The 60,948-nt window shown below is 35.0% G+C and overlaps 5 protein-coding genes and 1 pseudogene across 6 annotated transcripts; 3 read left to right on the forward strand and 3 right to left on the reverse strand.

Moving 5' to 3' along the window:
- The first annotated feature begins 21,416 nt into the window (after nt 1–21,416).
- Nucleotides 21,417–26,704, forward strand: LOC103932057 (transcription factor bHLH128). The gene is made up of 6 exons (XM_009341604.3): nt 21,417–22,109; nt 24,350–24,675; nt 24,763–24,894; nt 24,986–25,051; nt 25,712–25,780; nt 26,333–26,704. Exons 1-6 carry the CDS (start codon nt 21,677–21,679, stop codon nt 26,387–26,389), a joined length of 1,083 nt encoding a protein of 360 aa, XP_009339879.2. The 5' UTR covers nt 21,417–21,676; the 3' UTR covers nt 26,390–26,704.
- Nucleotides 26,705–26,966: 262 nt separating this feature from the next.
- On the reverse strand, nt 26,967–29,090 carry LOC103932056 (40S ribosomal protein S5-like). Of its 2 annotated transcripts, XM_048579737.1 has the most exons (6): nt 28,931–29,090; nt 28,341–28,443; nt 27,667–27,938; nt 27,431–27,544; nt 27,341–27,361; nt 26,967–27,240 (listed from the first exon to the last, which is right to left on the reverse strand). In XM_048579737.1, the coding sequence occupies exons 2-6, from the start codon at nt 28,437–28,439 to the stop codon at nt 27,186–27,188; spliced, it is 561 nt and encodes a 186-aa protein (XP_048435694.1). In that variant the 5' UTR covers nt 28,440–28,443; nt 28,931–29,090; the 3' UTR covers nt 26,967–27,185. The 2 variants fall into 2 exon arrangements, with proteins under 2 accessions (XP_048435694.1, XP_009339878.1); XM_009341603.2 differs by having other exon boundaries at nt 27,341–27,544; nt 28,931–29,089.
- Nucleotides 29,091–29,696: 606 nt separating this feature from the next.
- Nucleotides 29,697–33,109, forward strand: LOC103932055 (ras-related protein RABA5e). Its single transcript, XM_009341601.3, has 2 exons — nt 29,697–30,066; nt 32,528–33,109. The coding sequence occupies exons 1-2, from the start codon at nt 29,727–29,729 to the stop codon at nt 32,848–32,850; spliced, it is 663 nt and encodes a 220-aa protein (XP_009339876.1). The 5' UTR covers nt 29,697–29,726; the 3' UTR covers nt 32,851–33,109.
- Nucleotides 33,110–34,599: 1,490 nt separating this feature from the next.
- On the reverse strand, nt 34,600–38,652 carry LOC103932053 (pirin-like protein). Its single transcript, XM_009341599.3, has 6 exons — nt 38,404–38,652; nt 38,191–38,240; nt 38,033–38,100; nt 37,864–37,926; nt 37,542–37,645; nt 34,600–35,529 (listed from the first exon to the last, which is right to left on the reverse strand). The coding sequence occupies exons 1-6, from the start codon at nt 38,619–38,621 to the stop codon at nt 35,055–35,057; spliced, it is 978 nt and encodes a 325-aa protein (XP_009339874.1). The 5' UTR covers nt 38,622–38,652; the 3' UTR covers nt 34,600–35,054.
- Nucleotides 38,653–51,476: 12,824 nt separating this feature from the next.
- LOC108865933 lies at nt 51,477–52,439 on the forward strand (annotated as a pseudogene).
- A 2,331-nt stretch (nt 52,440–54,770) lies between these two features.
- On the reverse strand, nt 54,771–59,034 carry LOC103932054 (pirin-like protein). Its single transcript, XM_009341600.3, has 6 exons — nt 58,714–59,034; nt 58,501–58,550; nt 58,344–58,411; nt 58,163–58,225; nt 57,841–57,944; nt 54,771–55,696 (listed from the first exon to the last, which is right to left on the reverse strand). Exons 1-6 carry the CDS (start codon nt 58,929–58,931, stop codon nt 55,222–55,224), a joined length of 978 nt encoding a protein of 325 aa, XP_009339875.1. The 5' UTR covers nt 58,932–59,034; the 3' UTR covers nt 54,771–55,221.
- Nucleotides 59,035–60,948: the final 1,914 nt, after the last annotated feature.

The following is a 60,948-nucleotide window of genomic DNA, read 5'->3' on the forward strand; positions in this document are numbered from 1 at the left end:
AAAAAAAAAAAAAAAAAACTTGCATTTTGCTACGCTCCCCTAAAACTCGCTTTCGATTCCACTTTATTTCTTGAAATTCAAAAGTCATCACTTTATTTTTGAAACTCAATTTTGATTCCATTTTACTCCCTAAACTCAAAACTCGCCACTTTACTTCCTGAAACTCATAATTTGTTTGACATTGCCTTATTTCCACTTTTTAGAACAAGTTCATAGTTATATGGTAATATGCTAAATATCCTCTTGAAATAAATGAATAGTAAAAAAACAAAAAGAACCATCTTCTTCTCTTTTCACCAGCCACCTCAATTAAGAATGAGTAATGTTATTCATACCATGTTTTTATACCACATTTTTATACCACCTTAGATGGTATTTGATGTGAACAGCCACATCACTTGAAAAATTTGCAAAACCCAAGGAAAGGAAGGAGAAAGACTCCTCGTATACTACAATCATCATTTAGTTAACTAGTTTTTCTTAATTATTAGTTTATTAAATAATGAACTAAATTTAAAATTTTGATTAATTCAAATGATGTGATTGTCCACATCAAATATCACCGAAGATGATATGAATATTAAAACATGATATGAATAATATCACGCATTAAGAATATAAGAAATCAAAGGAGCCAATGATAAAATGGCTGGAGATGGAGGGAGAATGGATAAATGTAGATAACAATTAAAGAGAGAACGGTCAAAGAGATGAACCTGAGGAATTGTTTTTGCTATTTTCTTACTTTTTTATTTTTTTAAGTAACTTTAACTAAAAGCTCACATTACTATTCACTTTAACGAAAAATCACATTTTTACACCTAAAAGTTAATCCTGGTACTATTCGCTTTACCATTTATTTTGTTCTTATCGTTAAAACTCAAAGTTTTCAAACCATTTTTATTAATTTTTTTTTAATACGTTATACAATGTTTGAAAATTAAATTTTCTTAAATTTTTTTTCGTTTCAATCTATATGACACCATTTGATTGGATATTTGATCTTTTTAGAATTCGGATCCTCTTTATGAGAATCCCAGAGATCCGTGAATCGTGTTCATTCACTGTACATCGTGCCGTCATAAATCATTTTAAATATTTTTATTTAAAATTAAATACAAACAGTACCTGTAAAAAATTAATGGTACAATGTACGATGAACATACACAATTCACGAATTCCCAGGATCCTCACCAAAAGGATCTGGAGAGGATCTTGTTGGATCTTTTATACTTGTTTGTGCCATGTCAGCTATAAATGGGCCCTAATTATGCCACATAAGTAAACTTAATCTCTACTAAAAAGAGGGTGAAAAGACAATTAGTCTTTTATCACACAAAAAAACTGTTGGGCAATAATGTAATTTCATAGGTCCAAATTTTACTTTTTTTTATTGAAGCTTCACCTACAAGTGATATTAAAATACCTTCAATATTATAAAATAAAAAAATAAAAAAAAAGCCATAAACAGAAACCTTCCACTCCCCCCACATTTTCTCTCTCTCTCTCTGTCTCTCTCTTTCTTTCCGTCTCTTTTTCTAAAAAAATGTGTTCATACACACAAAGTGTGTAGGCAAATGCTAGTGGTTATTTAATAGAATACATAGAAACAAGCCAAAGTTGAGTAAATAGAATTTCAAGGAGTGAAGTAGTGACTTTTGATGTCACATCATGGCACGGGGGGGACCATTTCTCGGGCCAGCTCGGGACGAATCACTTCCCGGACCCGCTCCACCACCGTAGCACGATATTGTCTTCTTTGGGCTTACCATTCCCTCACGGTTTTGTTTTTGGGAACTCACGAGCAACTTCCCAGTGGGTCACCCATCATGGGATTGCTCTCGCGCGCTACTCGCTTAACTTCGGAGTTCCTACGGAACCCGAAGCCAGTGAGCTCCCAAAAGGCCTCGTGCTAGGTAGGGATAGGAATATACATATAAGGATCACTCTCCTGGGCAATGTGGGATGTCACAATCCATCCCCCTTAGGGGCCCGACATCCTCGTCGGCACACCACGGCCAGGGTTAGGCTCTGATACCAAATTGTCACATCCCGGCCCGGGGCGGATCATTTCCTAGGCCTGCTCCACCACTGTAGCACGATATTGTTCGCTTTGAGCTTACCATTCCCTCATGGTTTTGTTTTTGGGAACTCACGAGCAACTTTCCAGTGAATCACCCATCATGGGATTGCTCTAGCCCCATTCTCGCTTAACTTTGGAGTTCCTACGAAACCCAAAGCCAGTGAACTCCTAAAAGGCCTCGTGCTAGGTAGGGATAGAAATATACATATAAGGATCACTCCCCTGAGCGATGTGGGATGTCACAATCCACCCCCCTTAGGGGCCCGACGTCCTCGTCAGCATACCACGGCTAGGGTTAGGGTTTGATACCAAATTGTCACATCCAGGCCCGGGGGGGACCACTTCCCGGCCCCGCCCAGGACGGATCACTTCCCGGACCCGCTCCACCACTTTAGCACGATATTGTCCGCTTTGGGCTTACCATTCCCTCACGGTTTTGTTTTTGGGAACTCACTAGCAACTTCCCAGTGGGTCACCCATCATGAGATTGCTCTCGCGCGCTACTCGCTTAACTTCGGAGTTCCTACGGAACCCAAAGCCAGTGAGCTCCCAAAAAGCCTCATGCTAGGTAGGGATAGGAATATACATATAAGGATCACTCTCCTAGACGATGTGGGATGTCACATTTGAGTTTCAGATAATAAAATGAGATCGAAATAGAATTCCAAAAAATAAAATGATGACTTTAAAAGGTAAAGCGGTCACATTGATTTTCAGATTTAATCATTCTATTATCGCAATGAACATTTGGTTCTTTTTAAAAGAAATAATATTTATTCATCTTTTTTTTTTTTTTTTAATGTTATTGTTTGATGATCAAATGATGTCGGACTTTCGTCATTTCTCACCTCGTTCTATGTACGATTTGGTTTGTGCGACAGCTATTGACAGGCCGCTATAACTTCATGTGCTAAAGCTTGAGCCGAGAAAAGTCTGTTATCTTACCATAATATAGTTACAGTGAAATAATATTCCTTTTGCATATATATCACAAAAATGGATTGTTTATTATACGAAGAAAGTACAGCAAATATTTTAGTCCCCACTAAAACGTGACATTAAAAATAAATAAATAAATAAATAAATAAGTTTTAATGAAATACTTTCCGTATTGTTCATTTTAACAAAAAATAATATTTTACTCTAAAAAGTCATTTCTAATACTATTCACTTACAACAATTTTTTGTCTTTTTAATTAAAACTCAAAAATTTCAAGCATATTTTATTAATTTTCCTTAAAAAAAAATTGTAAGAATTCTTGAGCATGAATTTGCTCACCAGTTTAACTAGGTGGTGATCATGGTTGAATTTTTTAATTTATGTGATACTATAGGTATGTCAGCTTAATAGTTATGTTAGCCAATTCCCACATGGTCAAGTCATTATATGTGATACTATAGGTATCTCAGTTGATAGCTCAGTTAGTTAAAAACATTAACCTTTGCATTTGAGGTTTCGTGTTCGAATCCACATCCCATAGTTTAATGCAGTATTTTCTGTCAAAAAAAAAAAGATTAATAATTTTTTTTTTAAATTCATTACATGGGTGAAGGGTATCTTGGGTTACAAAAATACAAAGCTAATTTATTCTCTCATTAATCATGTAAAAATAGAGGGGAAAAAGAAACCTCTACCCTCAACATGCTTGTAACATGAGGGAAAAAGAAACCTCATAGAGGTAAGAAAAAAATAATTTGCAGGGTCCTATATTTGATGTTTTAATTTCAGTATTGCATGAATTGTTTGATAAACTTTGTAGGCTTAGGTCCACCACCAATATCATTGATATGTCCCAACTCAATCATTTATTTCTATTTGTTGGATTTTATCACAAAAGACATCGATGATATTAGCTGTGGAAACTCTCATACACTAAAAATATATTATTTTGTTATATGACCAACATAAGATCTTATTCTCCAACATGATCCCTCATGAGTATCCCACACAAGGTCAAAAGGGAAACCAATTCCCACATTTGTGAACTAGTCAAGTCATTATATCGGAGCTAACATCAATTTTTTCTAGAGCCCCGATCAGTCAGTATTCATTCTCTAGAACCAACGCCAATCTTTTCAAAGACCCAATCATTCAGTACTAGTGTCCATGGATAACTATAGCTATTAAATGAATCACGTAAGGCTGCATTTGATGAATTTTATCCACTTGTGTCGGCTACCACAACTCGTTTGACATCCTAAATAGATGACTGGAGATTTTGATTCAGAAATTGCTTTCTTGGTTGTTGGCCTTGGTTGATTATTTGATTGATTGATCGATTGCTCGTTTTCTCGCTTGTTTATTAACTAGCTCGCTTGTTTGCTAGCTTGAATTGCTCATTCGCTTAGATTGCTTGCTTCGTTGTTGTTGATGTTTCATGTCCGCTTAACGGAATTTGCACGCGTCTGCTTGTTGATTTTATTGTTAGTAAACTCATGTTTGTCATGATGAGTATGATGGAGATGTTGAAATTTGTTAGTTTGTTTTATTTAACAATTTTGATTTTATTTCAATTGGGAAATTTCAACTTTTTGTCCCTTCGGCTATGCTTTAGAGTTCTATATGTAAACAAAGTACTGTATTCGGTTATTATCAATCAATCATAATAAATTCCCCATTACTTTCAGGTGAATAATGCCCATTTACTTTTCGGGTGAAGTGACTTCATATTCAAATCACATAAATTACGTTAAGTGCCTAATAAGAATTCAACTGAGTAATGATAACTCCCCAAATGCTCTCTACTCGCATATCCTCTTGAATTGTAGGCTGTTCATTGAATCAGCAGTTTGGTGAATTTCACATACACATATTAAGAGTAAGAGACTATCAGAAAAAGGGTACTTGACGATTGCAATTTTAGGATACTTATCTGAGAATGCTCATCAATCATTACCATTCAAGAGGTGTGTCTGAAAAAAAGGGTCATGTCAAGTATTAACATGAGTAACGCTTGTGGGATAAAGACATTGCTTTCATGAGGGATTAAGAATGTCTTGTCAGTATATTGTGAAATACAGTCCTGGGTATAAGGGAAACAGTTTTGAGTGAACGTCTTCGATAGCTATGAGAATAGTCTGATGATTTATGTTCCTGTGTTGTACATGTTTAAGGTGTGGAACATATTCTTGGAACATAGTTTGAATAATAACTCGGTGAGTGCTTAAGGTGTGGAACATACTCTTGGAACATAATAATGACTCACTGAGTGTTATCATATATGATTAAACATTGAATTTAAATAGTGACACCACAAATTCGATTATAACAGATAATGAGTTCAATACATAATTATAACTAATTTATTAATAACTTTGCCCTAACTCTAACCCCTAATATTAATTATCAACAAATAAACATAGACACGCAGAAATGATTGCTAAACTAATTGTTTGCAGAAATTAGATTACAGGATGCGAATCTGAAATCCATGCATATACTGTCGTGAAAACCTTTGGTCCAAAAGCAATTAGGCTTAATCACACCATCATACTACTACTTAATTGTCCAACTTTTCTTCCTTAAACGTTTTTCATTTCTTAAATTCCAAAAGTAGAACAGTATATATACGCGGGAAGAGTAGTGTTAGTACATGCATATATTAATCCAAGGCTCTTTTGTATGTCTTTAATTGGATTGGCAGAAGACAGTTTTGACTGAAGTCTTGTTAATTTCTCCATGTTTTACATGAAGCTCGTTTATGAAGTTACAATAGATGGTAGTGAAAAAATGCGGGTGGTGAGATACTTTCAACACTGTTCATTTACATGTAGAGAATTTTCAAGCCTAGCATGTGAACAAAATAAATCGTGTGGCATGGAGCATGTGTGGCCGTTAGGCTTCACACACATGACAACATGCTGTAATATTATGAAGAAAAGTAATTGAGATTTCACCATAAAACCAATTGGCAATATAGAAAGTAGTCTGATTACGTTTAAGTACATGCACTGTTTCTTCTTTCTCCAATGTGAGAATAATACTCTTAACAAGTAGTATAGTTAATTTTATTCGAGTAGTCCAGGTGGCATATATGTCAACAATTCCACTTCCCCCGACACTGTCACGCCCCGATCCCAACATACATCCTGGATCAACACGTGATGTCACCATGTACCTGTATATCTAACATATCCTGTCTCCAAGATACGGACAAAGCATAACTCAAGATTCAAATTGCGTAGTAATTTTGGTATACTTTATGGCTGCATCTAACCTCCTCGTTAGACTGCCTACATACCCTCAGACGGGATCAAGCCATTCGTAGTTCACCATTTGTTAGATCAAGCCATTCGTAGTTCCCCATTTGTTAAACTCTGAACTTTTCGTAAAACACTTCCTAGCAGAAAATATAAAGTACCACACTACACATCAACCATAAGCCAAACAAGAGTTGTCATCTTGCCATTTACACACACATATGCTTTCCAACAACATTCCACAATCACATCAATTTATAAATCATACAATACACCAAAATGTAGGGCTAGAGCAACACAATTCGGCTGAAGCCTACATCTCTGAAGCTTTCTCAATTTAGACTGAATCCAACGAATCAACGACGTTAAGAATGTGATTTCGGACTACTCAATGAAATCCAACAACATCGGGTTTTGGATCACTCAACGAAACCAAAATACCAAGCGGGATTCCAGACCACTCAACGAAATCCAAACCAAGATATGATTTTGGACCACTCAACGGAATTGCAGAGTAGAAGGGATTCTGGACCTCTCAACGGAATCCGAGTGGATATGATTTCGAACTACTCAACAGAATCGCAGAGTACAATGGATATCGGACCCACTCAATGAAATCCAAGCAAGATATGAGTTTGGACCACTCAACGGAATCCAGACATAGCAGGGAACCAAACCAGTCAACGGAACCCCAGCGGAACCTAGTTCCGGACCACTTAACGAAACCAAGCTGAAGTCCAAGAAATATAACAACAACTCAAAGAAACAAGACATGAATCAAGTTACTCAATTCACGAAGGCTCAACAAAATGAAACAAGCATAAGTACTAAATTTAGAATGGATCAACAAAGCAAGAAATGAAACGATATCGAAGCAACGAATCCCCATGACAATGGGTTAACGGTCCACTACTAGCCTTCGCATTTCACAAACAATTCAACAAGCACTTCAAATCACATTTCACAAATATTTCCAATGCACAAGTCAAATCATATTTAATTAAAATAGATCAATGACCAAATATAAAAATAACAATTTTATACAAAACATATTTATAAAACCAAGTCATATCCACAAAGGATACTAATAAAAGAAATCAGGGTAATAACCATATCACATATATTAAAGTCACTTACTAACCAATGTAAGCCCACTAGTCTCTAGTAATACTAATTTTAGTATTTAAGAACAATTCAAAATATGTTGACCAAAAGTCAATTCTCAGTCAACGGTGGGGTCCACAACCCTCTGTAATTCAATTTGGATCATCTGCCCACATATTTTAGATTTGTGACTTTCTAAGAGTCTCATTAATCTTCTAGAACAATATTCTAAAATTTTGGGATGATCTAACGGGCAAATCTTTGCCAATTGCTAAAATTAAATGGCGGTCAACGGTTGGTTTTACAAACCTAGAAATTCAATTCGGGAATATCCATATGTCAGATTCCCAAACTATAAGCTCCTGAGGTCCTCAAATGTTACATATAATAACATATTAAAGTTTGGTAACGATCTAACAGTCAAATCGTCATTTGCTACATTAGTCAAGTGGCGGACCTTAATGGAACTAGGTTCAAATGATGGAATTTCATCAATCGGATGTCAAATATGAAATTAGAATATTGAATTTAGTCTAGAAAGACAAAGTTGGCCTATTGGCCACGCGCTGCCTGCATGCGGAGGTTTCTGGCAAACAAAAGCCCAATTTTCTGACTAACTCCAAAAATTACCAAATTTTACAAGATTGTAGAGAACAACAAGGGGAACAACTTTCATACCTGGGCCGAAGTCCAACTCAACTAGGAAACACCTGAAAACACCCTTGATCCGTCGGAACCTTAGAAATGGGTGTTCCTCGATTCGTTAAATTTGCAGCTCCACCACCCCGAAACTTGTTTGGGTTATGTTCTTGGACTCAAGAGATGCCTGAGGGTGGTGGTGGTTGATGGAAAACCTTTCAGAAATGGCGGTTTGTCGCCTGCACCCACGAAGCCTTCGGCTTTGATTCTCACGAAAAGACATTAAATCAACTCGAGTTTTGGGTAATAGAAGAGGAGTTGATGCTGAGTTGTTTCCAGGTGATGGGTGACTATGAATCGCTGGAAAACCGCCTGAAAAGCCATCGAAAAACATGGTGCCGCCGGGTCGGGTTAAGGGAGGGATCCAATTTGCTCATTCTTTCCTCCCTCCTTTCCCCTCCTTGCTTTTCCTTATCCTTTCTGATTGGCCAATTTATCCCCTCATTTCCCTCCTTTCTCTTTTCCTTTTCCCATCTCAGTCGTACACGTGGCACCCAAATTGCTACCCCAGCAAATCCAGAGCCTTCCAGATTAGTGATTAATTACTATTTTACCCATGCATTTAACCGTTAATTTCTCCTTCGTTAAAACTCCGTTTCACGAACGGTTTTTGTCTACGCACTCATGAGGTCGAGCTCTATCCAAATATGTAAATAAAAATGACATATCATATAGGAATTAAATACGTCCTCGAAAAGTTCAATTAGTTCATTAAAGGGGTTTTCATCCTTTTACTTATCGGAAAAAAAAAATTTATACACGATAATTATAAACGTGTCGAAACTAAAAATACGAAATATGTAATTTTAAATAGTGAAATCCGAGGACTGGATTTCACAGACATTGTATTTTTTAGGATTAAAAATAAGGAAAGAAAAACGAAAACTAGGTAATCATTGTTAGAAACCTAGCAATTATGATTAAGGGGAAGATATGTGTGACAGAAAACTATTGTGTACTTTTTATACAGCAGATTTGATATCGTGTTTTTTTTTCAATAAGGATATGATATTCTATTACGTGAGGGATGGTAACTAGGCTGAGTCAAAATGAGAAAGTAATAATTAAATATTGAACTCGTTATTATAACAAAGTTGAACTAGAATTTTTTTTTTTTTTACTTACAATCCAACCTCATGTTTCAGTACGACTTTTATCAAGGAGGATCTCACCGGATTCTCTAATCACATTTATTCATCGTATATCGTGCGATCAGAAATCATTGTAAATTTTTTTATTTAAATTTGAATATAAATAGTGTCTGATAAAAACTGGTTGTACAATGTACAATGAATTGATGTGATTAGAAGATCCTCCAAATCCTCACAAAGAGAATCAGGTACCAAGGATCCTCTCTCGACTTTTACCACCTCATATGTATATGTGCACATGAGCGTTTTTCAAAAGTGTTTTTGCCACTTTAAATACCACGAAAGCTAGACTTGAATCCGTATAAACTGTCTTGTTAGAAAACGAACAAAAATTCCATCTAAAACACAAACAATTAAAAAACTTTATACATTAAACATAAATTTAACAGTACATCATAAACATATATAAGATACGACTCCCAATATACTCGTAAAACAACTCCGCAAAACTAAACTCAAATGGACAAGATTCGCACAAACAATTAAAACTGGCATTTAACTTGAGAAGGAGAAACAACCTTTTGAAGCATAAATCGGCTGATTTGAGCTACTTGAAGTCGACTTAAACCCCTTGATGCGGCCTCTTCATCCATAACCACATCCTGTAAAAGTAATTTTTTTTTTTTTTCAATTACAACATTAATATATGTGATTTGAATTTGTGACTTCTTTTTAATTAAGCAAAAGGTAAATATTAGTAGAAACAAATTATCATTAAGGGATGAATTGTCTTAGAGCATATAGCCCTCATTTTCAACCTACTGCGTTTCGAGTTTAAACTCTCTCCATCTTTGATTGTCTTAGTGAATATACCTCTCATTTTCAACCTCCTATGTTTCGAGTTTAAACTTTCTCCATCTTCGATTGTCTTAGTGAATATAGCTCTCATTTTTAACCTACTGCGTTTCGAGTTTAAACTCTTTCAATCTTCTTATTAGTAAAGCATTTGGATGGATGGACTAAAGTGGGGTGGGGCTGGGACTGGGGCTGGGGCTGGGGAGCTAGTGAAACCGATAGAGACTTACAAGTATCCACGTAGCACATATTTTTTGAAAGCGTAGCAGTCCATATTCTCCTCTGTCCCTCGTTCACCAAAGTGAAAGATTGTGACATCTGAAAAGAAATGCACTCCAATAATTTAGGTCGCAAAATTGAAAATAGATAAAAAAAACGTACAGCAGATTCAGATACGCGGACTCTTGAATTGAAGTCTAAACATATGCAAACCGACCAAAAACCACATGAATGAAACACGTGACGTGAATGTCAACCCTAGATGATCTCCCTTCATTTTCATATCCTCACATGCTATTCTTTGACCGTTAGAAATGCTTAATTTATATATAACGGGGATGTTGTCTTGCACCAATTGGACTTCTTATTATTTTAGATACATGCAACTTGTTGCTCTCATATTCTTTGGTGCTATTTTGGAGAAGTCGGATCAAGAGAATTTGAGAGGAGGTGGGATCACAAGTGGACCATGATCAGCATGACACATCAGAGGGGCGGTAGAGTAGGGAGGGTGTTTTGTGTCTATCACCGTATGAATGACCTATTCGGTCTCCTTACCTTAGAATTTTTCGCAATTCTGGCCTCATTTGAGGACATTTAATTAGGGCATGAAAAGAACATACTTAAGCGTTAAATAAATATAAAATATGATATTATTATTGTTTATGCTGACGTGTAGATATGTAGTTAGAGGACTGGAATCAATTTTCTGTTTTGCACTAGGTTTAAATAAATTTCAATCTTATTCAAGGATTAAAACCTAGTTACCTCTAAATAATATTGTATTATCGTAAGGTATTATTATACGCTAAATGCTTGTTCAACAAGAAGTACATTCGCAAACCTGAGTTTAGCTAAAATAACTAAAGCCAACATGCGTGTAACATCCCACATCGTCCAGAGGAGTGATCTTTATATGTATATTCTCATCCCTACCTAGCATGAGGCATTTTGGGAGCTCACTGGCTTCGGGTTCCATGGGAACTCTGAAGGTAAGTGAGTAGCGCGCGAGAGCATTCCCATGATGGGTGACCCATCGAGAAGTTCTCGTGTGAGTTTCCAGAAACAAAACCGTGAGGGCGTAGTCGGGACCCAAAGCGGACAATATCGTGCTACGGTGGTGAAGCGGGCCCGAGAAGTGGTCCCCCCAGGCTGGGATGTGACAATGCGTGCACGACATCAACCTTAGTATGAAAGCGTTTGAACAATGCAAATAAGGTAGCAGTTTGATTAACTTTTATATTAATGTAGGGTTTTCTAGTAGAATAAAGATTATGATTGTTTTCTTGTTTGCTATAGGATTAGATCTTTTATAAAATTGAAACTCCGTATGAATTAAGACATGGGAATAAAATCAACGTTTGGAATTAGTTTTTTGTTTTTTTTTTTCTTGTTCTTTAATTTGTTAACATGGTATCAGAATGAGTTTGGTCCCTCTAAGTTCAATCTGCTCTTAATATTTTTATTGTTACCTCGTTGCGACGGAGATCTCAAGTTGTTATTTATCATATAAAAACTTGAAAAGAAAAGTAATAAAAATGGTTTTTAACTTTTCATTTTGTGTATCATTTAATATACATTTTCGTTTCCTCCCGTTATCCTTCCTCCCTTCTTCATCATCTCTTCTTTCTCCCATATATGTCACATTTATCTATAACAAAAACAAAAACTAAAATAAAACAAAGAACAATGGTGGCCTACTTCTGAGTCCTAAATGCCAAATTTCCCCCCTATTCCACACCCCCCCCCCCAACAAAAAACCCAACCCAACTCAAGCCAAATGCCAAATGAGGGCCAAATTCCCCCCAAGAAATAGACCAGAAACGCATGGACTCTCCCTTTCCTAGCCCATTCTCAGCCCGGTAACTCGCGCCACTCGCCCCACGCGAGCGTTAGCCTTCAGCGCCCTACAGGGTGGGACCTATTGTTAGGGCCACTGTCGAAAGCAATTATGAGCCCAACAGCTCTTTGTTCATCGGACAGTTGGCATTATTGGACCATTGGTTGATCCAACAGTCCAGATTCAATTTTTTTTTAAATGTTATTTTAAAATACATTAAATCCAACGGCTGAGATTGAATATAATCAAATCTAATGGTAAAAAAAAAAAAAAGATCTAACGGCCTAAATTTAAATCTAACGGCCCAAATTTAAGTCTAACGACTAAAATAATTAAAAAAAATTGAACGCTTGCATTGTGGAAAGATTTAGTGATTTTTCAATATTTATCGGAATTTAAATATTTTTAGATTAAAATGTTCACAAAATTAATTTACGATAGTCTACATAATTATTTTTAAAAAAAGTTAATTTAAGAAAAAAAAATTAGTCCTAAGTTCATTTTTCAATAATCTCGGGCTAAAATTTTAGGCTAGAAGGGTTGGAGCAGAAAAACAGTTTTTGGGCTAAAAGCTAAATTTTTCGGGCTAAAAAATTTGGCTCTTAGCCCAAGGGTTGGAGATGGTCTAAGAATTAGTCATTTACAAATAGTTATTGAAAACCTATGATCATTACAATATAGATCGATCGAGGGCATGTTCATCTTCTGTTTCTGGCCTCCATTTATTTGTAAACCTATTAAATCAAAAGGAGAAAAAAAAAAAAACTACTCTATATATCCAAAGAAATTCCATTCATTTTGTTTTATGTTATAATGTTACTTTTCTTTATTATGTCCATTTCTTTTACAAAGTCGAAAGAGCCTCTTTAAACATGAATTTTTGAATCCGTCACTACAAAGTAAAGCATCAAAATGTAGCCTTAACTATTGTTTAAAATAAGTTCAAACTTAGAACGAGTGCCGGTGAAAATAACCTGAAATTCTTTGTTTGATCTTTAGTATAAGTTAAAAAAAATGTTACACAAACGTAGGACATATATGTCTCCACTCAAAGCCCAGCATTTTCCATCCATGACACTTTTTAATAATAAATAACTAAGTTACGTATTGTTCACAATCTAAGGGGTCATTAAAAGTTTTAAGCTAAGATTTTAATATTTGTTTACGTTTATTTTAGTATGATTATAGTATTTAGCCCCCAAATTTTGATATACTTCCTGCAATAATTGTGATCACTTATGCTTGACTTGACCTCGGTGGAGAATTTTCTCATGACACTGTAGAGATTTGTTCATGAATTCATACTGACAAAAAAGGAAATATGATTCTATTCTCTCTAAATTTTTATTTTTTTTTCATTATATTGTATTTGAATAATCAAGATTAAGTTATGTCAACATCTTGTATTGACTTTTTTAGGGGGGAGGGAGGGAGGGAGAGAGAGAGAGAGAGAGAGAGAGAGAGAGAGAGAAACGTGAGAGGATGTGACTGAAGGGAAGGAGATTTAAAGGATAAAGATCCTTGCCCGACAGAGAGAAGCGATTAACCATAAATAATCTAGTACTGTTTAAGTGGTGGCTATACTTAAAGTCAAATATAATTAAGTTAATGTTAGATGATTAGGTCAACCAAATATTGAGAAATCAAATAAATTAGATGATTAAATCAATTAAGACGTCTAATTACTCATCTTTGTCTCGTGATGAGTTTCCGGCCACGATAGAAAGCTGCGGGTTCAAATACGGATTAGACTTTTTCCAACAAATGCAATCTGATTTATGAAAAAAACCATATCATTCGAATGCGACGTTTTTTTATTAGCTTTGAAATTTTACCAAAAAAATAAATCTAGAAATCTTGTCTCCAATATTTATCCTTAAATGAAATTGTCCATGTGACTAGGACGACAAAAAAAACTTAATGTTTGAAACCTCGAAAATCACATACTTCAGGTAGTAAATTAAGAATTACTCTAATTTAATTTATCAAGTGGAACCACTTGTAATTTTTCCGTGACAAGAACCATCAAATGATATAATCAACAAATAAATGAACACCTAAACCCTTTAATATTCAGTAGATGGATCAATGAAAAAGCTCTTTGATTTTCAAATATATACACATACAAACACACATGATCTTCAAAAGGGGTTCCGTTTCACTGTTCATGGACCTGGATAGACCGATGCATTGATCATATAGATATGAGTGTTTAGAGTTCAGTGTTTTGTTTTGCTTTTAGCTTCACAATTGAAGGGTGTTATAAAGTTCATACATCACAAAACAGTTAATATGAGAGTATTATCTATCCATGTATCCTGCTCCATGATAAGGTGGAACGAGATCCTGTTACACTAACAGTATTAAGCAACAATCAGTATTTCTTGTCTCAATTATCACCTTGGTTGCAATTGCTTCTTAGAAAAGTTCACTTTTATAGTTCAATTCTTTCCACTATCCAATTGTTTGTTAGGTTGCCATCATTGCGTTAAAGGAGGCTATAGGGACGGCTTCTTGAGTCTGCAACTGATGCAAACTTAAAAGTGGCATTGCGGGTGGCTTCTCGAGTTTATCCAACAACAGAAAAAAAAAAAAAAAAACGACACTTTTTATATTCTTCATTTCCTTTCTCTTTTCTAGAATCACCGATTTATTTTGTTCAAACTCTCTCTTTGCAAGTTGTGGATTTTTTTAGTGGTTAGAACCTTCGTCTTCAATTTATTACGTCCTGAGTTCAAACCCTCCCCCTTCTCTCATTAATTAATAGCCTTAATTAATACTTAAGAAAAGAATGGTGAACATTGCTCGATATTCTTGTAGTGTTAAAGGGATATGTATGCATACATATATTGAAGATAGAGGAGGAAACGAAATCGTGTGAAATAAAAAATAGAAAAACTAAAACTTTTTAAAAATTGCTTTTGGTTTCTTTGTGTTTTAATTATGGTTTATATATATATGATCGGCTGTGTATTGTTAAATAAGAATTCGTTCTACCTCAAATATTGCAATTTTAAACCCCCTTTCTTTTTTAATTAAAAAGGAGACCAGGTAGTGGTTTTGTCATGGTAGTCCACCATTCTAGGGGTTTGAAGACTAACAAAAACATTATTGCAAATGTAATTATATAAATTTCGAGCATATCAAAGATTGATGAGAGACGACTAAATTATTAGGACCTGTGTCAAGTCTTCCATTAAGGACAAGGAAGCTGCCGAGGCTAGGTTAATTTGCTTCCTAAAATCTAAGCCAAGATGTAAATTTAATTGTCATTCAGTACTATGATCTGATGGTATTTCTCTTCGTTTAAAAGTGAGAGGTCTTAGGTTCGAGTCTCGTGGATGCTAAATTCAATACCAAATTAGACTGCTCATTATGTGACTTAAACTCGTGGATGGTAAATTTAATACCAAATTAGACTGCTCATTATGTGACTTAAACTTAAAATTAAAAAAATTAAAAAGAAGGTAAATTTAATTTAATGAAAGGCTGTCGTTTAGCAGAGATAGGGGTTTGTAAAGACATGACGCGAGAAAGGGAAAACTAGGGCAAGAAACACATGATCCTTCTTTCTTAAGTCTGCATGATGGAGGGGATATGTAGTCATACTGCAAGCGTGACTATATAAAATTCGAGCAGATCAGAGATAGGTTTTGTGAGAGACAACTAAATTATTAGGATCTGTATCAAGTCTTCCATTAAGGAGAAGGATGCTGTCGGGGCCAAGGTTAATTTGCTTCCTAAAGCCTAAGCCAAAAGGTAAATTTAATTTAATTCAAGGCTGTCGTTTAGGCGGAGCTAAGGATATGTAAAGACTTGGCGCGAGATGGGAAAACTAGGGCAAGAAACACATGATCCTTCTTTCTTCAGTCTTCAGTCTTCTGCACAACTTTCTAAATTCTTTTGCAAAATAGTCCACTATGCTTATGCATCTCTCGCAGCTAAATATGACTAATTATCACGATTAATTGCTCATCATGGGAATCCACCTCTGGGACAAGCACGATTTTAAATTATCAGATGCACGAAACTCTTTTAAGTGTTAGGTAAAGTGTTTGTCATATTTGTTTATTGTAAATTATGTTCTTGTTAGATAATCATTAGAATTTCGGTTTGTAGTTTTATATTTTTCTGTTAAATAAAGAGAGAATAGATTCTTTAATATAAGGGATCTACATTGTTTTAAATTGGAGATTAGCTGTGGGGTCACACCACATCGAACTTCAACAATCCGAACCGTTTATTTTTCGAGTTGCACCTTATAGATCATCATTGCAAACTATTAGTCAAATTGAAAATATTTGAGGCATTTAATTGAGTTCGAAGAAATTGACTATCACTATGTTCTAAAAAAATTGAAATTTCATCGTGACAATTAAAAGTGCAAATGGTTTTGGATTGAATTGAATTTTTGCATAGATCATCTACAAAATTGACGGTTCGAATCGTTGAAGTTCCATTTGAAATGGGTCCCTCAACGAATCCGCATTTTTGGAAGAAAAAAAAATGAGAACCTCTTCCCTTAAAGGGCCTAGAGCCAAAATATATGGAACAATGAAGGATAGAGAAGAGAGGAGTATGGGATAGTGGGAGAGAAGCAGAAAAAATATAGACTGAAATGCACATAAAATGAAAACTAAAACTCTAAATCAAAAACTATTTTAAATTGTTTCACTTTCAATATTTGTTTCCATTCATTCTCTTTAGTTTTTTACCTTCCATCGCACCACGCTTTTTCATCAATTCTTTCTCCAATACACTTTTTTTTTATGTTTCAAGCACAAAAAGTATAGGGGCTATTAAATTTTATGGCTTAAATAAGATTTTTCTTAGATTTTAACCTAGATGATTTTCTAAATCTAGTAAGTACATAATATTCATATCCATATATATATAGAAAAATTCACACTCAATAAGGAATAAATGATAATATATGACTTTTCTAATTATGAAAACTTAGTAATAATTATCAGTGGCAAATAACATTTTTTTATTGTTTACGGGAATCAAAATATAACCTACCTGCACAAAAAACTCAACAATTATTACAACTTAATTAATTTCCAAACATTACAATTATATCCAAAGAGTACAATTTTATTCTAAAAGAGATGTTTTTCAAGAATTAGAATAGAATCTTCTAAAACAGGTTGTCAAACCGTACAATTATTTTTCAAATCATATGTATGTCCACACGGATAATATTGAATGTAGCTGTACACCAGGTGGCATACTGGCCAGGCATGCTTGTGTGGCCCCCTGAGTGACTGAGATTCGTATCCATCGTGAATAGAAATGTTTTTGGAGATTTTCTTCAAGAATGACACTCTTTATATATTCTATGATACCTTATGTTTTTTATATAATATTTTTTAATGTAGTATTAGAATTGACGTTAAACTATGAAGCGACAGAAAATTATTAAAGAATCTCACTTTAAAAGCGTTTTCTTAACATTTCTTTAATATGTAATGTATCGTTCTATGTTTTAAATAGACTAAAAATCTCTCGTGTGTATCATTTGCATTAACATCGTTATCATTCCAAAAAAAATTGTAGCAGCTATTATGTGGCCAATAGGGTCCTTCGGTATCTTCAAAAGATGGCACTGTCAAATCTCAAAGATTGCGAAAGAGAATTAAATCATATCATGAAGTTCTACTATGTACAGTAACAATGTCTTTTCTTTCACTAATCTTCAACTTACTGTTTAATTTGACTGCGAAATTTGCTCTAAGATGTTTGGCGAAAGTTAAGCAGAAGACTGAGGTCGTAAGGCCACTCTTTTAAAAATTTTCGTCTAGATGCTAGACGGCTGATTACCGCTTTGATTAATGTCTAGATATTTAAAAATTAGGAAAATGGGTGTAAATCTACTAAGGTGTCTGCCTAAACTGCCTAGGCACCTTCCTATCCCGTCCAGACCCGCCTAAGCACCCGTTTAGGTTGCAACTCACTTAGACAGAAAATAAATAACTTTTATTTTGCATTTTGTTTTTTTTTAATAAATTGTAAGGAACTTGTTGAATATTTAAATGAACACACGTTATATGCTTGTTCCCTATGTTTTCATTAAGTTTCAATACTTCATAATATATATGTCATTCTACTTTATAGTTAATGATGAAATTATATATATTTTAAGTATAAACAGATATTTATTTACACGAAATATATTAGATTTACTTTAAATCGACCTAGTCTGCTTAAACGCCCTCATAGGCGCCGGCCCTACCTAGCCGCCCAACCGCCTAGGCGCTAGGCCCTAACCCGCAATCCCGACTAGCACCTAACGTCTTTTAGAACCTTGCATAAGGCACGATTCAAGTTTTACCCCAAGTTCTGCATTTATGGAATTTATCATTGTCATAGAAGTTTATTATCTCTGTGGTACATTGACTCACATCAACATTCTTCAGATCACTTTTTTAATTTAAGGCTAATTACATTGCGTTTAGCTTGAGATGATTTTTGAAAGGATAATGTTAAGGAAACTAAATTTTCAAATCAAATTTGCAAACAAATGATTTGTTACCAATATTAAGTATGTTAATAAACACTTAAGTAATAATCCAATCATTATCATTCACAACATTTGGTTTACAAAATTTGATTTAAAAATTTAATCTTCTTAATATTACTCTTTTCGAAATGGATCATGAAGTTTCAAAATGCAAATAGTCCTTGAATTGTTTGCAAATAGTCCTTGAATTGTTTGCATAGAATAAGTATTACGAACTGTCTATCTATTTGCTATACTTGATTTATTAAATGATAGAGAACCAAGTTAACAATTCGATAATTAGTCTTTTTACTTTCTTTTGTAATAATGCAGTTTAGTATGCAAGTTCTTTGTGTTTGCGTCTCTTTATGCTATAACATACATGCAGGGCCATAAAGAATTTCTAAAGTATATTAATGTGGATCTTTTCAGATTCATGTGCAATTAGCCGAAAGAAAGGGCTGCTTTGTAAGCCCTTAAGAAGTGTTAAGTGCAAATAAATTCTGGTTTTCCTACTTGTGTGTGAAGCACAACTTCGGAGTGATTCCTAGGCACCTTCGGTGAGAAGTTGAAGGCCGGTGTGATGCAGAAATTTCCTAAGTTCTCTATTGGAGTGATTCGAATACATCCTTGGTGTGACACCAAAGGGCGCAGGGAGTTTGGATCTCTTTTATATTCGTATCTATTTCTACTTTCTTGCATCACTAAATAACAGTTTTAATTAACTTTTTCTTACAAAAACAATTTTTATATAGCATTTTATAATATAATCGATTTTAATTATAAACACATAATTATGTTTACAACGAACTATTTTAAAGAAAGACTCCTCCACAATTTTGTGGAACTAAATATCTCTCTCGATTGCCAGCCTTTGACTTGTTTTAAAGGTGGCAACACTTGACACACGCTTTTAAGTGAGACCATCACGTCTGTCCTACTTGTCCCATCATCATCCTTGCCATATTCGTCCCTAACTAGAAATCATCACGTCCATCCCAGTCTTGGCTAAGCACAAGTTTGTCAATCATCGATTCTCCATATCTCGTACAGAACTCAAACATCAATTATACGAGCATCTCCAACTTTGTAGCAAACAAAATAAATAACTGTACTATAATAGCTGGTGTGACAAGTTGTATACTCAATTGCTTCAAGTTGTATATTGACTGTCCGGATTTCTTAGTTCTTGAGCTCTGAACAGTAAGCTTCGGAGAATCTCGACTCCTCCATTGAAGCTTGATTTTTCCTATAAGGTTGATCAAATAGAGTTTGGTTATTCGCTTACTTACTCCATTGGAGATTCTCTAAAATAAAATTGAAGTTCGTGCCAAACTTTTCTTCAAAGTACAGCGTGCATACGGTTCAATGTGTTTCACCTTTCTTCGCAATACGATGTGAGAATTTTGACTTTCCAGCATAACCATTTCTTTCTAATTTTCTTTTTGGTTTCTGCGGTGCAGGATTCCTATCATGCCAAACTTTTCTCAACTCCAAAGTCCTTGGAAGATCAGGGCTTGGACTAATTTGGGCCAATCTTCTATTTTTCATTTAATTTTGGTCGCAAATGTTTTCGATTCTAATTTCAGGCCCAACTACGAAATCTTGGGCCAAATCAGATCAGCTCATATTTACACCCAGGCCTTAGCCTTCCAAACTAGGCCCAAAAATTGACTGTAATATAAAATTTAAAATCTTACGGTAGGGCGGAAAAGTGCTATCCGAGTGATATTCTTATAGTTTAGTTTAGTGTATTGAACTCATGAGGGTAATATTTATACAATAAATGACAACAAAGAGAAAAGAGGCAACCAATCATAAAATAAAGAAAAAAGAAATAAGACGAGCCCCAAATTTATTATATAAAATTCATCCTTAACAAACTTACATCACTATGACAATATTGTAATACAATTCAAACTCACAGTGCTTGATTCTTATATACAGGACATCACGCTCACGCAATGTGAAAGAGAGTAAATATTTAAACTGAATCCCACAGCGTGTTTATAACAATTTGGTATCAAAATCTAGGGGTGGTTTGATATGGAATCCTAAATCGAAAATGGGATCCGAATCTCAAACCGAAAATTTTTGGGACGGGAATTTTGGAATTCCCGAAATATTTTCGATATTTCTGGATGGATCAAAACTGGGTTTTGGGTTTTGGGCTTTTAGGATGTGGGCTAAAATTTGGGCTTTTGGCCTAAATTTTGTTGCCCAATTTCATATCGATTGAAATTTATGATTTTTACCTCATACCAATTGAAGTACCACTTCATTCATACCAAAGGCAAATTGACCTTCCAAAGTTTCAAACAACTTAATTTCATATTTCTAATATAATCTACTATCAAACTACTTAAATTCAACATCCAACATGTCTGCAACCAAAATAAATATGTATAAACATATATATATATATATATATATTCGTTTCGGTTCGGGATCATGAACCTTTGAATATGTAATCCCGATTTCCATACTGAAAGGTTCGGGATTGGTTCGATATGAATTCCAAAAATTTTGGGGTATTATCGGTTTGGAAATTTTTTGGTATAGGATAGAGATTTTTTTGGTTTGGTTTGAGATTTTCGAGAAAAATTTCCAATCCTATCGAAATCTCACTTATAAGTGAAAAAAAAATACTAATAAAATATAATACTAAGTAGCATAATGATTATATCACTTCATTAATTACAACGAAATAAATTATTTAGTACCTAAATCTCAAAATTTAAACATATTTAACGATAATTAACAAGTATAACTGTAAGTTACTTCACCACTTAGAAACAAAGGGCCAAACAAAAAGTTGGGCGCACGTGTAGTTTACCACGCTGACACTGTTTTCAGATTCGAAGGGTGACGTTAATCGGTTACCGTCACCTGCGGTTGATCTAAGCACCTCTCTTAGACTTTTCCACAACTAGCCATCCTTCATCCCCTTCACTCCTTTCCTAAAATGACCAACTTCCCTTCTCTCTTTCTCTCTCTCTCTCTCTTCTCTTTCTCTCTGTAAATTCTCAGAACACCAGAAGTGAGCTGCTGCTGCTGCCGCCGCCGCCGTAGTATACATATAAATGTATCCCACAAACTCATCCTCCTCGCCTCAAAAGCCCATGGCCCCGAGACCAAGCACAACGGGCCTGACCCGCTACGGCTCCGCCCCAGGATCCCTCCTAAACTCAGCCGTGGACTCCGTCATGGGAGCCGCCGCCGACCGCGAATTCTCATCCCTCCGACCGCAGCACCTACGAGGCCACTACTTCTCCGGAGACGGTGGCGGCGACTCTCCCTCCTTCACTAGCTCCGAGTCCAGCTTCAAAGTCAACTCATCCAACGGCAGCCACAGGGACACCAGCACCACTAAGCCACTTCTCCGATCGCACGGTCTAAATGAGATTGGATCTTCCAACTCTTCTTCTTGTTCTTCGACATCGTCGGCGGCTCTGGTTCGCCAGCGAAGCTCTCCAGCTGGCTTCTTAAGCCATCTCACCGCCCCTGAGAGCAATGGTACGCCCTTGCCACTTTTTCTTTCCTTTGTAAAATGACGGTACTATCCTTGGTGATTGAGGTTGGCGTGTTTGTGTGCGTAGGGTACTTTTGAGATTTCAACTGGTTCTGGGGGGGCCTTTGAATTGACGTTGACTGTTTATCTAATAGACAGAAATGCCCGTCGAGTTCGTTTAAATTACGAAAATAACATTGCTTAATCCTTGTCCAATATATTAATATATTACTCGTTAATCAACCAATGGGAAAGGGGGGATTTTCGTTATTTTATTCACCCGCACCAAGACCAACTGTCCAATCACGTGTAAGCATGGGTTGCTTACGTGTCTTTTTTATTATTTTAGGATGATAATTCGTCAACTTGCTATTGTTTTTCTTGTTTTCTTTGGTTGTTTGTTATCATTGCATGTGTTTTTATTTGTTTGTTATGATTTTAATTTGTGTAATTTGTGTTTGTGACACTTTAAAAAATCATCGTGTACTCTAAACTTTATATATTTAGAAACGCTTTGCCTCTTCTCCAATCAATCATGTTTACAGCTGGATGTCGTTAAAAGGACAATGTATATTTTACAATGGCGAATTACCTGTCCTAATGTAAGTTATTTAATTAATGTTTTTTTAATTGTTTTAATTAGAAGTTCATTTTTTAGGTTAGGCATCTCCAAGGGAGTGCCAAATTCCAAACTTAGTCCTTTTTTCTCCAAAATCCATCAACAATGGAGGGCCCAAAAGATTCAGGGCCAATTCCTTGGGGGGTTTGCTACATTTGGCCCCTTTGGTAGGAATGAGCGACCCCTGTTCATGGCCCCCATGAAGTCGAAAAGGGGTCTAGGACAACACATGGCAACAATCATGTGTTGTGGGTTGCATTTTCATGATGCACCTGCTTCTTTTTGTCAGCAAGATGACGTGGTTGTTTAAATCCAAAGGCACAGATCAATTTTTTTTTTTTTTTTTAAATTTTAGAGACATAAATCAGATTTTTAAACCAAAAAATATTCGTAATATTTGTCTTTAAAGATAGATATTTCCGATATACATATTCTTTTAAAACAGTATGTTCCAAAAATTATATATAAATATGTATAAATAGTAGTCTAATTACTTTAAACAACGTATAGTAGATGATGTGTAAGTGTTGTACCTTAATATTTTTCTGATATACTATAAAGTAAAAGAAACATTGAGAGAAATAAAATATAGCCTCCGCACCATTGGAGATGGAAAGTTATAGCTCTGCACTATTTCTTAAAAAATTATATTTTTAGTGTGCTATTTAGAATTGGTGGCTAAATATAGCCAAAAGATTGGAGATGGCCTTAGATCTCATCTCACCCCTTGCAAGTTGTAACTCTTTGCCTATAGTTTTTAACTCCATTGACATTTTGTTTGGTGGGTTAGGCCAAAATTTAAAGTGTTAAGCAACTAGGGTTAAAGTTTAGCTAAAAACCATCTATTAATTACAGCAATTGCCACTCAAACGAATATAAGGTTTTAGTGACTAATCTAGTACAACATGAGGAAAGTTACTAAAAAAAGATAAGCATGATCATACTGAAACGCTAATGTCTTAAATTGGCAATGGTGTAAATGAGATTACTACTCTAAGCTAGACTAACGGGAGTGGGGTTTGAACTCATGATGCGATGAGTTGAACTCCTATCTTATAATCGCATTTTCTAAGCGGAACATCTGTAGTTCTAATGAAGCCGAGGGAAAGGGGTAAACCTATAAAAGAAAAAAATATGATGCGGGTTCCATTTAGAATCGTTAGATCTTTCAGTTTGCAAGTCTTAGTTACGATCACTTGCTCACTGAGAGGCGTGATGACATTATGCAGAATTAGCATGGTTCTTTACTCATTAATTTGCATGATTCTGGTACGATAGTTTCCACACTACACCTAGTCGCATTCATGGACTTATATTGTTGAGCCATTTGAATTTTGTTACCGTGGATGGCACTATGTCGACTAATGGCACAAGGATTACTGTCTTTCGTGTGAATTAACGTGGCATTAGTCAACACGGTGCCAATGTCAGTGATAAATGATATGCCTGCTATATATCCTTTGAAGTCTCAATTATACAGTGTGACCATCACAGTCTAGAATCGAACTTCCTATGGATATTAGTTCAACGCGTGTCATAGTCGTATTCTTCGTGGTCATGATTCATAATCAAGATGATGATTATCATCAAAGGTTTACATATCATCTTTCATTATGACGTGAACAGGAGGATTCTCAGTTACAAGAGGAACTGGAAGCTATAGATCACAAGGGGGCAATAATGGTGGTCCCGGAGTAACAAGATTAAAGTCTCAGTTGAGCTTTAGTGGGCAAGATTCTCTTTCTCAAATCTCTGAAGTAAGTCAAAATGCTGGTGAAGGTGTTAGCTCTAAGAACGGCCACCATAGTGCCATGCATTCTTATCCTGCCACTAGCTTCGGGATGGAATCCTGGGATAATACCAATTCGATTGTCTTTTCAGCTCCGCCAAGCAAACGAGCTAAAAATATGGATGTTGACATATTTGACTGCCTCAATACTTTAGAATCTCAGGTACCTTAAATTCAAAATCCATTTCACGTGCTTGGTTCTTAGAGTTGCAATTTTTCTTATTAATAGTTGTTTCGTTGTCCATTTCAGTTTAGCCTTCCCCAGACGTCTTTAGAAATGGCAACAGTAGAGAAGCTACTACACATTCCTGAAGATTCTGTTCCTTGCAAAATCCGTGCTAAGCGTGGCTGTGCAACTCATCCCAGAAGCATTGCAGAGAGGGTTACCAACTCATCCATGAAGCTTATGTTCTGGTATGTTGTTTATGTTTATTGAAATATGTCCTCCTGACTCGTAACTTTCGTTTATGCAGGAGAGAAGAACTAGAATAAGCGGGAAGTTAAAGAAACTACAAGACCTTGTTCCTAACATGGATAAGGTAGTAATCGATGTCTCTTTTAAACCTGTATTACTGAATGTTACTGAAAATATATATGGTCTTGACGTTATTGATGCTGTAATGATATTATTGTGTATTTTCACTTTAATCCAAAGCGTTTTTAGTTAGCGTATCTTTTCCATAAAAGAACTTGTACAGATGCATAATGGGGGAAAACCTACATAAAACTGTATACAAAGTCTCTTTAAGATAGTATTTATAACATCCTATCCCTTGATTACTTAAAAAACTATTTACATTTAGACCTCCTATCCTTGAAAACTCGCCGTCAGGTGACCACTTAAGAAAAAAATTAGGTACAAACTCAATCAAACATAATATTCAAACTGGATAAATAAAACATAATCCCAAATAGGCATGGAAATCCTTTTATTTATCGTGAATCTTAAATCATCCTATGACGTTTAAACCTAAGATAGCTCCCATCGGAATTGCTATGCATGCCAAGCATTTTGCTTTAACATTTGATTTGATGCACGAATAACTCTGTTTAATTTTTTTCAGTTAGGAGACCCATGTATTCTCCAGCTTTCATGTTCATATGTACATTGCTGTATGAGCATTGACTACAAACTTTTACGATGCTCGATTATGAAACTTATAAACAAGCTATAAACACTTCTCCCAATTTCATTTCAGCAAACGAGCTATGCGGACATGTTGGATTTAGCCGTGCAACATATCAAAGGCCTTCAAAATCAAATCCAGGTTTGTGAATTGTTAATTCGTAACTTCAATACTTAATACTTATCGCATTTGCAAACTTTTTACATACACGACATGAACGTGCTTTGGTTTTTTCAAATGATAATAGGTCGATCTCAACAATACGCTTGCTCCAGAACTGTCGCATGCACAGCTATTGTTCTTTTCTTTTTGTGTTACGATTGTGATTTACATACATTAAGTAACAATGTTTTGAGTCCGGAGTTTCAAAAGAATGTTTCTGATCATGCTTTCAGCTCTTAGTTCAGAAACCGTAAAACTATTGAAATTTGAAAACCCCTTTCTATACTGTTATTTTGTTTCCTTTAAATTGTATCAAAAACTGTTTTATTAAGCTCTGCCAAATGAGGGTAATTAGTTGCTAGATTGCACCTTCCTATATAGATTTTGTCTAAAATTGAACAAAAAAGATGAATGACGATTTTTTGTTTAACTTTCACTGTTGAATGTCGACAAGTATAACGATTTACTTCCCTTCGTTTCTTCCTCAAATTTCGTCTTATAAGATTTGTTTTCCTTTTCCCCTATTCGCAGGATCTTCATAATGATCTCGAGCATTGCACTTGCGGCTGCAAACCAACCGCGAAATGATCCCAAATGATGATGAAGCACGCAATCGACCAGAGAGGTCCAAACTCTGAGGGTGTCAAAAGAAGGTAGGAGCAACCGAAGCTAGACTAACTTTGTTGCATTACTTGCAGGTTAGACTTCATATTTATGAGTAGAGAACTTGATCGTTCAAACGTTGGGGACGGAAACTGTCCTTTCATGTTTTGCAGTGATTCAAATCTCCACGTGTTTATCGAAAGATTTTTGTATATACGATGAATCTACAGTGTTTCCTAACTCATCAAGAAATTGTCTTTGTTTCTTTCGTTGAATGAATATTGTGCATTTTGCAGTTCATTTATCAGTTTCTTGGTTTTCATGTTCTGTAAAGTTTTGATTTTATCGGTGGGGTGCCGAAAACCGATTCCAATTGCGGATTTGTTGCTGCAACCGCTCAGATAGAGTAAAGCTTGTTTGGAAGTGGTTTTAAAATAACTAAAAGTGCTTTTAAAGAAAATGTTTTTCAGTTTCAAAAGCAGTTACTGTACTTCTTGCAAAAAGCACTTCCAAGTGATTTTTAACGCTTCACTTGCCTTTTTACTAATGAGACTGGAAATTTAAGCACACAGAAAGATTTGATAACGTTAATGTCCCTGCTTGACAAGAGAAAAATGCTCTTCCCAAATTTAAACATAAAAGTCGGTCCTCTGGATACATTCAAACCATATCTAATACTCGAAACCAAAAATGGCAGAGACAAAATAAAGAGTAATCCGGCATCTTCTAAGCAAAACCCAGAAACCAATTTCCCCGTTGCATCACGGTTTCTTGCATCCCCTTAACGGTTGGCCTTTGCAACTCTTTCGATCTCATCCTTCTTCTTGATTGCATAACTGCGCAGAAAAACACCACCGATTGTCAGAATGGAAACGATAAAATCACGGGAAAGAAATGGAAACAGACTACATAACATAGAGGGAAAGAAACGAGTACCTGTTAGAGGAACCTTTGGCAGCGTTGATAAGTTCATCAGCCAAACATTCCGCAATAGTTTTGACGTTTCTGAAAGCCGACTCACGAGCACCAGTTGTGAGGAGATAGATAGCCTGATTCACACGTCTCAAAGGTGAGATATCCACAGCTTGACGCCTAACAACTCCAGCAGATCCAATACGGGTTGCATCTTCACGTGGACCACTGATCAGAAACAACAAGACATACAAATAAAGACATACAATAGAAGAAAATGAAAATTGCTTGATCAATTTAAGGAATTAACCGGGGGAAAACGATATTTAAACATATTCATGTCAATGTACCTGTTAACGACAGCATCAACAATAACTTGGACTGGGTTCAGATCAGTCAGCAAATGGATAATTTCCATTGCATGCCTAATAATCCTGACAGCCATGAGTTTCTTTCCATTGTTTCTTCCGTGCATCATGAGTGAGTTTGTAAGCCTCTCCACAATAGGGCACTGAGCTTTCCTGAATCGCTTCACCGAGTATCTCCCAGCAGTGTGAGGTACGTAAGTTGCATGCCTGGCAGGTACCACTCCAACATAGTCCGCCAGGGAAATGTCGCTGACCTATATATTGCAAATTATACATTATCACTTGAAGTATACAAAGGAAGTAGATGTTGACAAATTAGTCCATACATTTGAAAATGTGAATGATAATGTTATCAAGTTTTTTCGCACCAAAAGACGACATATCAAATAAACTAAAGTCAAATTGAGACAGAACTGATCTCAATGGCCAGGCAACGAAGTATAAGATGTATGAAATTAACAAAAATATGTAGAAAACAATAATTTTATCTGTATAAATTTGATAACACATAAGAAATAAGATCGGCGTATTCAGGACAGCACCAAATACCTATCGTAGCTCTATGCATACACGATGAAGCATACGGTCTAGACAAACTATTTTACCGCGCTCAAAACAGTAGAAATCAAATAAATTATAGTATAAAATCCAGCAACCTGAACATCATCAAAGCTCCAGCGGTTGAACAGCTTCACGTCATAGTGAGGTTGCGTTGGTTCGACCACAGCAGGAGCAGCTACGGCGGCGGCGGCCATGATTCTGTATAAACACAATTGAAAAGCTACAAAATTTAGAGCATTATATGGTTTAGTTCTGCAAGAACCAACACAAATATGTCACTAATTCCTAATAACTGCCACTAAAAATCAAGCTACAAAAATCTAAAAAAACAAATTTCTGATGATCAAAATTGGAGATTATTTCACAATGCTCAAATGTTCTAATATTAAAATTAAGGACTGAGACCTAACACCAGATATTCCTACAAATCAAGTTATAAAATTGAGAAAAATATTAAATAAAATAGCAAAAAAAAAATGAAATGAAAGGAGAAAAGGATACAAATTCTTAAATTTCTTAATTCGATTCACATACCCAACTAAAAATTCGAGCTTAATTCTTAATAAAATAAAAATAAAAAGAACAACAAAACAAAGAATTAAGAAGAAAACCATAAAATGTGTTTTCAACAGTAAGCAACAGGTAAAATGCTGAGATGCGAAAGATAAGAGAGGTGAACACTGACCCGGAGGATGGAGTTTCAGACGAGAGCGGGAGAGCTTCAACCGGAGACGAGGGAACAGCAGACAGGGGGCTTTTGGAGATGGCGAGGAAGAGCTTCGTTAATTAGCTAGGGTTTGGGTTTTAGGTTGGGCTTGGGCCTGTTTGGTGTGGATTCAAAATTTTGAGTTAATTGCCATTTAACGTGGACAACTACATTATTTTAAAAACTTGCAAAACCTAATGAAATGAATAAGAAAGATTTTTCGTATATCACAATTATCGTTTAATTAACTAGTTTCTCTTAATTATTAATTTATTAAATAATGAATTAAATTTAAAATTTTGATTAATTTAAATGATGTGAATATTCACGTTAAATACCATCTAAAATAATATGAAAATATGGTAAAAAAAATACCCATTTCTTAAACAGAATTTATTTTCTTTAAATATTTAATTGAAGATGCCCAATCTATTCGTAAAACCGCAATAAAAGAATAAATTAGAAATATAATAAATAAAAAATAAAACAAGAAAAAAAGATGCCCAAAAATCTATGACGAAGGCACTACTTGCGCAGTATGTCCGTCTGCCTCGTGCCAGCGCAATTACAACACCATCACTCCTCTCTCTCTCTCTCTCTCTCTCTCTCTCCTCCCCCTCTCTCTCTCCTCCAAAATCTGACAGACCGCCATTTTTCTGTCAAAACTCGCTTCCTCCCTCCCACTCCTTCCATTCTCGAACTGCGTGCTCAAATTTCTGTGCTGGATTAACAGAAAGAAGAAGCAAGCAAGAACCAGGGAGCAGGGGCGAGCGAGATGTCGTCTTCAGACGAGGAGGGGTCAGGGGAGGAGTACCTCTTCAAGATCGTTATAATCGGCGACTCGGCGGTGGGGAAATCGAACTTGCTGTCCCGCTATGCGCGGAACGAGTTCAATGCCCACTCCAAGGCCACCATAGGCGTGGAGTTTCAGACCCAGAGCATGGAAATCGACGGCAAAGAGGTCAAAGCTCAGATTTGGGACACCGCCGGACAGGAACGCTTCAGGGCCGTCACCTCTGCTTACTACCGCGGCGCCGTCGGAGCTCTCATTGTCTATGATATCACCCGCAAGACCACTTTCGAGAGTGTTGGCCGCTGGCTCGATGAGCTCAAGAGTAAGCTACTTACACCGTCTATTCAGACAAAGTTTTCTTCTTTTCTGCTTTTGCTTTTGGTTATGGTGTTTTCATCTTGAAGCGAAATTGCTAAAGTAATTGTCGTAATTGTGGTTGTTGGATTTGTGGGTTGCTTTTGTTTTAGGTGAATGTGAGTTTTGATTGGATGTGATGGATATGGATTTAGATCTTATGTACTTATGATTAAGAATTCTCTGTTTGAAAACTTCATTCAGAAGAAAGCTAATTATTTTTTTCAAAATCTTTTGTTTTTTTGGGGTGGATGTGTAAATTGTTATAAAATTGAAAGAAAATTTTGCTTATATTGAGTTATTGACTAATATATGTGAACTTTTGAATACATTCCGGCAGCCAATGATGTAAGTAAGTCTATTGTGTCAAATCGAGGAATGAGGATCCTCGCCGGATCCTCTTGGGTTCGTCAAATCACATTGTGCGGTCAGAAATCATTGTAAATTTTTTTATTTAAAATTGAATATAAACCGTACCTAATAAAAACTGACCACACGATATACAATGAACGGATGTGATTGGAGGATCCGGCGAGGATCCTCGTTGCAAATCTAGGCATGAGGTGCGTCTATTGGGTAGTTGAGAAGATTCAGATAACTTGATGGTTTGGTTGTTTTGCGTGTAACACTTTGTGGTCGAATGTATGTAGTATGGTGTGTTAGCTTCTATACAGAGTATTAGTAACTAAGAAGGGGGTAATATAGGAATCTTTAAGTTTCTGAACAGCTAAAAGATTATATATATTCAAGAGGTTTTGGTTGAAGTTATTATCTAAGATGCATGAATCGCCGCTATAATCTACTGAGGAGGTGTTTGACAGATAATGATTGATTGTTTATAGTGTCTGAGATATGAGGGCCCAAGTGATACATGTTTGTTTGTTTGTTTGCTGAATCTAAGAGCTTTGGCCATCCGATTCTATTTGTGAGAGAGCAATCAATCAGTGTAAGGGGGTCCTTACCACTCCTCTTTGGATTTTTTATGTGGGGGGACATGCTTTCCAAGCCTACCATCTAGTTAACCAAGTGTTCTTGGTATTTAGTACCGCATGAAATTTATGCCTTGTTAGTTTATCTTGGTATATGTTTGAAATTAGGCTAGCAACACTTGTAGTCTCCACACTATTCTCGAAAAAATCATTCTTTAGGAGGTCCATATCCGTACCTTAATTTTTCTCTGAAAAATTCAAAATGTACGATTAGTGTTTATTTACCAAAATTTTTACCTTTTCTAATAGTGAAATACAGTGTCAATAGTTAGCCACTACTATTTTATTGTGCTTGTGGATTGCATGTCAACTGTGGTTGTAATTATTTTGTTCTTGTAAGAAAAAATACAACACAGAGAAATTTTTTTAATTACTTCTAATAGTGAATACATTAGATGTTTAGCTTACACAATCCTAATCTTTATTTTTTATTATCATTTTTCCTTATGAATATTGATAGAGTCTATTCATGGCTTCTTGTGTTAGCAACTCCTCTTATGGGTTTTTTCTTGGTGTTACATCTTCATGATGGTAATGATCATGCTATTTATTTTGTTGCATTTATAGAAGTTCCCTTTTGCCATGATCACCAAGTTTGTTTAAGTTAGCATTCGTCACAAGTTGTCAGTAGGCCTTTTTCTTTTTCTCCTCTGTATATTAACCTTGAGACTACAAAGTTGATAACATTGCGCATTGTGTCCTAAAAACTTTGCCTAATCAAAATTGCATTCAGCTCAAAATACTCCCCGAATCACGATTCATTACACTAACAGCAATGTCTCTTAAAAAATTTAGACAACAACGTCTAGAGAAAACTAAATGCCTAAAAATCCAATTCTATCATAAATGGACCAAACAAACAAACCACATAGGAGCAAAAGTGCTTAAAAACTTGACCATCAAGATTTTCTATTGTAGAAGGAGAACGCATTGGCATGTCTCTGAAGCATGGACAAATCCATATCCTTTAGGGGACTATCTTGGATTGAATTTTCTTCCAAGAATTAAATTCCAAGAAGCTCGAGAAGTTGAAAAACAAAGTTATGGAAGAGTCTTGCTTAATGAGTTTGCAGTATCAGTTCTATATGGTGAAAGTGGTCTATTCTTTTCATGAAAATACCTGCCTTTGTGTAATATATTTATTTGTATCTCTCTATATCATATTAGCTTCGAATGATCTTCTAAACTGAGTTTTCTTGTTAGCTCTCTCTTTCATGGCCCTTTTCATGACTAAGATAGCTTGGAATTGCAACATATTCTGTATATTATTATTTCATTTGTCTTTCTGAATGTATGTAAAGAATGTATCCTTGTTATATTATTTGAATTTAAGACTCAACAACTCTGCGCTTATCTATTATTACTTTTGGTCGTCGTGACCTCCATTTCTTGCTTTACTACTAAGTTCTTATTTTTGAGCTTGATTAATCATTGGTGCAGCTCATTCCGATACAACTCTGGCAATGATGCTAGTGGGGAACAAATGTGATTTAGAGGATATTAGGGCTGTGAGTGTTGAGGATGGTAGAAGCCTTGCTGAAGCAGAGGGGTTATTCTTCATGGAGACATCTGCCCTGGACTCAACAAATGTTATAAAGGCTTTTGAGCTTGTGATTCAAGAAATATATAACAATGTCAGCCGGAAGGTCTTGAACTCGGATACGTACAAAGCAGAGTTATCTGTGAACAGGGTCAGCCTCGTTAATAATGGAGCAGATGGATCAAATAAAACCCAGGGCTATTTTTCTTGCTGTTCCGGTTGATATGGTTTATATCTCCCAAAAGATCACAAAAACGTGTAGGACGAGCGCTCGAGGGCATTTCCAAGGTTGGTTATTGAATTTGGTTCGTTAATTGGTTTGTTTGGTATTCGGTACCTGCTCAAAGGTTTCCGAACAAGTCGATATTATACAAGTAAATTCTTATCTTTGTAATTCATGTAAACAAGTTGAATTTGTACACTGGATGGGAACCATGTAACTTCTATAAAATGAAGACGGGCACCCCATTTCTTTTGTGTGATGTTATTTGTTCTAGTAAGCATTTATGTTCAGCAACTCGATGACTTTTATGTGATATAAATTCAGTGGTTGGATTTTAAAATATTTAACGATAGTTTAATTCAATTAACCAATAAATTTGAAATATAAACTTAAAACCAATAAACTACTGAGAGGACTATGTTTAGCCTTTTCGGTTAGAGATGATATATGAGTATGCTCTGACACTGTTTATTTAAAAATAATTTTTTTCATGACTATAAATCTAAGTGAGGTTATATTTAACTCTTTCGATTGGAGATGGTCGTATAAAACTCAATCTTCACCTCTACGTAGAAACCATGTTACTGCACACGAGTAGCCAGCCAATTGTGTGAGGTGGTGATGCATGATGAGCTGGTTCGGTTGCAAGCTACATTATTTGAATGTCCCTATTTGCCAGTTGTATGTGCTTTTTAAGTAGACCCAGGCACTATTCTGTAAGCAACCATTCTGATCATGTGATGTTGACTTCATTGCAAATGGTTCCTTAGATGCAAGGAGCATTTCCTCCTTACTAATTAATTAAAGTTTGATGTATGCGTATAAATTATATTTTTTTTTTCTTTTATTATGGGCTCGTTTGAAAGTACATTTAAAATGATTGAAAATGTTTTTGATGAAATTGATTTTGGGTTCCAAGTGCTTTTTGGAATAAGCATCAGATATATGCTTCTTGTAGAAACTACTAAAATACTTTTCCAATACTCACTTGGTTTTTATTAATAATTGGTTATATTTTTACCAAAACCGCTTTCATTTATTTTAAAAACACTTTCAGACAAGTTCTAAGTCAATTCAATATATGTGATTGACTTCATCGACTAGAGGTACAAGTTGAGTTGGAAGACAGCTGTTGTTGGCATTAGAACTCTTTGATTCTGAATGACCAGTTCAAAAATCAGGTGAAACTCCTTATATGTAAGGATGCGAACAATGTTTGTTACTTTATTTTTATGTTACTGTTTACTAACACTAATGGTAGACCAAATTGTGCAAAAGAAGAATTTTCTATTTATTTGAAGAATCAATGGCCGCAGATTCACACCTTAGATAGAGTAATGGGATGGGAGTTGGGTGCTTGCCTAACCTCAACTCCCAACTATGCCACTAAGTTGATATCCCAATGGTGGCATCACTCCAAAGATATTAGTTCTAGAACAAAATCAACCTTTGCTACAAAATATTCAACTCAATTGTGGGTGAGAGTGGTTGTTCTAGCAATCACATAGTTGGTGGAGGATCAATTTGGGGTGTTAGAGATATGGTTGAGAACCCAACTCACAAGGTAAAAGCCAACCCTACCACACAACTATTTCCCATCACAATCAAACCCCAATAGAAAAAATACAAGGCAGTGTTATCCATACACTTCATTTTACTTTGCACACACTTTTTTCAGTTACAGCCGTCAGCTGGAATATGAATTGAAGAATATCAAATGACAGAAATTAACAGAAGATATGTGAAAAATAAAAAAAGATGTGTGAATAGAATTACCGAACATAATATAATCAAATTCAAAACATAATTACCACAAAAACTCATTACAAAAGAGGAAAAGAAAAAGAAAAATCTTACTTAAAGAAAAGTAATGAAAAGACAAGTTGACCCATCATACATGAAGTGGGTAAACCAATATAAACTCAAGATTCTTCTAGAAGCTTTTGCCCAAATTTTGTAAAATCTTTTGTTTTATTTTCACTTCCTACTAGATTTGCTAATATGGATGGAATACATATGGAGACAATTGACTGATGATGAAGACAACTCCTTTATCTTATTCTTCTATTTTGGTTTTCACACTCGTTTCTCCTCTGCACTTCTCTTTTTACTTTTCTCTGTCGATTTATCCAATCTAATTGACGAAAATAAGAAAAGAAGTACAAGAGGAGAAAGACTGAGTGCGAAAATCAGTCATTTCCCACTCATTGAGATCTCCAACTCTTGGCCATTTCAAACCCATTCATGCCATAGTGATAGTCCTGAATAGTTTGGTAGATTTCCTCCTGTGTGTTCATCACAAAAGGGCCATGCGAAACCACTGGTTCATTTAAGGGTTGCCCTGCCGCCAACAGAAACCGCAACGGCTCCGATGACTTGTTGCACACGCTTAGACCGTCTCCCGGACCCAAAACCAAGACGTGATGAGCTGATGAATGAGTTGATCCAAACACCCCTTCTCCTTCGATTACGTACACAAATGAAGTCCAGGCTTCCGGTATGCAGTGATGAAGTTGAGCTCTTGGTTTTAAGACGAAATCTAGAAACATTGCTGGTGTTCTGGTGTAAACTGGGGAGTTGACTCCCAATGCTTCTCCGGCGACAACTCGGACATCGACCCCGTCTTTCTCTGCCCTAGTTATGTCCTTGCTTAGGAGTTCTTGATATCTTGGCTCAATCCTGCAAGCAAGAATATTTTCATAGTGAATATAGAGAACTATAAAGTTTTTGAAAAATGATTTTGTAATTGCTCGTTGTAAATCAAAATAATTATAATTACTAGATGGAGCTCATATATTATGTGTGCGTAAATATAAAAAATTTAAAAGAAAAAACAACTATAATATGGAAGAGAGAGAAGTGGGAAGAAATGTTAGAGAGAGAGAGAGAGAGAGAGAGAATGTGGTTTATTTTAATTTTTAATTTTTTTAATTGGAGATTCGTTTTGATGACATTTGAATGAGAGAAGAAGGGAAAAAAAAAAAAACTAAACTTATTTTTGTTGAATTTACTTTAATCTCCATGATTTTTCTTGTCAAATATTTTATTTTAATTATGCATGAAAGGTTACCTCAAAAAAAAAAATGCATGACGTTTATTTTTTGTTGACAAAAAGTGTTCTATTAATAGGTGGTATAGATTCGGCTAACTTTTGTTAGAATGACATGCATATAGATATATCACGAATCTATAAAAATAAAAATATAATATAAATAAGAATGTGTAAAAGATTAAAATAAAAGTAACAGTAAAAAAATAGAAGTGTGTAAAAGATTAAATTCTCGTACCAATTCCCCATGGCATGAAATAAAAAAATCCTAATTCCTTTGCTAAATATTTAGTTTTTTTTTTTTTTTTTTAAAGTGTTGGTGGGATTCCAACGAGACCGCATGTATGTTTTTGAGGGATTTGTATTCTATCCAGATCCAAATTATGGGATTCCAAAGATACTCACATCTTAGTTATTCATTATGTATCATACGGTCAAAAATTATTTGATTTTTTTATTTAAAATTAAATACAAATAACATCTGATAAAAATTGATCGTATAATATATGATAAATAATTAAAATGTAAAAATTCTAATAATCCTCACAAAATAGATTCAAAGATAATCTTCTTCTGTATTTAAGCATTGTAGGGTCAACTGTTTTTTGTAAAAAGTTAATTAAAAAAGGCTTTGGTGAGTCAGCCACACATATTCGGCACGATAACTTTATTAAGGAATGGTCAACTCATGCTTCTGTGAAATAATTTACAAAACAATTTTAGGAACTTTTGACACTAATATTCTATGAATAATTTGTCAGACTACAAAAAATCCAAGTAGATAAATAAATAAAATTACCACATTCACATTGAGTCAATCAACTTTTTGTGCTTTTAATTTATAATAAAAGTGTTTTTTAAATTAATTAAAATCTCTTTTGATGAAAAATATTTTTAAAACCAGTTCTTAGAACAAATTTAAGTGAAACTTGAAAAGTATTTTAAGTATTTTCTGCAATAAGTAAATACCTGGTGTTTCTTCTACAAAACATTTAATTTCACTAAAAGCCTTTTCAATTATTTTAAAAATATTTTCAATCATTTCAAAAACATTTTCAAACAAACTTAAAATTATTTATTGGTCCAAATCAAATTTTGTAAACTTAAGTTATTCATGTCTATTACTCTAAATATCTATGATTTCAGTTTCAAACTAATTTTTATGAGATGAACTTGTCCTCGAAATGCTTGCGCAATGTTGTCGTTGGCATTTACGCCGGACATGCACTACTCTCTAAGAAAACGATCATGCATGGCAACCTCTTCGGGCTGCCATGGCTGCTATTTATGTTTTTTTTTACAAAATGTAAGTATTGAAAATTATTTTATTTTTTTTGACAAATTATTGTGTTAAATTGTTAGTTTTTATAGGGTAAAGATTGGTGATGACTCAACTCACAACAGAGTGCATAGATATAAATACTAAATATTGACAACTAATTGATGCACAAAAATAAATTATGAGGCGGTGCTATACACACACTTATTTTTACTTCTCACACACATGTTATAATTTTTAATTGTGATCGAATAAATTGAAAAAGATCAATAAACATAAATTATCAAGAATTTGTGCGAGATAAAAGAGGTGTGTAAATAACCCTATCCCAAATTATGCAGTGGAATGAGAAAAAATACGTACATTTTGTCCTTCCGGGCTAAATTGATCCAAAGCTGCAAACCAGTGTTGGGTCCTTCTCCTTCAGGCATTTCTGAATGAACTATTCCCCTGCCTGCCGTCATCCACTGCCCCCAAAAAATCACACATCCAACAAAATGCTTAATACATGTCCAATCACAAACATTTCTGCTAACGTCGTGAAATTTATTCACCAAATAACGCCTCGACGTTTGACCATTTATTTTGACCGGATAACAACAACAACGATATTGACACATAATTCGGTGAATATATATGTGAACAAATTTGACGACTCTAATATTATTAACAAATCGATAGATACCTGCACATCCCCAGGTCCGATTGTACCCCTGTGCCCTGCAAAGTCTTGGTGAGTGATTGCTCCCTGAAATCCAAACAAACCGAAATTTGTAACTTCAATTTCCTATTGCAATCTGAAATCCAGAATCCAAAAACATTTAAAAAAATAATAAAAGGAAAGAAGGTTGGACCTGTAACATGTATGTGACAGTCTCGAAACCTCTGTGTGCGTGGTCAGGAAATCCAGCAGGTGGGGACACTTCAACATCACAAAGCAAACAACAATGTCAGCACAGAATTCATATCATCCATAAAAAAAATGAATTAAAAAAAAATGAAAAAACAGTACCTGAAAAGTGATCCAGCATCAGAAAAGGATCCAGGTTCCTCAACTCGCAGCTGAAATATAAAAATCCGCGAACAAATAAGAACCCAGTTTTCAAAAACTTAAGAACACAAGAACCCATGTAATGAAATCCCAAAAAAAGTGTAAAAATAAAAGATTCAAAAGCAAAAAAGGATGCAAAAAAATTGAAAAACGGGTAGAATTTGAGATGGTTACCTTCCAATGGCTCTCCTGACAACAGCACCATCGCCTTCGTGCTGGGTCTTGGCGAGGACCTTCTTGACGACCATTCTTGGGGAGGAAAAAGGAGGAAGGGATTGGTGATCGGAATCAGACATGGTGTTTCGGATGAAGGAAGGGAATGGGATTTTGAAGCGGTTGGTGGCTCTGCCGAATAATGAGGTGGTGTGTGCTGCTGAGGAAATAGCTTTCATGAGCGTTGCTTTTTATACGGAGAAGCTGAGAGCTGGATGCGTGTCTTTATAACTTCCGTGATATGATTGATTTAATATATACCGGCATTGAGGATGGTGGGACCGTGGGAGGCCGGGCAAACCAGCCGATTTAGAAATGTAAAAAGTCAAACATTAAAAAATGGAGAATTTTATTACGGAACACCAGCACGATGGGTAAGAATTTGTATCTAGACGATGAAATTAAGTTGAATGTTGTCGACCGTGTTGGTTATGTTGATTGTGATATCGCACATTTTATGTGAGATATTTTATATGTTGCGTTTTTTTGTTATCGTGATAATTTTTCTTTGCCATCAAAAAATGTTGTCATAAATAATTTCCTAAGTTTTTAAGTAAATAAGAATACTAACTATGCAATCAATTTTACTTTAATAGTTGAATTAATAACAGTATGGAATTATATCAGATATAAAAATGTATTTTATTTTAACACGTAAATTAGTAACAGTAAGTAGCTATATAAGATGGCATACATTAGGAAATTGAGTTTCTAAGACGTTTTTTTTAACTTTCTGTGAATAAGAATGGGGTTCTAGTTTTGGGTTGGCCGTGGGGGATTTGGATCCTCTTCTGAGCCCAAGGAAAGAATCTTTTTTACCAAGTAATGTGAGCTTTTAGATTTTTATTCAACGGCTATAAACATAGAATCTCTTTATAATTATATTAATTATAACTATTGGATAAAAATATAACAACTCACACTGTTTGGTCAGGAGAATTCTCTCTTTAGGAGAGGATCCAAATCCAACCGTGGGTGACTGACTGGGCCTGGCGTATATTAGGAAATTGAAGGAGGTATGGGGAAACATAGAGTGGGACCCACTCAGCCTCCTTGGACCACTGATGATTGGTGATGTCAAGCCCTTGTCACCATGAGGTATGGAGGGTGGTGGGGGTGTGTGAATGTGAGTATGGGTTTGGTTTGACCTTGACCTACACAATTAAATTGCAGCAAAATATCTCTCAATTTTAACTCGATCTTGAAACTAAAAATTTATGATCATTTATCATTTAATTCATTAAAACGTGCAATTATATTCTTTTTAGTCAAATTCGTTAAAATTTTCGTCAAAATGAGTCACGTGTCACACACGTGAGGCTGAACAAAGAAGTAAATATAAAAAACCAAATGTAAAAACTTTGTAGCGAAAGTCGCTTGACTTTATCCTAACTGGAGCAATGGTCCATTAATTCTAACCCGATTGTAGCAATGATTATTCCAACATCATTCATTTAGCCAAAAGTTATGATAGAATTGACGAAAATGATCATAATTGCTTATTTTAATGAATTAAGGAACCAATACTTACAAATTTTTAGTTGAAGATCTATTATTCGAATTAAATTATAATTAAAAGACCATGGATATAATTTTCCGGTCTTATATAATATGTAGAATTCAAAGGGATTCATCCAGTCGTCATCACCGCACAATCGTTTGGTCATCAATTTTCTTCAAAACCTTCCAACGAACTCACCGCAAATCTCTATCATCAATTCTTGATTTTCATCCTACCTTTTAAGAAAGTTTTAACGTATTTAATGGGAACATATCACAACTTTCAATCAATTCTTTAATGTGTTCCCATTGCATTTGCTATCCCATTGTCTATTTAGTCCGAGATTTGAGTCGTTAGAATTTGATCTAACGGTTACAGTTATTATCACAATTAAAGAGGCATCTTGTTTGTAATCGTTGGATCATATTTCAGCGGTCCGAATCTTGGACTAGGTGGATTAAGTGGAAAGGAATTTGAAGAGGATCCCTTTTTGTCCAATCGTTTATGGACCGGATCCCTTTTTGTCCAATGGCTTATGGATGTGTTTGTGTGATGCATGCATTTCGCACTTGTCACTCCCTCACATCTGCTATTATGTGTCATATTTTTCAATTCATTGTGTTCAGTGTTCAAACGATGTCATCTTCTACAGTTTGGATTAACGTAGTAATATCGTTTGTACTACAAAATAATTAATTTAATACCAAACATTGCCAAATTAAAATAATACAAGATGTTTATAATCAACATTCAAAATCAAAGTACCAATATACATCTAAACTAAATAAATCCCAAAAGGAAAACAAATTATCATGGTTTCATAATAAATGGGAGCACTTAATATGAATATGCCACTCAATTCCATTCGATTCCATTCATATATATGCTCATTCCTTAAACTCTCACTATTACCAACCTCTCAAAAATATCAATGTTTTTGGAAATGTTTTTTAAATGGCTGGAAGCGTTTTTTATGAAAATATTTTTGAAATCAATTTTTAGTAAAAATGTAAGTGAATTTTGAAAAAACACTTGAAGTGCTACTTGCATGAAGCACTTTAAATGCTTTTAGAACCCAAAAACATTTTCTCTAAAAGTGATTTTAGTTATTTTAAAAGCACATTTAAATGAGCCCTTAATGGGTAATTAGAAGGAATGATCAGTTTTTTACATTGGTGCAAAAATGATCAGTTTTTAGTAATGACGACATATTGATCAGACATTGATGACCCAATTGGTAGGGATTTTACCACACACGCAAACGGGCTAAACACTCCTATATTACTTGTGAGAATGACAAGGTTATTGTAGTATAAACGAATCTCGCAACGTCGTTCTCCACAAGAATTATTAAATAATTCAAAACAAACCAAATTCCAACTAATTATTGTAAAATAGAAATTTGAGATAATTGCTTTTTATGACCTAATTTAATAAAAACGAATTTAATTATTAAAAATAAAACAATCTGCAATACTAAAGTTGAAAGAAAAGGAAAAGTATTGGAGAAATCAAATTAAGAAAGCACTAGGGTTCCACCATCACCTAACAATCCTATGAACTTTTACCAATTGCTTATGATCTACACATGCCACTTTGAAGGTTAGGTTTTCCTAATTTATATTCTACTTGGAACCTCCAACATAGAATGTATATCTAACATGCAACCCGTCCGGATGTTCGAATCAAATCTGAACATGAGAGACTCATTATGCTTTGTGAAAACCCTTTGAAAAACCATGCAACCCTTAAGACACGGTGTTCATCTTAAGTGAAATTACAATTATTAACCACATGAAGCCAGCGTCAATTTCAGGGAACCTTCCGATCAAAATTGCATCAAATTACTTTTCTAAAGATCCTAATGATGATTAGGCATTAAGACAATTAGATAGTTTTAATCACGGTGATTAATAATTCAAAGTGTGCATGCAATCAATCATGCTAAGGCATTAAGACAATTTGAGTACAAAATTGCATCAAATTACATATTCATGCTAAGGCTCAAGGCTTCACCCTAGCAAAAGGAATTAGTTACACATATTCATAATTGAAATCATAGAAAATATGATTAAGAATAAAAGGAATGAAAACACCTTAAAGTGAAAAATCACCTAGAACCCTAGCAATTCTCTCTGTCTCCAAAGTTGCATAAAAGAAAGCGTAGAAAAGACTAAGAACGGCCAAGCAATATATTTGCTAAGCCATCGCACAAACCCTAAATCATAGGTCTCTTATTCCTACTAGGAAACTAAATAATAATAAAATATCTTATAAAATCAAGCCCTAATTAAACTAGGAGAATCTGCCAAGTACTTGTCCAGCCACGTTTTAACCTCAAATCTCCTTCAAATCTGACCCAAAATAGCTTGTTTTGAAGATCAGGACGTTCTGAACAAATTTCTAGAAGACCACAAACCCATATGAGGACATCTTGGGATCCAAAAACGTCATTCAAGCTCAAAACGTCACTATTCCAGCACTGTGCATTGCTCCTTTATTTTATTGGTAGAAAAATCTGATATTTTGACATGATCAAGCTAAGTGACTGATGATCATCTTCAACTGGAATTACTCCAAAATTCGTCCATTTGACCATGTTTTGCTCCAAAAGAAGTTGAAAATCCTATATTGGAAATACAATTCAAAGTATAAAAATTCTTCCAAAATATACTAAGAATATGGTAAAACATATAATATGAAATTGACTCATCACCAATAATGACATAACAACCACACAACAATGATATAATAACGACATAATAAATACTAATAATTTTTGCAATCAAATGTCAAAAATAGATCATTCATGCTATTTGCCCTTTTTAAAGAGTGTGATAAAAAAAATGTAACAATATGACAAAACATGTCTATTCCAGCTAGTTGCCCTTATTTTTTCTCAAGATGCCCAATGTAGTTTTTTGTACTCAAATTTAGGGGGTGAAAAGTAGTCTTTATTCAAATTTTTTTATTTTTTTATTTTTGGCTCACCAAAATTGCAAGAGCAATCATTCCAACTCTTTAGATAAATTTACTAGCATCTTAAAGTAAAACATAACATAGTTTGGCATCGACGATGCTACCTCTTTTCTAGTCGCCAATAAAAATTACTATGCCCATTCATTGACACAATCTTGAACATATCAAAATGACTTGCTCTGACATTCCGTTGCCGTTAACTTGTTTTAGACCGTGAGATTCATTTCGGAGCTTATGCAATATCACGGTCATTCCGACCAGCTCGACCCGATGGTCCGAAATTCATGGTCCTATAATACCCTTCAATGCTAAACAATGAGTCTCTGTAGCTAGAAAAAAAAAATCAAAAATAAAAAATGTGTTACCATATGAGTTTGTAGGCTCAGGTAAACAGTCACCTTTATCGAAACCCCATGACCCATTGTACATTAGTATTTTACATGAAGCGTCACTCGTTGTCTGTCAACTGACAGGTAAAAAGTTTAATTCTTGCTTCTATAGAGGTTGAGATATTATTTTTTGATAGTACCATTCACACATTTGTTTTTACTTTTGATATATTTTGTTAAATTTTGTTCATTGATCTACAATATTAAGTAGAGGTAAAGATATCAGTCAACCCCTTGTCACCACGAGGGAGGGAGGAAGGGAGGGAGAGATGGTGTGTGAATGTGATTGTGAGTATGGATTTGGTTTGACCTTGACCTACGCAATCTCAATGAAGAAATTGTAGCAAAGGCTTCAACTTTAATTCAATTGAAATAATAGTCTCTAAACTAAAATTGAACGAAGATTGCTACAATTTTTTTCTTTTGGTTTTCCATATTTGCTCTTCGTTAGAATTTTCGTCAAAATGAGTCACATGAGGGTGAATAAAAGAGCAAATATGGAAAACCAAACAAGAAAAATTGTAGCAATCTTCTTTCAATTTTACCCTAATTGGAGAAATGGTTCCTCAACTTCTACCCAATTAGAGCAATAGTCCCTCAACTTTAACCAATTGTAAATTGTTTTTGCAACATGACTCATTTTGACGAAAGTTTTGAGGGAATTGATGAAAATGACCATAGTGAACATATTGATAATTTAAGAGATTAAAAGTCACAGACTTTTCCAATTAAATTAAAGTTGAGAGACTAGTGCTACAATTTTCTCATCTTAGAATCAATGTCACATTCCGGCCCGGGCCTCTACCACATCCCGGACTCGACTCCATCATAGCACGATATTGTCCGTTTTGGGCCCCTACCACATCCTTACGGTTTTGTTTCTGCGAATTCACACGAAAGCTTCCCAGCGGATCACCCATCATGAGATTGCTCTCGCGAGCTACTCGCTTAACTTTGGAGTTCCGATGAACTCTGAAGCCAGTGAGCTCCCAAAAGACCTCGTGCTAAGTAGAGATGAGAATATACATATAAAGCTTACAAGATCCCCTCCCCTGAACAATGTGGATGGTACAATCATAAGGATTCATTTCATCCATTCGTTACGCACAATCATTTGGTCATCAATTTTCTTCAAAACTTTCCAATATACTCAAACCCCAAATGTCCATCACTTCATGATTTTTATCCTATTATTTTAAGAAAGTTTTAACGTATTTAATGGGAACATATCACAATTTTCATTGAATTCTTAAAATGTGTTCCCATTGCATTTGCAATCCGCTAATATGTGTCATTTTCTTTCAAACTTAAGTAGTGGATTGTCATATTAATTAAGTTATTTTTTTAGTTCATTACGTTTTAAGCTCAAACTCTATCTTATTGACATAGTAATATTATAATATCATCTGTATTAAAAAAATAATTAATTTACTGTTAAACATTGCCAAATTAAAATAACACAAGATGTCTATTATCAACGTTCAAAATTAAATTATCAATGATACATCCAAACAACAAAAATTCCAAAAGAAAAACCAAATTAAAATGGGATTTGAGAGCATATAATTCATACGATTCTGCCATTCAATTCCATTCCATTCATGTATATGCTTATTCCTTAAACTCTCATTCTTAAGTCTTGCCAACCTCACATAAATTTTAACAGGTAATTAGCGGCAATGATCTGTTTTTGACATTTGATTTTAGGAATGATCAATGTAACGAAGAAATATTGATCATATATTGATGACGCAACGATGACCTAACAACCATGCAATGATGATAAAATGATGACAATAAACATTGATCATTTCTACAACCAAATGTCAAAAACTGGTCATTCAGACAATTTGCCCTTTTAAAGAATGTGATCAAAAGTGCAACAATAAGTCAAAACATGCCTATTCCAGCTAATTGCCCCATTTTTTTTTTCAAGATGCCTAGTGTAGTTTTTACTGAGTTTTTTGTGTTTATCCACCAGAATTATGAGAGCAATCATTCAACTCTTTGTATAAATTTAATAGCAGCTTAACGCAAAACATGACATGGTTTGGCAATGATGATGCTACCTCTTTAATAAGCACCTGTTTTCTAGCTGGTGATAAACGAATCTGGATCATCTTTGTGAGGATTCTAGGGATCCATGAATTGTGTCCGTTTATCATACATCGTGCGGTTAGAAATCATTTTAAATATTTTTATTTAAAATTAAACATAAATAGTATTTGACAAAAATTGACCGTACACGATGTACGATGAACAGACACGATTCACAAATTCCCATGATCCTTACCAAAAGCATCCAGAGAGGATCCTGTTGGGTGATAAAAACCTACTATGCTCATCCATTGACACAATCTTGGACGTATCAAATTGATTGTTCCAACAGTCCATTGCCGTTAATTCGCTCTGGATCGTGAGGTTCGCTCCGAAGAATATGTGATATCACACTCATTCAAACCAGCTTGATCCGATGGTCCGAAATTCATGGTCGTATAATACCCTTAATGCTAAACAATCAGACGGTGTGGCTTGGAAATAATAAATAATAAAAAATTTGTTACCGTATGGGTTTGCACACTCGTCTAAACAATCACCTTTATCGAAATCCCATGGCCCATTGTACGTTAGGTTGGGCTAAATCTACTCAATTTGTTGTTGGACAACCCTCAGTTCAAGGCTCCGCCGATTACATTTCAAGTGATGCAACTCCGAGTGCTTGGACAAAAACCTCGTTCTAGACATGGCGAATACCATTCAAGGATCAGGATTCTCTCCTAAGTAAATGGTGAGGATCTTCTTGACCAGGCCTATCGGACTATTTAAATTTTATCCAATGGCTATAAACAGAAGGCCTCTCTAAAAATTATAATAATTATAGCCGTTGGATAAAATTTGAATGGTTCGATAGGCCTAGTCAGGAGGATCCTCAACATTTGCTTAGGAGAAGATCCAGATCCATCATTCAACACCCCCAGCTTCCAATGGAATCATTATTTTACATAGAGCATCACTCGTTTTGTCTATTAATTGACAGGTTGAAAGTTCATTTCTTTCTTCTGTAGAGGTAGAGACATTAGTTTTAGGTTGATGCTATTCACAGGTGGGGATGCACATTGGAACAGAGTTGGTCTCTAAATTACTTGGAGTTTGGGAAATATACATGTGAAATTCTTTCGAAGACCATTCGAATATTTGGTACTGTTCCATTTTGTTTCTACCAATTGTTTGATATAATACCTTCTGGACATATCTTGATAGGTTTCATCAACAAGACTTGACAAATTCTCTTGATATCACTCATTAGATTGCTTCAGCATATGTCGATATCTGTTGACATGTGCACAACATGGTTTAACTGACGACAACACACTACATGTTCGGCGAAATGCCTCAATGACTAAAATTTGGACATTTAACATTGAGACTCCCAAGGTTCAAATCCTGGATCCTCAATTGGCTATTCATACACCACATTTTACCTTTCACATATTCTTACTAAATTTTATCCATATCAAGTTATTTGATCTAGATGCAATAAATTGAGAGGGAGTACGGAGGTAAAAATGGGTGTTGGATAGCACCACCCTAGCTTTTTGAGGGAAAAACTTACTAGATTCAAAACATTTATGGCTCGTTTACTAATCCATAATCAGATTGAGATGAATTGAATTGAGAAGAAATTGGAAGGAAATAAAATTAGAATTAGATTTCTATTGAAGATGTTTACTAAAACTGTCTTGAACCGGAGTATAATAGTATCAATCCATATAAATTGCTTACTAACTCATATAAATCGGAATGAAAAATAATGTCATTGTTAGAATGCTCATTTTCTAAGTATTATATTTTATGTGCTAATTTTTTTATCCTTGGTAAATTTTTTATTCTTTTAACTTTAAAAAAATTGTGAGAAGGCTTCAAATTCTTGTGTTTTTTTTTTTTTTTTTTTTTTGTTTTTCGGTAAAGAGAATAAAATCAGTGGTACTAATCTACTCCGCAAGTGGCTCTTTATTATAATGATAAAGAGAGGTATTGATTTTGTACTACGACATAAGTTCAAATTCTGTCGGCTCCCTAATCGAATAAGCGTAACATTTGACAAATAAAAATAAAAATAAAAAATCCACTCCGTGACCACCGCTTTCCTGGCCCCTTATCTGTCTTTCCCCACCGCTTACGCCATAGCCACAGCCTCACCTATCACCACCAGGCGCCATTATTTCTCTCTCTCTCTCTCTCTCTTCTCTCTCTCTCTCACACACACACACAGAGCCCCATAAATTCCTCTCTTTTATTTTATTAATATTTAATTTGGTCGTCGCCAACCGACGAGATCGAGTCGGTGGATGAGTCGGAGTGATTTTGGTGTCTTGATGTTTTTATGAAGGTGGGTGGTGCCTTGTTGGTGTTTGTGAAGTCGCACGGCGGAGGGAGAAACGAAGGTGGAAGCATGCTTCAGGATTATTGTACGGGTACATAGATATTTTCTTTAAAAAAATGTTTGATTCCTATAGAGTTTTGCTATCTAGAATTCAAATACCACTTCCATCTAAATAATCCAATTTCATGTAATTTTGGAATTCGATTCCAAACATTTGGCGGGCCCCATCAATTTTCTGGTACTTCAAATGTTATAAACGTTAAATTGTTTTCGAAGACGTGCAATTCTGTTTCTCTCTACTCTTATCACGTTTGATAAACATGTCATTAAAGAAATAATTTCAAACTGCAACGTTAAAAGTAGATGACGAAGTATTCATTTTCGAAAGTCACTACTTATAATTCCAGTCATCTACAACGTACGCAACGAAACCTTAGAAATGGAAAAGCATGCATCACATTGATGCAAAACGGAATTACATACAATAAGGAAAAAAGCACGAGGAAGAAACAAAATATATGTCAGGATACAGAGGAATGAGGATCCTCTCTCCTGATTCTCTTTGTGAGGATTCTGAAGATTTTCAAATCGTGTTCGTTCATCGTACATCGTGCGGTCAAAAATCATTTTAAATATTTTTATTTAAAATTAAATATGAACAGTACCTGATAAAAACTGAACATACAATGTACGATGAATAAACATGATTTGAGAATTCCTGCAATCCTCACAAAGAGGATCCGGAGAGGATCCACAATCGATACGGTGTTGGCATCTGCGGCGGCATTTCCTCCACGTCACAAACTAGAATCCAATCAAATCCAAGTCTGTATCGCTATTGCTTGCATAACCAAATTTTGGTTTTAATTCTAGGCAAGTTAAATTTTTGTATAAAATTTGTAAATTAATTAATATAACATGAAAGTTGGTGATTAAATTATTGTTTAAACATTGATAAATGTGTTAATTTTTTATTAGTAGCATATTTTTTAATTTGTAAATTTTGTTTAAAATTAATGTTCCTACCATTTCTCTTAATTCCCCAACATAGAATGATGATTTTGAGTTTCCCTTATGCAATAAATAGTCAGAGAACTGAACGAGAATGATTGAAGAAACAATTTAATTGATAAAAATTAAATTATCTGATAATTTGGACTACTAAAAACGGAAAATAGTACTTAAAATATCTATCTAGTCTCAGTTTCATCGTTGCCGATATTGTTCAGTTTGCTTCTAAATTTAGTGGGTGTACGTTTGCGTATGTCCCTCGTACTTGTAATGATGAGGCTCATCGCCTAGCCACGTTAAGTTTATCCTATATTGATCCTATAGTATGATTTGAGGAACCAACTAATGTCATTAAGGATGACCTTGATCATGATAAGTAGGGTTGGTTTGGTATTGTTGTGCTTTGAAAAAAAACTACTTCTGCTGTGTTGTAAGAATAAGCAGCTGTGAAATAAAGCAGCAGAGTGTTTGGTAAACTTTTTCGTAAAAGTGCTTTTGGAAAGAAAAAAATAAAATAAAATAAAATAAAAATAAAAATAAAAAAAACAGTATGATAGTGTTTGGTAAACTTTTATATAAAACAGCTGTGACTGTGTAAAATGACCAAAAAGGATGTAAAATGAGTATAATGCTACATGTAAAATAATAAACCAACCCTATCTTTCTTTTATTCATCTTCATTTATTAATAATCTATGTCTTTTATTTATTAATAGTCTCTCTAGAAGTCTCCTATCTTTCTTTTATCCATTTTCATTTGTTAAAAATCTACGTAGAAGTCTCCCGACTCTCCCCCATTCCCCAATTTTCTGTCATTATTTTTTTTTCTCGGCTTCTTCTTCATCTTTTTTATTTTAATTTCCTTCTTTTTCTTCATCTAGCCGACATGGCAACTGCCATCGGAGCAAGACCGCTTCGCTTCGCCCCTCCAATCCTCTGCAGACTTTCGTCGATCTCATCCTTTTGGCTATAAGACGAATCGATCTCGTCCTTCATACATCAACAGCCACTGTAGCAGATCGACAACGTCCTCAGCAAAACGATCTCGTAGTTCTGTAGAGGCAATGAAAGGGTTTCAGAGGGATTGACTAACGACAACGACAAGTTTCTCCTTGTCTCCAGTCCAACCTCTCTTCCTTCCGCAAGCAGCGACTCAAGGTTATCTCTTCCACCTCCTCCTCGTTTTCTTTTTTTCTGATTTAAAACAAATTCAAAGTTGTAAACTTTGAAGAAGGAGAAATTGAATTGTTGTTGTTCTTTTTGTCTGCAGATTCTTGAAGTAGCAAAGGAAAAATGAGAGTTTTAAGCTCTTTTTTTTTATTTTTTTGCGATTATCAATTTTGGCTGTGGTAGTTTGGTGGGTTTCTGTGTTTCCATTTCTTGTGCAAGGGAACAAGATTGAGTCGATTGAAGTTGTGGGTTCATGTGTCGGATGATGGAGACAGATCCATCGGGTCTCGTAGGAGAGAGAGAAATCAATTTGAAGCAAAGAAAGGGTTAAGTTCGAGGGACGATGGAGATCGGTGAAGCCATTTCTGGATTGGTGATTAGAGAATATGGCAAATGAAGCCGTTTCTGGTTCGAGGGACGATAGAAATAGTCAAAGTCATTTCTCGTTCGAGGGTGTTATTGGACTTCAGAAAGTTTCATTAAAGATGCACTGTAGCTCCGCGTGCTTTGAAAAAAAGCCAGTTTTCCAAAGCAGTATTTAGCTGCTTCCGCTTTTCTGATGATTTTAGCTGTCAATCACACCAGTTTCCAAAATAATCCTTTTTTTTTTTAGTTTACCAAACACCTTCAACATAAAAACTTTGAAAATAAGCAGTTTTTTTTTAAGCACCTCAATGTCAAACCATACCGTACTCTTTTTGAGTTTATGAAATAAAATTGCCGTATTCATTAAAAAAAAATCAAATTTTTAGTTTTATTTTATATATTTATAGCATTTGTTTTATTATTTAAATTAACTTAGCGTAGCAAATGGTAGATTATTTAGGAGGTTAGTACCATTTTTTTAAAAGGAAAACTAATGAAAGGAGTTTGAAAATTTTGAGTTTTAACGATAAGAACAAAATAAAGGGTAAAATGAATAGTTCTAGGATTGACTTTTTGTGTAAAAATATAGATTTTTGTTAAAATGAATAGTACCGGGACATTTTCTTTAAAGTTCCATTTTTTTAACTCATTGTGTCTCATATTCAATCATTTTTCATTTAACCACCACGAGGTGGTTAAGTATTTAAGGACGAATTCTAAATTCGTATTTCACACAGCATGGTTCTATTTCTTGAACCCTCTCTCACCCAACTTCTGAAAAATGAAGGAGGACTCTCTACCCTTCTATTCCCATCCCCTCCTCTTCTCTCACACATTATTTTTTTTTCTTATTATCTCTATAAAAAATCAATATAAAATGTTGACATAATTTAACCGTGACCGTTCAAATAGAAGGAGATGAAAAGGTAAAGAGATTAGAAGGGTAGAGAATCTACTCCTTGAAAAATAACGATATATTCTTCTTTTTCTTCCTCTGCCTCCTCCTCCTTACAGATAATTCAGAAAACCCTCAGAAAAAAAAAAAAAAAAAAAAAGATATTTGAGAAAGAGCATATAGTGATGCTGCCGTTCATGGCTCAAGGCCATATCATCCCATTCCTAGCACTTGCAAAGCAAATCCAACAGTCCACAAACTTCACAGTCACCATCGCCACCACCCCTCTCAACATCAAATCCCTCAAATCCACCATTTCCTCCGCCTCATCCAATCATAACAACATCCACTTGGCCGAGCTTCCCTTCTGCAGCTCAGACCACGACCTCCCCCGCAACACAGAAACCACCGAGAACCTCCCCCTCACCAAAATGATCAACCTTTCCGCCGCCTCACTCGCCCTCAAACCTCATTCTCGCCGCCTTATCTCCGACATCATCGAAAAAAAAGGCCGCCCGCCGGAAAAGAACTGTGCTTTTCCGCTGAGAAATGCCTCGAGTGGCTCGACTCGCAAGGTTCGAATTCTGTAATTTACATCTCATTTGGTTCTCAGAACACAATCAGTGAAACCCAAATGATGGAATTGGCTGTTGGGTTGGAAAAAGGCGGAAAGCCTTTCGTTTGGGTGATAAGGCCTCCGGTGGGGTTTGATCTGAAGGGAGAATTCAAAGCAGTGTGGCTGCCTGCCTGACGGGTTAGAGGAAAGAATGAGTAAACGAAAACAGGGGTTGTTAGTGCACAACTGGGCACCCCAGTTGGAGATTTTGTCACACAAATCCACAGGATTTTTTGTGAGCCATTGCGGGTGGAATTCAGTGATGGAGAACTTGAGCCAGGGCATGTTCGAAGATGTTGGTGGAGGAGATGGGTGTGAGTGTGGAGCTGACAAGGGGTGTGTAGGGTAATATTGTATGGAAGGAGGTGAAAAAGGTGATTGATTTGGTCATGGATGAGAGTGGGAATGGAGGAGAGATGAGGAAGAATGCTGGTGAGATTAAGGAGAAATTAAGAGGATCAATTAGAGATAATGATGGTGATCAAGGAAAGGAGAAGGGGTCTTCTGTCAAGGCCATGGAGGATTTTGTGGCCGCTCTTTTATCAAAGAAACAAGATCAGCCAAAAGTTAATTAGAGGTGATTAGGTTACTGGTAATTTCAAGTCAATTGAGAAATTCCTATTGTTTGCAAATGGATAGGTTTTGATTCAAGGGACGTTAATCAATGTTTGCCACTCTAAAAAGTTATTTTGCTTTTTTTATCTATGAAAACTTGGAAAAGAACTATACATAAAATGTGAAAGCCTATTAGTCGACATGCCCCTAAAATTACTATTGAGCCTCAATTTATCTGTTAAAACTGGTCTTATCTCACTTTACATTCTGAAAATGACATTTTCAATTCTTTTGTTTTACTTTACTCACTTCCGTTAATGGACTGTTAAATTTAAGGGTATTTTAGGCATTTCAGTTTTTACACATTTGTTTACCTTTAGCCCCCACACTAAACAAGTCTCAATTTTATTTTTGACAACTGTATTTCAAACATATAGATTTGGGGCATTTTTAAAAAATAAATTATTCTTTAGAAAAAATTTCGAGCAACAAAATCATTGTATCAACCAAAATAAAGTTTACATTTGTTCATAGAGTCATTTCATTTGTACGGCATCCATGTATTAGCTCGAAACTTTGCAACTGAAAAATATTCATTACAACAAAATCATTATACCATTAAGCTGACCTATCAAAAATACTTCTCAAACCAAAAAAATCATTTAAAGCAAATGTGCACAGTTTGAACAATCTCATGCCTAGTGGAATCAGTGCTCAACAATGTGAAATTTTTTGTTTCAAATTGTGCACATTTGCTTTAAATGATTTTTTTGGTTTGGGAAGTATTTTGGATAGGATAGCTTAATGATATAATGATTTTGTTGTAATGAATATTTTTCAATTGCAAAATTTCGAGCCAATACATGGATGTCTTGCAAGTGAAATGACTCTACGAACAAATGTAACCATTCTTTTGGTTGATACAATAATTTTGTTGCTCAGAATTTTTCTATTGATTGTATAATTTATTTTCAAAAAAGCCCAAAATTGATGTGTTTGAATTAGAGTTGTCAAAAATAAAATTGAGACTTGTTTTAGTGTGAGAGCTAGAGGTAAATAAATGTGTAAAAACTAAAATGTCTAAAATACCCTTAAATTTAATATTCCATTAACTGAAGTGGGTAAAGTGAGACAATAGAGTTGAAATTGTCAGTTTAAGGGGGTAAAATGAGACAAAACAAGTTTCAGGGGGTAAACTAAGACTCAATGGTAGTTTTAGGGGACATTTCGACTAATAAGCCAAATGCGAATGATATTTTTAAAGTGTTAATAACATTTAGGTTTCACACATGAAAAATTAACGAAAAACAAGGTGTAAAATCGAACGCGGTGACATTTTAGAATTCAGGCGGCAGACACTACTTAATGGCATAACACTTTGAATGTTATTGTTGTTCGTTGATAACATCTTTTTGTTATGGATGATGCTAGAGAAACTAACGCTTTAGATCATTTTTTTGTAAAATCCATGATGTGACGATTGATGGTTGAACTCTTCTTTAAACCATTTTTGGTTTGCAAAGGGATAGGTTTTGTTTCAAAAGATGTTAGGGGTGAGAGAGTTGTAACTGCTTCAATTTCTCACCCTCTTTTTCGTCTCATCCACCCCTGTCAACAGTTTCTCCCTTCGATTGCCGTTTTGAAAGTCGATGGCCGGAGCATTTTCTTTTTACTTTATGTGTTCCTTTCTCATCCTAGTCCCCATCTTGCACCCCCTTTCCCTCAACCCCAGACCTTCCATATTTTCACCACCAACATGCATATCTGTCTGTTTCAATCATTTTCTTCCTCACCATCTTCCTTTTCCCTTAACCAAACATCAGGTCTTAAGTTTTTGGGCTGCCTTCTATTTGATGACTTTATTGGCTGTTTTTTACTTTTGGGACTACTGCTTTTGATGCCTTCTTGTTTTCCCTTACTGCTGGTGTCGTTCTCCAACCTTACCACATTTGTGGATTTCACATCTGCGGTGGTGGGTTTAGTTCAAGGGTTACGTTTGACCCATCCTTTGATCGATTGAGGATGACGCCGATTGCTGGCCCATGTTGGATGCTACAACACCATCCTCTCCAGATCTACTGTCGAGGCTTCAGTCTCTTCTTTGATGCTTGGGGTTTCTTGCACCCCCTTTCCCTCAACCCCAGACCTTCCACATTTTCACCACCAACATACATATCTAAACTTGTGAAAATTGAATCTATATGAAGTAAAGTGGAACTTTATTCAACCTAAAAATCAACCTTTCACTTTAGAGAGCTTTAATGAAAAGGGCTTGGGCTAACAAATATTTAACAAAAAAACCATCCTAAAATGTTATTTAACCAAAATGACTCAAAGTTTAATTAAAAAAAACCATCCAAAACTACTGTCCAGGGGTCAAACTTACAGCAGTCAGTTGGAATATGAATTTAAAAAGATCAAACGACAGAAATTAACAGAAAATTTGTGAGAAATAAAAAGAGGTGTGTGAATAGCACCACGGAATATAATATAATCAAATTCAAAACATAATTACCACAAAAACTCATTACAAAAGAGGAAAAGAAAAAGAAAAATCTTACTGAAAGAAAAGTAAATGAAAAGATAAGTTGACCTATTATACATGAAGTGGGTAAACCAATATAAACTCAAGATTCTTCTAGAAGCTTTTGCCCAATTCCTGTAAAATCTTTTGTTTTCTTTTCACTTCCTACTAGATTTGCTAATATGGATGGAATACATAGGGAGACAATTGACTGATAATAAAGACATCTCCTTTATCGTATTCTTCTATTTTCATTTTGGTTTTCACACTCGTTTCTCCTCTGCACTTCTCTTTTTACTTTTCTCTGTCAATTTATCCAATCTAATTGACAAAAAGAAGAAAAGAAGTACAGGAAGAGAAAGATGAGTGCGAAAATCAATCATTTCTCACTCATTGAGATCTCCAAGTCTTGGCCATTTCAAACCCATTCATACCATAATGATAGTCCTGAATAGTTTGGTAGATTTCCTCCTGTGTGTTCATCACAAAAGGTCCATGTGAAACCACTGGTTCATTTAAGGGTTGCCCTGCTGCCAACAGAAACCGCAACGACTCCGATGACTTGTTGCACACGCTTAGACCATCTCCCGGACCCAAAACCAAGACGTGATGAGCTGACGAATGAGTTGATCCAAACACCCCTTCTCCTTCGATTACGTATACAAATGAAGTCCAGGCTTCCGGTATGCAGTGATGAAGTTGAGCTCTTGGTTTTAAGATGAAATCTAGAAACATTGCTGGTGTTCTGGTGTAAACTGGGGAGGTGACTCCCAATGCTTCCCCGGCGACAACTCGGACGTCGACCCCGTCTTTCTCTGCCCTAGTTATGTCCTTGCTTAGGAGTTCTTGATATCTTGGCTCAATCCTGCAAGCAAGAATATTTTCATAGCGAATATAGAGAACTATAACGTTTTTGAGAAATAATTTTGTAATTACTCGCTGTAAATCAAAATAATTATAATTACTAGATGGTGCTCATATATTATGTATGCGTAAATATAAAAAATTTAAAAGAAAAAAAACTATAATATGGAAGAGAGAGAAGTGGGAAGAAATGTTAGAGAGAGAGAGAGAGAATGAATGTGGTTTATTTTAATTTTTAATTTTTTTTAAATTGGAGATACGTTTCGATGACATGTGAATGAGAGAAGAAACAAAAAAAAAAAACTAAACTTATTTTTGTTGAAATTACTTTAATGTCCATGATTTTTCTTGTCTAATATTTTATTTTAATTATGCATGAAAGGTTACCTCAAAAAACAAAACAAAAAAAAAATTGCATGATAGGGTATAATAATATTTTCGTTTATTTGTTGTTGACAAAAAATGTTCTACTAGTAGGTGGTATAGATTAGGCTAACTTTTGTTAGAATGACATGCAGATAGATATATCACGAATCTATAAAAATAAAAATATAATATAAACAAGAATGTGTAAAAGGTTAAAACAAAAATAACAGTAAAAAAACATAAATGTGTAAAAGATTAAATTCTCGTACCAGTTCCCCATGGCAGGAAATAAAAAAATCCTAATTCCTTTGCTAAATATTTAGTTTTTTTTTTTTTCTAAATTGTTGATGGGGTTCCAACTTCCAACGAGACCCACATGTATGTATTTCAGGGATTTGGATCCTATTCAGATCCAAAGTGTGGGGATTTCAAGGATAATCACATCTTAGTCATTCATTGTGCCTCGTGTAATTAGAAATTATTTGATTTTTTTATTTAAAATTAAACATAAATAACATCTGACGAAAATTGATCGTATAATCTACGATAAATAATTAAAATGTAGAAATTCTTCTTCCGTATTTAAGCATTATAGGGTCAACTGTTTTTGGTAAAAAGTTAATTAAAAAAGACTTTGGTGAGTCAGCCACACATATTCGGCACGATAACTTTATTAAGTAATGGTCAACTCATGCCGGTGTGAAATAATTTACAAAACAATATGAGGAACTTTCCACACTAATATTCTATGAATATTTTGTCAGACTACAAAAAATCCAAATAGATCCCGTTTATACACAAAAATAAATAAATAAATAAATAAAATCACAACATTCACATTGAGTCAATTAACTTTTTGTGTTTTTAATCTATAATAAAAGTGTTTTTTTTTAATTAATTAAAATTGTTTTTAGTGAAAAATATTTTTTATACCAGTCCTTATAACAAATTTAAGTGAAACTTCAAAAGTATTTTCTGCAATAAGAAAATATCTGGTGTTTCTTCTACAAAACATTTAATTTCACTAAAAGCCCTTTTAATTATTTTAAAACGTTTTCAATTATTTTAAAAACCCTTTCAAACGAGCTTAAAATTATTTATTGGTCCAAATTAAATTTTGTAAACTTAAGCTATTCATGTATATTACTTTAAATATCTATGATTTCAGTTTCAAACTATTTTTTATGAGATGAACTTGTCCTCGAAATGCTTGCGCAATGTTGTCGTTGGCATTTACGCCGGACATGCGCTACTCTCTAAGAGAACGGCCATGCATGGCAACCTCTTCGGGCGGCCATGGCTGCTCTTTATGTTTTTGTTTTTTGAAATGGTCCGGTCAAAAAACTGTTAGTAGTTGGATGATTATATAAACAATTACGGGTAAGCAAAAAGGGACTAAAATGTAAGTATTGACAATTATTTTATTTTTTTTGACAAATTATTGTGTTAAATTGTTAGTTGTTATGGGGTAAAGATTGGTGAGGACTCAACCACAACAAAGTGCATAGATCTATGCACTTTGTTGTCCTAAACCACAACAAAGTGCATAGATATAAAGACTAAGTATTGACAACTGATTGATGCACAAAAATAAATTATGAGACGGTGTTATTCACACATCTATTTTTATTTCTCACACACATGCTTTAATTTTTAATCGTGATCAAATGAATTGAAGAAGATTAATAAACATAAATTATCAAGAATATGTGGAAGATAAAAGATGTGTGTAAATAACTCTATCCCAAATTATGCAGTGGAATGAGAAAAAATACGTACATTTTGTCCTTCCGGGCTAAATTGATCCAAAGCTGCAAACCAGTGTTGGGTCCTTCTCCTTCAGGCATTTCTGAATGAACTATTCCCCTGCCTGCCGTCATCCACTGCCCCCAAAAAATCACACATCCAACAAAATACTTAATACATGTCCAATCACAAACATTTCTGCCACCGTCGTCAAATTTATTCACCAAATAACGCCTCGATACTTGACCATTTATTTTAATCGGGTAACAACAATAACGATATTGATACATAATTCGGTGAATATATATGTGAACAAATTTGACAACTCTAGTATTGTTAACAAACCAATAGATACCTGCACATCCCCAGTTCGGATTGTACCCCTGTGCCCCGCAAAGTCTTGGTGAGTGATTGCTCCCTGAAATCGAAACAAATCAAAACTTGTAACTTCAATTTCTTACTGTAATCTGAAATCCAGAATCCAAAAACATTTAAAAAAAATTAAAAAAAAAAAATAGAAGGAAAGAAGGTTGGACCTGGAACATGTATGTGACAGTCTCGAAACCTCTGTGTGCGTGGTCAGGAAATCCAGCAGGTGGGGACACTTCAACATCACAAAGCAAACAACAATGTCAGCACGGAATTCATATCATCCATAAAAAAAAAGGAATTAAAAAAATGAAAAAACAGTACCCGAAAAGTGATCCAGCATCAGAAAAGGATCCAGGTTCCTCAACTCGCGGCTGAAAAATAAAAATCCACGAACAAATAAGAACCCAGTTTTCAAAAACTGAAGAACACAAAAACCCATGTAATGAAATCCCAAAAAAAGTGTAAAAATAAAAGATTCAAAAGCAAAAAAGGATGCAAAAAAATTGAAAAACGGGTAGAATTTGAGATGGTTACCTTCCAATGGTTCTCTTGACAACAGCACCATCGCCTTCGTGCTGAGTCTTGGCGAGGACCTTCTTGACGACCATTCTTGGGGAGGAAAAAGGAGGTAGGGATTGGTGATCGGAATCAGACATGGTGTTTCGGATGAAGGAAGGGAATGGGATTTTGAAGCGCTTGGTGGCTCTGCGGAATAATGAGGTGGTGTGTGGTGCTGAGGAAATAGCTTCCATGAGCGTTGCTTTTTATACGGAGAAGTTGAGAGCTGGATGCGTCTTTGTAACGTCCGTGATATGATTGATTTAATATATAGAGGCATTTAGGTCCGAGTTCAAAAAATTGAGCTACTTTTCAATCGGAATCCAATTCTATGTGCCTTATCAGTTTAGGTTCAACTGATTTTTTTTATGTCTATTTTACCCTTTTATAATCTAAATGAAAATATATTTAAATTTCTTGATTTATCCAAATTTTGAATCATTAAAGCCTTTAATCTATTCAATATCCAAGGAAAAAAAATTAAAATTAAAATTCATGGCATTTTATCAACAACAAAATCTAGTGTGATATACATTCTTGATAAAAGTAGATTACGAAAAGAAAAAAACCTATGATATAGGTACATAAATACAAAATATGTCATGAAGATATATTTAAATAATATCTAATTAAACTATGGTGTAGGTAGATAATGTAACCAATCTGTGATGCAGATAGGCAATGCAATCAATCTGCGATGCATGTACTTAATTTACAAACAAAAAAACATATGATACATATGCAATTAATCTTTAATACAGGTAGAGTATTATAAAAAAAATCGTATGGTACAGGTAGATAAACACAATTAATCTTAAATTATCAACAAAATATATAATATATATATAAGTGATATAGATAGATAAAACCAAAAAAAAAGGGGGGGGAAGAAAAATGATATTGAGGGAGGAAACATTAGGGAAAATGCTAATTCGATAGAACTTCAAAATTAAAAAAAAAAAAATATATATATATATATATATATATATAAAGGAAAAGGAAGCAAAAATAAAAAATAAAAAAAAAAAAAGACGAAGAATCCAAAACACTAATGCAATTTTTTTTTTTTTTTAACCAATCAAATGTATATTGATCATTCTTATGGAAGAGGAGGAGAAAAGGAATGTTATGGAAGAAGATTACTCGGCAAAATAACACAAGAAGAGAAAGATATTGTGAGGGAGAAACAAGAAAAGAGAATTGAAACAAGAGAAATTAACGGTTGGGGAAATGAGAAGAAAAAAAGAGATTTCAATCCTTAATCCTATAATTAAGGATAAGATTAACATTAATCACAAATTAAAAAAACAATAATTACTTAATTAGTCAATTTGAGGGTAAATTTGGCAAGAAAATACAAATAAGCTAAAGTGGATAATAAATCACTGGACCTAACCTAAAATTTAAAACAAAATTGGACTATAACTAATAATGGCTCATAAAATTCGACTCATATTAAGTTTTCCCTAATATATACCGGCATTGAGGATGGTGGGAGGCCGGGCAAACCGGCCGATTTGTAAATGTAAAAAGTCAAATATTAAAAAATGGAGAATTTTATTACGGAACACCAGCACGACCGGTAAGAATTTGTATCTAGATGATGAAATTGAATTAAATGTTGTCGACCGTGTTGGTTATGTTGATTGTCACATTCTGGTCCGGGACAGATCACTTCCTGGGCCCGCTCCACCACCGTAGCACGATATTGTCCGTTTTGGGCTTACCATTCCCTCACGGTTTTGTTTTTGGGAACTCACAAGCAACTTCCCAGTGGGTCACCCATCATGGGAATGCTCTAGCCCCCTTCTCACTTAACTTCGAAGTTCCCATGGAGCCCGAAGCTAGTGAGCTCCCAAAAGGCCTCGTGCTAGGTAAGGATGAGAATATACATTTAAGGATCACTCCCCTAGGCGATGTGGGATGTCACAATCCACCCCCCTTAGGGGCCCGATGTCCTCGTCGGCACACACACGACCAGGGTTAGGCTCTGATACCAATTGTCACATCTCGGTCCAGGACGGATCACTTCCTGGACCCGCTCCACCACCGTGGCAAGATATTGTCCGCTTTGGGCTTACCATTCTCTCACGGTTTTGTTTTTGGGAACTCACGAGCAACTTCCCAATGGGTCACCCATCATGGGAGTACTCTAACCCCCTTCTCGCTTAACTTCGAAGTTCTCATGGAACCCCCAGTAGGTCACCCATC

The sequence above is a fragment of a genome, unplaced genomic scaffold (assembly GCF_019419815.1).
Source record: "Pyrus x bretschneideri cultivar Hongxiangsu unplaced genomic scaffold, Pyrus_bretschneideri_v1 Contig14, whole genome shotgun sequence".
Taxonomy (NCBI): domain Eukaryota; kingdom Viridiplantae; phylum Streptophyta; class Magnoliopsida; order Rosales; family Rosaceae; genus Pyrus; species Pyrus x bretschneideri.

Excerpts from the sequence above, each read along its gene's own strand:
- LOC103932053 (XM_009341599.3), bottom strand. The coding sequence starts at position 38,621 with ATGAAAGCTATTTCCTCAGCAGCACACACCACCTCATTATTCGGCAGA. Across the intron at positions 38,241-38,403 it reads GTCAGGAGAGCCATTGGAAG|CTGCGAGTTGAGGAACCTGG; the intron begins GTAACCATCTCA and ends TTTATATTTCAG. Across the intron at positions 38,101-38,190 it reads GATGCTGGATCACTTTTCAG|TGTCCCCACCTGCTGGATTT; the intron begins GTACTGTTTTTT and ends GTGATGTTGAAG.
- LOC103932057 (XM_009341604.3), top strand. The coding sequence starts at position 21,677 with ATGTATCCCACAAACTCATCCTCCTCGCCTCAAAAGCCCATGGCCCCG. Across the intron at positions 22,110-24,349 it reads CACCGCCCCTGAGAGCAATG|GAGGATTCTCAGTTACAAGA; the intron begins GTACGCCCTTGC and ends TGACGTGAACAG. Across the intron at positions 25,052-25,711 it reads TTGTTCCTAACATGGATAAG|CAAACGAGCTATGCGGACAT; the intron begins GTAGTAATCGAT and ends ATTTCATTTCAG.
- LOC103932056 (XM_009341603.2), bottom strand. The coding sequence starts at position 28,439 with ATGGCCGCCGCCGCCGTAGCTGCTCCTGCTGTGGTCGAACCAACGCAA. Across the intron at positions 27,939-28,340 it reads GGAGCTTTGATGATGTTCAG|GTCAGCGACATTTCCCTGGC; the intron begins GTTGCTGGATTT and ends TGCAATATATAG. Across the intron at positions 27,241-27,340 it reads GCCAAAGGTTCCTCTAACAG|TTATGCAATCAAGAAGAAGG; the intron begins GTACTCGTTTCT and ends TTTTCTGCGCAG.
- LOC103932054 (XM_009341600.3), bottom strand. The coding sequence starts at position 58,931 with ATGGAAGCTATTTCCTCAGCACCACACACCACCTCATTATTCCGCAGA. Across the intron at positions 58,226-58,343 it reads CTGTCACATACATGTTCCAG|GGAGCAATCACTCACCAAGA; the intron begins GTCCAACCTTCT and ends TTTCGATTTCAG. Across the intron at positions 57,945-58,162 it reads TCCGAACTGGGGATGTGCAG|TGGATGACGGCAGGCAGGGG; the intron begins GTATCTATTGGT and ends TTTTGGGGGCAG.
- LOC103932055 (XM_009341601.3), top strand. The coding sequence starts at position 29,727 with ATGTCGTCTTCAGACGAGGAGGGGTCAGGGGAGGAGTACCTCTTCAAG. Across the intron at positions 30,067-32,527 it reads CTGGCTCGATGAGCTCAAGA|CTCATTCCGATACAACTCTG; the intron begins GTAAGCTACTTA and ends TCATTGGTGCAG.